The 72,089-nt window shown below is 47.7% G+C and overlaps 1 protein-coding gene across 2 annotated transcripts; it reads left to right on the top strand.

Annotated features, from left to right (window-relative positions):
• Positions 1-35,709: 35,709 nt before the first annotated feature.
• On the top strand, positions 35,710-71,664 carry LOC147663818 (rho-related GTP-binding protein RhoG-like). 2 transcript variants are annotated; one of them, XR_015305217.1, is made up of 3 exons: positions 35,710-35,820; positions 58,548-58,732; positions 66,157-71,664. XR_015305217.1 is itself a non-coding variant. In XM_086950188.1 (2 exons), exon 2 carries the CDS (start codon positions 66,192-66,194, stop codon positions 66,765-66,767), a length of 576 nt encoding a protein of 191 aa, XP_086806314.1. In that variant the 5' UTR covers positions 58,597-58,732; positions 66,157-66,191; the 3' UTR covers positions 66,768-71,664. The 2 variants fall into 2 exon arrangements, 1 of the variants encoding a protein (XP_086806314.1); XM_086950188.1 differs by lacking the exon at positions 35,710-35,820 and having other exon boundaries at positions 58,597-58,732.
• The last annotated feature ends 425 nt before the right edge of the window (positions 71,665-72,089 follow it).

Below are 72,089 nucleotides of genomic sequence, written 5' to 3'. Positions count from 1 at the left end.
CACCTGGACTTGGTCCGGTTGGTTCTGGACAACATTGACTGCTTGGGGATGGAAGATCCTATCCTTCCTAGGCATTGCCCTTGTCATAGTATTCAGTTGCTGCCTGTGCCTACAATGTGGGCCAGCGATTTGTGGACTGTGCGCCACATCGTGCATTGCACATTCCAGTTTTCACTCAAAACGCAGAAAGAAGAAAGAAGAGCAAATGATGTTACAAGAACAGACTGATCGATTCATGAGGATCGATATATCATGAAGGGTCCGTAGGGAACAAGGAGGGAATGAGGAAATATACATTTTATGGTCAAGAAATGTTCCCTAACGTGTACCCCACCGTCTCCATGTACGAACTTAAAGTGCATGTAACTTCCCTCCTGTGCCAGCTATGAAGACGCAAATACATTTGCGTCCAACGTTAACATGTCCTCTTTCAGACCCGCCATGAACGGGTTGAATATTCAGTTCCTAAGTATGCTATGCCAACGTCTTTTTGTGGTGTATTTTACACGTTTTTCAGCTCTGGCGAAGTAGGCCCTGAATTCTGCCATCGAGCCTTTTTCTGCCTTCTGACTCTGAACGCCTCAGCCTGGGCTGCCTCTGTACCCGTGACCTCTGCCTTACTCCCTGCGCGGCTCACGGCGCTTAGCTCAGCCTGCTGCCTGCCAAGACCAAATTCAACCTTCGCATTATCTGTTCCGCTCCTCGAAAATACATTCCTACCTACTAGTTTAAGTAAACATCCCCCCAGCTGCAGAGCAAAGGGCCCGGCCTCACTGTCTCCGTGCAAGTAATTCATAGCCTCTGTTACCATGGTAGGCCCATGCCCCCTCGCCTCTCATGCAGACACTTAGACGCTTATACACGCACTCACAGTCAGTATAGAATAGCTTCTGCCCCAGAGACCTTTTCCTTTTAGATAATATGGTTCCTAAACATCAGATATCAGATATGATAGTGGTACGAGTTGATCTGACATGCCAGACTTCTGTCTCTTTCCGCTAGTGTAAATGTCAAGTCCCTTGCACCCTCCAGCTTCACGTCAATCACACGTCATGCAGCTGCGCGCGCATCCAGACTTCAGATTTCTGCTGACATTGCAATATTCTGCTTTGTACCCACCTACTTGTGACACTTACATATGACGTTTCTAGCACACGCCTCTATGTTCACGCCTAGTTCACGCCTTCTAATTACGTATCACTACCACGTGTGTGCTCTTATCTTGTCTCTCTCAGCTGTTACGCCTACTGTATTGGTTTCTATAATATGATTTAAGTATATAAGCTATGTATTGTCAATAAAATATTGCTCTATCCCTTCCTGCACCCCAGTGGTGGCAGGAACCCGATATCCGATCTGGTACCATGACCATTCCTTTTAAGGAATAAAACCACTAAGAACTCTAACACCACGGACTCTGCCTCTTTCTTTCCGATTGAGTTATTTTTGTTTAAGTACTTACCTGCATAGAAATTAAGACGGTAAATCAAATATTTACCACACCAGAACGGAATCAAGCATCCGAGGACCGGACCGGTTTCGAGGTAACACCTCTCATCTGCCCGGCTAGCTTGACTCCAGTGGTGTGGAGTGCCTGGGACCCACGTCTGGGCATCCCCAGCGCACTTATGGCGGCAACTGCAAACAAAACAGGTGATGGACCGAATGTGGATCAATGTCACACATTCAACCCAGTCCAAAGATCTGGGCCCAAATCCATCGTTTTTTTGCACTCCACACCACCCTGGGTTAGACAATGGCGATATGCAAATCAGCTCTGACCCTGTGCCCCATGGGAACAGTCCAGTCCGAACTACAAAAGCCATGTCCTTCCCAGAACGGAATCAAGCATCCGAGGACCGGACCGGTTTCGAGGTAACACCTCTCATCAGCCCGGCTAGCTTGACTCCAGTGGTGTGGAGTGCCTGGGACCCACGTCTGGGCATCCCCAGCGCACTTATGGCGGCAACTAGCCGGGCTGATGAGAGGTGTTACCTCGAAACCGGTCCGGTCCTCGGATGCTTGATTCCGTTCTGGGAAGGACATGGCTTTTGTAGTTCGGACTGGACTGTTCCCATGGGGCACAGGGTCAGAGCTGATTTGCATATCGCCATTGTCTAACCCAGGGTGGTGTGGAGTGCAAAAAAACGATGGATTTGGGCCCAGATCTTTGGACTGGGGTGAATGTGTGACATTGATCCACATTCTGTCCATCACCTGTTTTGTTTGCAATTACCGCCATAAGTGCGCTGGGGATGCTCAGACGTGGGTCCCAGGCACTCCACACCACTGGAGTCAAGCTAGCCGGGCTGATGAGAGGTGTTACCTCGAAACCGGTCCGGTCCTCGGATGATTGATTCCGTTCTGGGAAGGACATGGCTTTTGTAGTTCGGACTGGACTGTTCCCATGGGGCACAGGGTCAGAGCTGATTTGCATATCGCCATTGTCTAACCCAGGGTGGTGTGGAGTGCAAAAAAACGATGGATTTGGGCGCAGATCTTTGGACTGGGGTGAATGTGTGACATTGATCCACATTCTGTCCATCACCTGTTTTGCCTACAGTATCCAGGGCCATTCCTGGGCACTGTAAGTGCAGTGATGCCATTAAGACTATATGGTTCTGGGAGGTTGTCATTACGAACTCCACAGCACCATAATGGCTACAATGAAGACTGAGAAGTTTGGTATCAAACTTCTCAGCACATTAAACCCACACTGATGCCAGTGTGGGATTTAATGTAAAATGCACTACAGAGGGCATCCTAAAGATGCCCCCTGAAACCTAACCAACTGCCAGTGTCCTGACTGCATGGCTATCGAGGCTGCCACCACCAGACATGTTTCTGGACCCCTGGGTCGAGAGCTTGCCACTCTCAGGGGCCTGAAACAATGCACATCCTAGGACGAGGTGCCAAGCCTCCTCCCCCAGGATGGGCAGGGGACGCTTCAAAGACATGCCGCCTTTTGTGAGCTTCCACAGGCCAATTGCTGTGCTCAGCAACTGGCCCCCACCGGTTCTGACCCCCACTCTGGCGGGAAGACAGGCAGGAAACCCTAGGTGAGGAAAGGGGGTATGCCAGCCTCTGCCAAACCCACCCCTCAGGTGGGAAAGGCGAGGTGAAGCATAACTCCGGGTTCCCGCCATCTTGAGGATGGGAAGCCCTGCCCAATCAGAGATAGGCTCCTGCCCCCTCCCACGGGAGAGGAGCAGGATAGGGGGTGTACTTACCCCTGGACAGGGACCCATTGGTCCCTGCCCTTACAATACCTGTAACGCCCCTACATTTAGTATTTAGGGGCACCCTGAACCTTCCTTCCACCCTCAGATCCCGTTTCCAAAACAAGAAAGAAGACCAAGAAGAAGAAGACCTGCCGTGCAGCTGCTAACAAAAGGACGACACAACTGACTTGGCCCCAGCCCTACCGGCCTGTTGATCCTTGAACCTGCGCCTGCTAAACCCCGGCGTCTCCTGCGGACAGCAACCTCAAAAACCCCAGAGGACCTGCCTGCCTTGCTCATCTAAAGACTGGGACTCCCACGAGCAGTGGTTCTGCTCAAACAAGCAACACCCCTGGTGCCAGCCAGGAACCGCGAATCCAGCACACTCTGCACCCGCTGAGCCCGGCCTGTGCCTGAGTGGACAAAGACCACGAGGACGTCCCCTGGCGATTGTGACCAAGAATCCAGTGCCCAAGGACCCTCCTCGACTCTCCTGACGCCTGCAGCCTCACAACAAGGGACCCCTCCAACTTCGACCAGCTGAGGATAAGCTTTCCCGACGTCAAAAGATACCACCGCACCCGGCGCCCCACGGCCCCCTGTGCCCAACTCCTGGGTGTCTACCTATCCTTCAAGATCCCAACTTACCTCTCGAAGTGGTGGTCGTACCTGAAGAATATTTGTCCCGAGACTGGAACCTTTGTTCAACTTCCAGCTTTCCCATTGAATAACATTGGGCACCGAAGGCCCAAAAGCACCCTGCACCCAGCCTCCCAAGTGCCCGTGGGAGTCCAGCACCTATCCCACTCTACTTCCCCACTTGACCTGTGTAAGTGACCAGGAGCTCAGCTCCCACAGCCGCCTGGCCTGCCAACCAGCAGCCACCAACCAAAGGCCCCCTGCCCGCTAACATTGGGTCTACTCGCTCTGCACCCGGCTGCCCCTGTGCCGCTGAGGGTGTAACAACTATACTTACCTGACCCTGGGAGACCCCCGAGTCTACCCCCAGAACCTTAACTCTACCAGTCGAGTACTTACCCAAAGACCGATAACTTGATTTTCTCCATAGGGTAACATTGGCTGGTTTCACTTGGAAATTCTTCGAGGTGTCGATTTTCACAACTTTGAAATATTCCTTAAAAATCGTCAGAGTAACAAAAACAAAATTACCTTTGAGCCCATCACTGCACCTAAAAAGTCATTATAACCGTGATTTACTGTTAACCCAATTTTCCTCCATAGGAATACATTGCCTGGTTTTTGCCAGAAATTCTTCTGTGTCGATTTTCAGAACTTACAAATATTCCTTAAAAATCACCTGTGTAACAAAAACGGTTTCTTTCAACTGTTTACCAGAAATGCACCAGGGCTGAATCCAGGATCCGGCCCAGAGTAAGAAAAACATTTGCAAAGTGATTTTATTGTGTTAACTCCCATTGAGCTCAATGTTATTTTGTGTTTAAACTTGTGTTGCATATTGCAACAACTGTAACTATTGCATTTAAAAGTAATCTGCTGTTTGAAAGTATTCAATTTCAACACCTCATTCTGAGAAAGTATTTATGATACCTACTGTGGTTCTAAAATAAAGTAACTATATATTTTTATAGACAAAACAATTGGCCTGGAGTTCAGTTCTTGAGTGTGAGACCATTTGCTGACTGAGTGTGTACAACAAATGCTTTACACTGTCCTCTGATACTGCCTTACTGCTCGACCAAGCTACGACTTTAGAGAGTAAGGTTATAACTAACTTTAGCCTCTGCCATACCTCTGGGGTTTGTGGACTCTGTGCACACGGTACCTTACTTTGGTCCAGTATATACAGAGCCACTTTCTTACGCAGTTTTACAGCTTTCTTTTTGCCTTATGAGGTTCTGATGCCAAATGATCACTGGAGTGGCGGAGCTTCCTGGGCTATTGGATCCCTGGTTTGATGAAGAGATAGTTCCCCATGGAAATGTTCCGATCGACCTCCGGATATTCAGTTCCCTCTGGTCGGAGTTATGAAGCAGACCTGTATTGGGACCTGTATGGGACTCCCTGTCGTTACAGGATCCTTATTCTGGATGTTTCTAACATTGGATGGTTTTGAATTGCATTAACTGTTTCTTCTGAGATCTTTACAAAGAAAGAGGATGTGGTTGCATGATGAAGGTGTTCTATAGGGCACCTGCTCTATGGCTGGTCACGTGATAGTAGAGTATCATGGGATATGTAGTGTTTTACAAATGTTTACTGTGATTGGTTGCTGTAATAAAGTGGTAAAGAAATGAGAAGCATAATCCTCTCCTCCGTCTCCTTAATAGGATGACATTTTTCCTAGCTAACGTGAAGAAAAATGTCAATTCTAGTAAGGACGTGGAGGCGAGGAATATGCATTAGTTTCGTCACTCTTTATTAACAAAGATACAATAAAGTTAAAAAAAACACATCAATGAACTGCAACTCCCATGAACACTAGGAGTAACCATGGCCACCAATAGTCCAATCCTTTACCAGTCCGATAGTCCATATAATATAGGTGGTGTCGTAGTCCTTCCTCTTCTTCACTGAAGGAAGTTAAGCCAGCTGGACCTTATTCCGTTTTAGACTCCAAACATAAGATGATATTAAACGGTCCTTAGCATTGTATCCAACAATCAGTAAACAAAGAATTGCACACCAAGAATATAATTGGACCTGGAATAAACATCAACTGAATCCAAGGAATATCCTAACCTCACATTAGATATTGATGTACCATACAGGAACTGGTTATCTAACAAACAATGTCAGTACAACTTTCCCAAGCATAACAATGAACCATAGGTGATGCAGAAATGCAGTACTTTCCTGACAATCAAATGATTCCGTCCTGTTATCCGTAGAATCCATGAATGTTATAGCGCAAGTCCTCCTAGGGAGGGAGGCATAGTATGCCGGGGGGATAATCCCCGCCTTCGCGTCCTAAATAGAATTGAAACTTTCCTTCATGGTAACTAGGAAATGTTTCATTCTATGTCAAGACCGGAGGCAAGGATTATGCATGTTCAAAGCGTACTTACCACCAGAGCGGCTGCGTCATGGATTGGTTTGAAATAAAACTTTTTGAAAGTGGAATCAGATTACCAATCTGCCGCATTCATAACATCCTCAAATCTGCCCCTACCTGGACAGCCTTGTAAGCCATAGCCCCTCTAGTGGAATGCACCGCAAACTCACTAGTATCAATGCCTGCATCTGCCATGATCCATCTCACCCACCTGGCAATGGTCGAGATGATGTTGCCTTGAAGGGTTTTTTAATGGCAATTAGAAGTTGCAGTTCCCCTGGAGGCCGTACCTCCAATGTCATGTCCTCGTAGGCCTTTTGGCATTTGACCACACACAACTAAGGAGACTCCGGAAAAGCGGGATCAAATACCGACCTGGTACACGTCTTCGTTCTCCTCGAGATGTCTAAGGCCCTCACTTCTGAAGATCTCTTGAAGGAGATGAGGCAGAGCAGCATAGTCAACTTTGCCGATATTTCCTACTTGGACGGGTATTGATTGTCCTTCCAAGATGACAACAGGAGTAGGGCCAGGTTGACGTCCAGAAATCCTGATGCCTTTGAGTAGTTTACTCACCATGAGGTGCTTCCACACTGGAACATTATTCACCGGTGCATGACCCACTAAATAGCCGATCTGAAGGAGTTGATAGTACAATAGGCCAATCCTTCCCAAAAAAAATTAAACCAAGAAGTTTACTATATCTGTAACACTGGTGCCCACAGGATCCAGGTGTCTCTACACACACCAAGGTACCCATCTCCTCCAAGTCAATCTATTCCTCTTGATGGTCCCAGGGGCCCAAGCCGGTTGTATAAGGAATTCAGCCCCCTGCAAAAGTCTGACGTCCTGCCAGCGTCGCCTGAAATCCTCCATGCCATGAGGTGGAGATGGCCCTGGAGAACCAGAGGGTGTGGTTGGCCTAGAGGGTCCACCAGGATCTCTTCATACGATGAAGTCGTCACGGAGTGGGCCAAGCCAGCTCCAAGAGAGAGGGGAACCATGCCTGCGATCGCCAGATCGGAGTGACAAGGATGATCGAGGCCTTTTGGTGCCGGGCCTGCGCTGCCACCCGCTGGATGAAGAGGAAGGGAGGAAAGGCATAGGCCAGATCCGTTGACCAATCCTGAAGGAAGGCATCTAACGCTCCAGCCCCTGGGTCCGGTCTCCAGCTGAAGTATCGGGGCAGATGAGCTTTCCATTTGGAAGCAAACCGGTCCACCTGGCAAGGTCCCCAAAGCATTGTCAGTGCTCGGAAACATTTGGGTTGAGTCTCCAGTCACTGGCATCTCTGAAGTGCCCGGGGTTTCAGTCCGCTATGGAGTTCTGCTCCCTGGGGGGGATTTGGCCATCACTGAAATCTGATGGTGGAGGCAGTAGTGCCAGATGTCTTTTGATAGCTCTGCTATGGCTCTGGATTGGGTGCCACCCAGTCGGTATATATACTGCACCGCTGTTAGGTTGTCCATCTGTAGGAGCACGCAGCATGAAACTCTGTCCCTTGTTAGGGACTGAATGGCAAACAAGCCTGCCAGTAGCTGTAGGCAGTTTATATGGAGAGCCAGCTCCTCCTCTGTCCATTTGCCTCCCATGGAGATGGATCCGCATCTGGCGCCCCAACCCAGGCGACTGGGATCCGATTCTATCACCAGGTCCGGTTGCATGCCAAAGATCGCCCATCCGTTCCATGCTTCCATGTGGTCAATCCACCACTGGAGCTCAATCCTGGCTTCCTGTGTCAGAAACACTAGCTTGGAGTAAGTGAGTCCCCGCCGGAGGTGGGATGCCTTCAGTCTCTGCACTGCTCTGTAGTGCAGCAGTCCTGGAAAGATGGCCTGTATCGAGGACGATAACAAACCAACAACCCTGGCAAGCTGACATAAAGAGATTCTGTCCCGCCTGAGAACCTTCCTCAGCTCCTTCTTGATCTTGACGATCTTCTGCTCCGGTAGATTCAGAGTCGCTGACCTGAAATCTATCCTGAAGCCCAAAAAAAGAATGCTCTGCTGCAGGCGCAGGTCCGACTTCTGTAGGTTGATGGTGAACCCCAGACTCTGGAGTCGAGTTATAGTAATATTCAGGTTGGCGATAAGTTGTACTCGGGACTGATCCAGCAACAGGATGTCATTTAGGTAAATAATCAGCCTGATGCCCAGGGTCCATAGGTGTTTAACCACTGGTTTGAGGAGTTTGGTAAAGCACCATGGTGCTGATGACCGGCCAAATGGGAGGGTCTGGAATTGGAAGACCTGCTCCCTTCACTTGATTTGGAGGAACATGCAGTGAGGAGGGAATGGGGACAGACAGGTAGGCCGGCGTCTTTGAGGTCGAGACACACCAACCAGTCGTTCTGTAGGAGAAGGTCCCTGAGGAGATGGATCCCCTCCAACTTGAAGTGGCGGTACACCAGCCACTTGTTGAAGGACCTGAGGTTGATGACTGGATGAAAGCCCTTATCCTTCTTTTCCACTAAGAACAGGTTGCTTAAGAATCCCCTGGGATGTAGCTCCGAATGGCATATTACCCCTTTGGTCAGAAGGTCCTGGACCTCCAGGTCTAGGAGGCATTCTTCCTGAGAGAAGAAAACAATGGACGGGGTTTGGCCGAATGACCTGAAGTTCCGTAGAACTCTATGTGGTACCCCTTTACTGTCTCCAGCACCCAAGGTTCTGAGGTGATCTCTGCCCACTAGCGAAAAAATAAGGTCATTCTCCCCCCCCAAACGAAGGAGTGTTAACAGATTGGAACTGACCACTGTATCCACCAGAGTTGTTGTGGGCCCCTCTGCGACCCTGGTTGTTCTTTCCCGCCTGGCTGAATTTCCGTTATTAAATGAAGAATTGCTTGACTCTCTCATGCTGAAAGTCACATCAGGCTCTCCACTAGACCCTGCCCCCCCCACGACAGCTTATGAAAATTGCTAACACCATCAGACCAGCAATTTTAAACATTGTAAATAAGTCAATCAGCTCAGGAAGAGTCCCAGGTACTTGGAAATGCGCGCAAGTCAAAGCCTTGTTGAAAAAACCTAATCTTGACCCTAGCAATATGACTAATTACCGCCCTATTTCACTTCTCCCTTGGGTGGCTAAACTGCTTGAGAGACATATTAACACCAGCCTGATGTCTTACTTGGAAACTAACCATTTGCTTCACGACTCACAGGCAGGGTTCCGTCCTAAACTGGGGACAGAAGCGGCACTCCTGACGGTGACTGAATTAGCACGCAGGCACATGGATCAAGGCGGCACTACAGCAATAATGTTGCTAGACTTAAGTGCCGCCTTTGATACCGTGAATAGCAACATCCTTCTCTCCCGTTTAAAGCTCCTTGGAGTAACGGGCAACGCCATTCTATGGCTTCAATCCTTCCTGGAAAATCGCACATTCCAGGTGGTAGAGGGTGAAGTCCACTCAAAAACCTGGCCTCTCAACCAAGGCGTGCCTCAGGGCTCCTCCCTGAGCCCAACGCTTTTTAATGTTTACATGCAACCTTTGGCAGAAATCGTCCGACCATTTGGCTTTGACATTGTGACCTACGCTGACGACACTCAGCTGGTGCTAGCTTTGAATCAGCCAGACCACACTTTTTCGAACTTGAGTAGCTGTCTGATAGCGGTCACAAACTGGATGGCTTCCTCCCATCTCAAATTAAATGGGGATAAAACAGAACTTATGTTTCTGGGAAACTCAGCCCTCCCCAGCCCCATCCTACCTTGGCCACCTTGCATGGGTTCTCCCCCTGAACCAAAAAAGCAAATCAAAAGCTTGGGCATGTGGCTAGATAACACCCTTACCTTTACTCATCAAGCCACCACACTTTCCGCCACCTGCTTCGGACTGATGCGCATGCTGCGGAAAGTCCTGCCTCTTCTCCCCTTCCAGGCTCGCAGGATACTGGTCCAGGCCATTATCCTGTCTCGCCTGGACTACGGGAACGCCCTTTATCTGGGTGCACCAAGTAGCACACTAAAAACACTACAGGTCACCCAGAACGCTGCAGCGCGTCTGCTGCTGGGCCTGTCCCGTAGCCACTCAGGCACCATGGCTCTGAGAAACTTACACTGGCTGCCCATTCAAGCCAGAGTTAAGTTCAAAGCAATGTGCATCATGCATAAGGCCATGAGGAAAAATGCTCCCGCCATGATCTGTGCCTTGGCCACTCCCTACCACCCCCATAGATCTTTGCGGTCAAGCACTGCTTTTCTGGCAACAGCGCGGAAAATTAAACGAGCCAGGTGGGGCGGACGCTCCTTCTCCCTTAACGCTGCCACTACCTGGAACTCCTTACCTCCTGCCCTCCGTAATGAGCCCAATCTGCTAAAATTCCGTAAATCTCTTAAAACTTTTCTTTTTTCCACATAATTCAGTAAGTCTCCCCAGAAGTAAGCAACTTTAGCGCTACGAGGCCTTCGGGTAGATTTGCGCTCTATAAAACCCCTTTTCATTTCATTTCATTCATTTCATTTCATTTCATTTCATGGGAGGGGTAGAAGGTTCCTTGTCAGCGGTCCTGACAGCCATTGTTTCGCCTTGCCTGGGCTCGGTTAGGGCATTGATAGGATTGGCGGCCTGAGGAGCGACCCCTGCCTCTTCCGGCCCTGACAATCATTTTTCCGGGGAAGATCTTTTTCATTGACGCCTGGGCTTTGTCTAGAGCTGAGAACGTCGAGACAAATTTCCCGAGCTCATTGACAAAGGGGTCGCTTGAAGAGGGCTACGGGACCTGCTTCAGATGATGAGAGTTTCCCCAACTTAGGGTCTATTTTCAGGAGGAGAGAGCAACAACGTTCTGCTGAAAGGGCGCAGTTGGCGTTGCCCAGGAGACATACCGCCCTCTGTGCCCACTCCGCCACGTCGTCCGTGGAAAAGGGCTGACTGGACTCCCTTGACCGTTCAGCTAGCACTATGATTTTAGTTAACGGTCCCACCACGTCCAGGAGCTTGTCCTAGCGAGCTCTGCAGGATCTTTTGATTCCCTCCTTGGGGTCCCTCATGTATTTACTGAAGAAGGTGCACAGCTTGGGGTCTATCTCGCGGGTAGCTGTGACTTTGTCGGCGAGTGACGGACTAGAGCATTCTGACCTGAGGCAGGCTCTCACCTCCTTGCCGAGAGGCTGTTTAATTGTGTTGCCCACCTACTCAGCCACCTTCCTGTCAGGGACCCACTACGCAGAAGGCGGCCTAAAAATACCTTCAGGGTCGAACATGTCAGAAGGGGTGCCCTCCCCCTCACCAGGGTCAGAGTTGGTAGACTGTGGGCGCCAAACTTGCCCGAGTCTTGTGTCTCATCAGAGGAGCCCTCTTCTTCATCAAAATCACCTTCGTCCATGTTGGGGAACTCCTCTTCAGGGTCGAAATCTGTGGCGACCTCGTCCCTGGTAGCACTGGGCATGTCCTCCTCCCGGTAGGGTGCTTCTTTAAGCGTTTGTGCAGTCTTTTGAAAGACTTCAGCCAGCCAGCTAAAGCCTTCAAGGTGCCCTGCATCACGCTTGCCAGCCTTACGTGGGTGAGCCGAGGTCACCCCACTAGGCCCAGCCCCCCGTCTCCCAGTATCCTCGTACCCTTGAAGACCTGTGCAGAGAGCTTAACAATGCTTTCCTGCAGGTGGGCCAGCGCCTCGGAAATGGCTCTAGAAAGGAGCTTGTCCATCCCTGCAGGAATGCGCTGTTGAGGGGGCCATACCTCCTCTGAGGAAAGAGGTGGAGCATAATTCTCGTCACGCTGGGACTGCATCATTAAGGAGGGTAAGAGCACCAGTAATATACGCCCCAAGAATGAAGGCGGGCAGCCCCCTTGAACGGTGCTCTAAAAATAAGACCACAAGTTGCCAATCCGAAAGGTAAGCAGTGAAACAGCAATGTGTGAGCAGTTAATGCGGTGTATATATGAATGGGCTAAGCCCTTCTTTCTTACCACTTTGCAGTGTCAGGTGAGGGTTGGGAGGGAAGTAGGCACAGGCGGGTGTTGAAAAGCAATCACAAAGCAGTTGTAGTTCTCAAGTAAGGTTTATTATAACAGCCCCACACCGGTGGAGATGCGTGGGTCAGCAGAACATCAGTTGTGACAGATGATGTCACAGAAGGTGAACTCGGGAGGAATGGAATGTTGGGGGAACCAATGGGGAAGGGGAGAACTCGGAGGGAGCTCACGCGCAGGGGAGGAGAAGGTACCACGCGCTGGGGCACTGGGGGGTGACATAAGTGAGATACAGCACATCTTCCTCTCTTGAGGGTTTTGACAACTGTGCCACGGAATGTGGTAAACAACAACATGTGAGTACATAAACTGGTGAACAATTAGTCACAGAAAAAGTCATCCAAGCGTTTTGGTCTTCGGAGGGTTCTACCAAACCTTCCAGAGACCGACGGTAAGTTAGGTGCACATTCGGTGTCAGAATGGGAATCATAGCTAGTTCTGCCAAACCTACCACTGAGCCTGTGACCGTCAGACGCAACTTCAGAGTCAGAATGTGGGTCATCGTGACTACTCCGATTACATGTCGAAGTGCTGGGATTGACACCAACAGACTGATCTATCGATTGACCATCATCTGAGTCAGAGTCAGGTTGGAGATCGTGTGTGATGTCATTTCTAGACAAGTTATTATCTTCAACACAAGACTTATCAACATCCACCCACAGATCATTGCTAACCGTAACATGTTGCTGTTGATTGTGAGCCTTGCCACCAGGATGATAATTTGCCAGTCTGCTCATGTGCCATACTTTTCCATCACTGAGTCTTGCCGCATTGTTAAACAATTCATCAATGTAAAGAGGGGCAGTGAATCTGCTTTCTCCTTTCTTTACCTTTTTTTCCAAACAAACTTTCACAAGGTCGCCAACCTTGAATGCATGATCCTTAGCGCTGTGTTTCGAATCATACCATTCCTTGTAGTATTTCTATGCTTTGATAATGTTATTCCTTATGTTTTCTGGTGACCATTCAATTTGCTTGGATTCGGACATCCACCCCAAGTCAATGCTTAAAGGCTGTCTGCTTCTCATGAGAACAAATGGTGCTGTGCGTGTGCTAGCACAAGGAGATATCCTGAAAGCCCAGATGAGTTTGTATACTTCTTCTTCCCAGTTTAGGTTTGCATTTCTGGATAGTTGTATGTGTCCCTTCAAGACACGGTTGAAACGTTCAATGAGGCCATTACCTTCTGGATGATAAATTGAAGTGGTGTGATGAGTGATGCAGTTCCTCGCTAGGAAAGACTTGAATGCCTCTGAGCAGAATTGTGGACCATTATCGGTGAGCACTGATTTGGGTAATCCTTCACTTAAAAACAGTTTGTCCAGGAAATCAATAAATTTTGAGCTGTCAATTTCATCGACTATTTTTATTTCCGGCCACTTGGAGAAATGATCTATCGCCACTAGGATGTACTTGATTTCTCCGTCATGTCCTTCGATGGGCCCCACTATGTCTAGGCCCAATTTCTCCCAGGACATTTGAGGGGGTTGAATTGGAGAGAGACTGGCTTTTGAAGTTTTAAGAGTTTTGTCTGAGTCACAGCATTCAATACAGTTCCTGACCTGGACCTCAATTTGCTTGTCAATACCCGGCCACCAATAACTTGACCTGACTCTCTGCTTAGTCTTGGTGATGCCAAGGTGACCTATGTGACACAATCTTAGAATTTTGTCTCTGAGCGCGACAGGGGCTATAGCTTTACCCATTCTGTACAACACACCGTTTTCCCAACTGAGTTCATTTCTTGTTTCCCAGTACGCTTTGACATTGTCATGTATATTGCGCTTTTCTGGCCAAGCCGAGTTGACGAATTTGCATACCTCTTGTAGCGTAGGGTCACGCGACATGTGTTGACCCCATTCTTCCACTGATATTCCATCCAGGTCAGTGTTGAAGAGCAGAGCTACTTTCTCCTCATCTTCTTGTGTGACAATGCTTTCAGTGTGAGGCAGAGGTAGTCTGCTGAGGAAATCTGCAATTTTGTTCTTTACTCCAGGCCAATATTCTGCCGAGTAGTTGTAATCCAACAACTTGATTGACATTTTGTTCAGTCTTGGTGAGGCATTTTGTAGACCAGAGGCAGACAGTATCTTGATTAATGGTTTGTGGTCTGTGCGAAGATGGATTTTGTATCCCCACACATATGCTCTGAAGTAATTGAGCGCCCATGAACAAGCCAGCATTTCACGCTCAATAACTGAGTACTTTTCCTCTGCAGAGGTGAGCGACCTGGAGGCAAAGGCTACAACCCATTCTTGGTTCGATGTGTCCTTCTGTGCTAGCACAGCACCGATTCCTTTGTTGCTTGCATCAGTAGTTAGATAGATTTCTGCTTTGGGATCGAAACCTTTGAGGAAAGGAGCCTCACTGATTTCCTTTTTGATGGTATCAAAGGTGTTCTGACAGTCAGGTGACCAGACAAATTTGGTTTTATTTTTCAGTAATTGTCTAATACTGTAGGTTTTTTCAGAGAAATTCCTTGTGAATTTGGAGTAATACTCTGTCAGGCCAAGAAAGGCTCTTACATCTTCTTTGCTTGAGGGACATGGAGCGTTGAGGATCGCGTCCACTAAACCTTGTTTGGGTTTAATTCCTTCTTGGCTGATGGTGTGCCCAAGGTAAATCACTTTGTCTTGTGAGATTTTACATTTGTCTAATTCTACGGTTAAACCATGCATTTTCAGTTTGCTAAAAACTTGCCTAAGGCGTGTGTCATGTTCCAATTGGTTGCTGCCCATGACCAGGATATCATCCTGGAAAAACCTGATGCCATCAACACCTTCCAGGATGGATGTCATGACCCTTTGGAAATGTGCTGCAGCAGAGGCCAATCCAAATGGTACCCTGGTAAACCGATAACAACCAAAGGGTGTGATAAAGGTTGTGAATTTTTTACTGTCCGCATGCAGAGGGATTTGGTGATATGCGGATTTCAAGTCTATTATGGAAAATACACACATATCATTGGTGGCTCTAAACATTTCGCATATACGTGGTAGAGGATATTGATCGACAATAATGTTTTTATTGAGGTCCCTGAGATCGATGCAGAGTCTAATTTTCCCATTGGGACGTTTCACAACTACCAAGGGGGAAACCCACTCCGCCGATTCCACCGTTTCTATAATGCCATCCTTCTGTTTAATTCTGCTTGAACATCACTTCTCACTGACACTGGTAGATGTCTTACCTTGTGAATGCAAGGAACAGCTGAATCTTTTAGTTCAATTTTATGTTCGAAGCTGTTAAGAAGACCAACTTTACCTGAGAACACTTCTGGAAAATCTTTTTGTATTGCCAGTTTACTAGAATCATTGATAGACAACACCGGATCAGCACTGTTGGGATCGAGCATGATACCAAGATCAGCTTGGTCACTCCAGCCAAGGACAGAAGGGCCTTTTTTAGCAACATAAAGTCTGCAAAATGCTCTCCTGTTTTTGAATTCGAATTCTAGATCACGTGTTCCTAGGAATTCTATGTTGTTTCCCGTGTAGCTTCTAGCAACAACCTTTGGTTTTTCAAGAGTTGAGCCTATTTTATCCGTGAATTGCTTCCAAACGTTCTCGTTGATAATCGTGAAGGGAGACCCAGAGTCTGCCATTAGATTGACTGTCACACCACCCAAATTTACATCACACATGGGTTTTTTCTTCTTTGTTGGCGTGAGTTCCAACACGTCATATTCAATAGAGAAAACCTAACTGACACTGTCGGAGTCAGAATACTCAGAATCCTCTTCTGTGGAATCACTCTCTTCTTGAATTTGTCGGACCTGTCTGCTTTGTTTGTACGATTTCCTATTGCATGCCTTAGCGATGTGTCCAGTCATTCCGCATGACAAGCATTTTTGATGTATAGCTGGACACCTTCTTGAATCAGCTAAATGGGTTGGAGACCCACAGCGATAACATTTAAGTTCAGGAAGATCATAGTCTCTTGTGTTACCACGTCTATCACTGCTTTGTTTTGATTTGCTTGGTTCACTTCTTTTGTGATATTCATGCCTCATTTCTATTTTGTTTCCTTTCTGTTTTACTTTGCTTGCATTGGAGGACCTTATAGCTTTAATTTCCGCTGGTTCATCCATAACTGCTTTGGCGCATCTTCCTGTAAGTTCAGCTTTCTTGACAAGGGCAATAACCTCCTTCAAAGAAGCCTCTCCATTGACCCAAAGTTTGTTCTGGATATTGGGGTTGCTCGCGTGCATAATTATTTGATCACGCGCAAACTCTTCTTGCAGTGCACCAAACCTGCAGGTTAAGGCTAAGTTGTTCAAGGCAGCAACGTAATCTTCAATGCTTTCTTCTTTCCCTTGCTTCCTTCTAGAGAATTTGTACCGGTCGACCGCGACACATACAATTGGTGAGAAATGATCGTCCAGATCATCCAAGGCATGTTGATAAACATCATCACCCGTTCTCACTTTCTTCTCTATGTTGTTGTAGGTCTTAACTCCACCTGGACCCAAACAGTACAAAAGTACTTTTTTCTTCTTCACAGCCGTGAAATCATCATCCTCCACTGTCTCAATATAATTAATAAAGTATTCTTTCCATTCTTCCCAAGGCATGCATGGTGCACCTTTGAGAGGTAGAAACGCTTGAGGTTGTGAAAGATTCAAGGAACTAAGAGCACACTGTAGCGGGTGGCTCAGTAAAGGGCAGTAAACATGTTTTAGTCAGGACCGGTTTTATTTGCTGAAACAAGTAATCTGTACAAGTTTTTCTTAGGGGTGGTCTCCTCGGGGATCGGCTTCTCTCTGTCCGTTGTTTCCTGCGTATGGCCTCAGTCTTTAGTCTTATCGGGCTCCTCCACGTTTCTACCAGATTAGTCTCCGTCTTTAGACCAGGGTCCGCCTTGGGGCAAAAGACAAGAGAGAGGATCTCAGTCCGTGACTATATTACATTCGTGAGGGAAAAGGAGTGAGGGATACCCGGTGCTGTTTACAAAGCAGTCGGTGCCCAGTGAAGGGAAGAAGTGCTGGGATGGGTCCCAGGGATATACGGGATAGGAGTATTTACACTAAGTACGGTTTCCTCTCTTTTTCACCCACCCCGAGATACGGTCACGTACCTCTGTGAGCCACACGCCTCCAAGTCGCGTGTGGCTGTGCGGCTCGTGATGCCGATGGCCTCCTGGCTCCCGCGCCGTCAACGGGTCCGATTCCTCCTCCTTCCCTCCGATTAATGTTGTTCCGGGTTCTCGGTCTTCCTCCGCGATGTCTTTCCGTTCTCTCCAGTACTCTCCTCTCCTCTCAGCGTCCTCCTCTCCACCCTGCACGCCGGTGAACAAGCACACCTGGCTATGCTGCACTTCCGCATTTACAGCCTGACGAGGCTCCTCCTCCTTCTCGGTCCGCTGCAAGTTAAAGGGCCAGTCCATGCTGTCTTCCTCGTCGCAGCTATACCACTCGACCGGTCCAGTCGGCACCTGAGGTGGGGAGTGCTGTAAAGATAGGAGGGGGGGGGGTCACATGATGAAAGCCCTCTATGGGAGGCCCTTGCCATTGAGACCCCCTCGGGAAGGTCCGCCCCGTCACACACACATAGCGGTAGACAAACTATTGGCTCAAATTCTCACTGTGATAAGTTCTAATGTGCAGGTGAATGTCACTTATATACCTCTTTTTGAATTGTTCTCAGCTGTCTCCTTCAAAGCTCATACCTTGTCACTATAATTCAAAATAGTCTTTTGTAAAATGTATGGTTCATTCAGTTTCACTTGAATAATAATTGGTCCCTTTATGAACACTTTATGCAAAGTCCCACGAATACAGGCGTTGGCCAGGCTCGAACACTAGGCAGTACGATCAATTTCACTCGGTACGTTTTTTCAAAATGGCCGCCAACGCTGCGTTTCAGTGACGTCACGCGTCACCGAGCATGCGCAGGTGCGATGGATTTTGAGCGCGAACACAGCTGACAGGGATTTCCTTGAAGAATGCGTATGGCTGACGCATACCCGGCTGACAGGAATTACAGCGCGCAAGCACCGCAGCTGCCCAGGGACAACATCGGACACCTTCAGGCGGCACACATGAAGAAGAAATCCCAAATCCCAAATGCCGTTTGGCCCTACCTCCGTGAGACGCCGCAGCTGATACGTCTTGAGACACTCCAATCTCGGCTGAAGTAATTGGCATCCACATACCCCGACAGTTACGTGGTTCTCGTCCTCATCCACTCATGACGATAAGGCACCGGAATTCCTAAGGTAGGAGAAATTGTTGCGATCTTTCGGTAGGATACCGATTTCATCAAAGTTTTAAAACCGTCAGCTGTTTCATAAATGTACCCCGGTGTGAGGCTGTAGTTCCGCTGGTATCCGCTCCTCGTTGCCACTGTTGAAAAGCAATCACGAAGCAGTTGTAGTTCTCAAGTAAGGTTTATTATAACAGCCCCACACCGGTGGAGATGCGTGGGTCAGCAGAACAGCAGTTGTGACAGATAATGTCACAGAAGGTGAACTCGGGAGGAATGGAATGTTGGGGGAACCAATGGGGAAGGGGAGAACTAGGAGCGAGCTCACGCGCAGGGGAGGAGAAGGTACCACGCGCTGGGGCACTGGGGGGTGACATAAGTGAGATACAACAGCGGGGTTGGCCACTAGAGCGCTCCTAACTGCTCTGTGGTGCAATTAGATGTGCTGGAGGCACGAAATAGCGCCACCCAGCGCCCCCACATGGAATAAAGAAGAGACGCGTTCCAAAGAGCCTCCTGCGCAGGGAATTGAAGCAGAGGTAGACCGCTGAGCAGAGTGCGCTTGCAGATCCTTAAACAATTCGTTCAATCAAGCACAGTAAACTAACAATCAAATCCTCAAACTATCTACCCACGGCAGGAAGGAGGGAAGGGACTTAACTGACGGGGCAGCAGTGTAGAAAGAGGAAATATTACAACACTGGTATTATTATATGGACTATCGGACTGCTAGGCGATTGGACTGTTGGTGGCCATGGTTACTCGTAGTGTTCATGGGAGTTGTAGTTCATGGATGTGTTTCTTTTTCTTTATCTTAAATGTGCTTTTAATAAAGAGTGAAGAATATAATGCATAACCCTCGCCTCTGGTCCTGACATAGAATTGAAAATTCTTGTCACGAATATTTGCACATTTTGAATTCTATGTCAGGACAGGAGGCAAGGATTATGCTTTACTTTCTTCCCCTTAACAGCATTTTCAAAGATAAAGTAAAAAAGCACACATAAATAAACTAAAACTCCCATGAACACCGGGAGTAAACAGTCACCAACAGTCCAATCATATCACATTCCAACAGTCCATATATTATAATCAGCATCATAGTCCTTCCTTTTTCTTCACTGCTGCCTCGTCAGTTAAGTCCCTTCATGCCTTCTTCCTCACTTTTCTGGCGTGTGTTTTATATTTTACGATTAATTTGTTCTTAAATGAGCCACGCGCTGTGAGCGTTTTTAGGTCTCGTAGCGATACAGCGCGTAAGCGCTGTATCGCCGAGATCTATTGTTACGGAGTCTGCTTCCCAGGAGACAGCACCTGGCTGCGCGCATCACGCAAAAGCAGATCGGCGCAGGCCACGCGCTCGCGAATGAGCTCGCCGTGGCTGTCTCCTGGGAAGCGCATACATACACAGGCACACCTCCCCCTGCACGCATGCGCACACAGCACCACACAAATACACTAGCGCACATACAAGCATGGGGAGACGTGCCCCCCACCCCTCCGCCGTCGCACACACACACGCACACATACAGGCATCCTCCCCTTCCCCTGAGGGGGTCTCATAGCTCCCCCTAGCTCCCACAGTGGCCCGCGCGCTGCCGCAGCTCACCCCGGCTGTCTCCCATCCGGGGGGGGGGGGCGGGTCGCTCGCTGGTGCCGGGTGCCCCCCTCCCCAGTGTGAGCCGATCCTTGCGGGCTGCCGCCGGGTCCTCCGCACTCCTTTCCAGCTATCTCCCAGGGCTCCGCACTCCTTTCCAGCTATCTCCCAGGGCTCCATCAGCCGGGGCCCGCAGCCGCCACCGCGATCCCAGCCTGCACCGCGTGCGGCCGGAGGGAGGACCTCCAGCGATACCAGAGCGCAGCGGGGACTCCGCCTATCACTTCCTGCTTTCCTCTATCAACGTTTCCAAGCTTGACACCCTCGGCCCCAATACCCAGCATAAGTGAAGTCAAAATGAGTGCCTGGCCAGTCACGGCTTGTCCGTGTTAATTAGCCTAAGGTCAGTGGGGGGTGAGAGTCGAACGCTGCGCGGGGCAGGAAAAGAGATTAGGTGACAGCCAAGTGCTCCTCGTTGCCGCCACTGCCCGTGGTTGGAGCAACGTGAATCTTCTCACCCTGGCCATGCAACTGACTCCAGCCTGGATGGCGCCTCATCAGTAAGTGCTGTCCGAGTGAGTAATTGTTTTAAATAGTTAAAACCTGCCATGCTGTAATTTCATTGAAGTTTGACTGGCAGGTTGGCGCGTTGTTAGTAGTTAACAAGAGCCGCAGGGGGTGCTTGTGCCGTTCTCCCTTCCTTTGCAGCATGATCTGAATCCCACTGTGCTGCTGCCCCCTGGCCTTTTCCTTTCCTGTGGTGACGTCCTGCTCTTCAGATGGAGTCACTTGAAATTAAAGTTAGCAGTGTCTTTGGAGCATCCGTTTTCTTATTTTCTTCTGCGTGGTAGGTCCTGGGTGTGTAGAGGTGCATGCATATCATTACAAATAGCGGGCGGCTGCACACCAGACCACGGGGGCAGTGTGAGTGCGCATCTATTGATTTAATTACACTGGTTAATGAGCTCTGTCGGAAAAGCGTGAAGCTACCACAGAGGCAAGAGTTCGAAGAAATACTTTCTATTAGCAAATGTTTGATGTGTATTTGGGAACCCGGTGTTAGCTTTTAGAGTATAACGGCGGACAACGATAGAGCAGCTGACATACTGACTACCAAGATATCTATATTGCTAATGCGTAAGCAGTAATTTTCCAGGTTCGAGCTTCTTTATATGCTGCGCAAACTGGCTCAACTGAGGGAGCAGCTTATATTAGCTTTTGTGTCTGGTGCGAAAATGTTAATTAATTTTTCCAGTCACGGTTGCGACGTCATAATTTTGAGTTTAAAGTTGAATTGAAAAGTACAGTTTTTCCATTTAGCTGGTCACATCCTACAGTCAATTAAGGGTAAAAGCTGTTACTTATAACGTTGAGTTCGGAAAACCTTACCAATACCTTTAATGTTAATCACAGGCATTACATCTGTGTGTGGGGGGAGCCGTTCGGCATATCTGTTATTTCTGATATTACTTCATTACTTGATGTCACTCATAGTTGTTGAAATGTCACTCATAATTTCACAGAAAATTTTGAAAATGTCACACATGGCAATCTGAAACCTTAGCAGCTATGTGATATGCGTTACATTTTCATAATTTCAGTGTAATTCTGAGTGACATTTCAATGATTATAACTATGAGTACCACTTTCTCCCGAGCAAAATCAAGCAAAACATAAACATCAGAAATTACACCCATTTGAGCAAGGAACAACTCTAAGAAGATCTCAACACTGCTACAAAATACCTGAAATGGAAGGGCACTAACTGGAGACAGACTGCTTGACTGCAGTTCTCAGCAGAGGGCAGGCTGCACATAGCTGCCAAATTGTCAGTTTGCTTATGCATAGCTGCCAAGTTTTTGGTTTGTGTATGTATGTGTGACATTCCCATATTTGCATTGTGTTTATGTGTGACATTTCATTACCTCACGTGTGACACTTGGAGTGACACTTTTTTGTGAGCTGTGTGAATAATAACCGCTGTGAGCCCGTGCCTGAGGTGCATCATCAGAGCTTTGTGAATAATAACTGCGTCAGCCCCGTGGTGAGGTGCATAATAACTGCGTCAGCCCCGTGGTGAGGTGCATCATTACAGCTGCGTGAATAATAACAGCTGTGAGCCCGTGCATGAGGTGCATCATCAGAGCTTTGTGAATAATAACTGCGTCAGCCCCGTGGTGAAGTGCATAATAATAACTGCGTCAGCCCCGTGGTGAGGTGCATCATTACAGCTGCGTGAATAATAACAGCTGAGTGCCTGTCAGGACCAGCTCCTGGATGTGGTGGGACCGCTAACTAAAATCATAGAGCTAGCAGATCGGTCCAGGGAGTCAGGTCAACCCCTTCCCATGGATGACGTGGCGGGGTAGGCACAGAGGGCGATATGTCTATAGGGCAACGCAAACTGCTCTCTCTCCGCAGAACGTCACTGCTCTCTTCTCCTGAAGATAGATCCTAAGTTAGGGGAGCTCTCTTCCTCAGAGGCAGGTCCAGTAGCCCAGGGCTTTCTCTTCGGCAATCCCTTCGTCAAGGAGTTGGGAAAGTTTGTGTCGACATTCTCAGCTCTTGACAAGGCGCAGGCGTTGATGAAGAAAATCTTCCCTGGAAAGGGTTTTGGCCAGCCGGAAGAGGCAAGTGTTGCTCTTCCGGCCGCCAGTCCTACCAAGGCCCTAACTGTTACGATCGCGGAAGTACCGCGAACTACTAGTCCCGGCATCCTCCGGGACAAGACTACAACTCCCGGCGTCCCTTGCGGCGCATCTCGCTTCCGAGATGCAATAAGAGGGAATGGCGGCTGGAGCGAGTTGTCGGTAATTCTGGACCCGGAGCCTGGCTCGTTCTTGGAGTTTCCTGCGTATCTGGTGGGGTGAGAGTTGGTTTACCGCTGCGCTGTGTGCTTCTAACAGCGGCGGCTCTGTTGCTTGTCATTCTTCAGCGCTAGGCGCATCTAGAAACCTGATTTTGTTCTGGTGTTTTGCTTTGGGGATTAATTTTGGATCTGACCCGGTTGGTATTGTCGGCCAACGGCGGTGATTTGAGTTGTGACTATCGAACTTTGATAGTTACACTGTTTGGAGTACTTATGCTTTGTTGATCTATATACTATATTGGAACCCAGCTAAGAGGTATTAGTTGGGGGGTTCCCTCAGGGGAATTCTCAGAAGAACTCTTGAGATATTACAACACCAGGGTGATATTGCACCAGAGTATTAACTTTTATATGTGCATGTATGTAACTTGTTCTTTGACTTCTCTGTTAACAGGGGATTAGGAGGTGTGGCATACACTCTACCCCTGTGAGGTTTAGTGGAGTCTTATATAGGTAGGTGATTAGTGCTGGAACTGAGCTGTTATACCGAGCATTGTGTTAGCTGTCTCCTTGGAAACTGTATTGCTGACATATCTCTTCTGTATCTATATAGTTACAGCATCTACAAACCCTACGTGCTTCATCACATCCTCAAGGCATTATCTTTTATTTTACAGGTATGAATTCTTAGTGGAACAGGGATATGAGTTGCCCACCTACGGTGTAGTGATTGTGTCTTATGCCTGTGTTTGTTTGTGTCTTCCAGATCTCCCTCCCTGCTGTCCCCATCCTTTCCTTCCTGACTATTCCTTATTTTTTCCCCTCACTCAATCTGGTCAACACTCTGTGCTATAACAGCTCTTCAGGTGTTGGCTAGATTCAGAGGTGGGCTTACCTATCATCAAACCGATCCTGAGGACAGTTCGTAACAGAATTACCGACCCACGAATTCTTGTCCTCCCGGTCGGGTTGTGCTGGTATGGCCACATTAGAGGATGTGATCGAGGCCTTAGGTGCCTTGCAGTTAGAGGTAGCTGCATCACGGCTAGAAACAGCTGATTTAAGGGCACGAGTTGACGTGGTTCAACGCAATCCGTTTGATGCAGGGGGTACGCCACCGCCTCAAGCTGTAGTGGTGGAAATGCCTGTATCAGTCCCATTGGCTTCACCGGAAAGGTTTTGTGGGGATTCGGATAAAGTGCAGGTATTCCTCACCCAGATAGCATTGCACTATTCCTGTAAACCTAGATCATTTCCCACTAATCAGGCGAAGGTGGCCTTTCTTATTTCTTATTTGGCAGGCAATGCTGCGCAATGGGCTGTCCCCCTAGTAAACCGTAACGATCCTCTGTTGCATGATTGGGAGGCCTTCAAAACAGAATTCCTAAGAGTTTTCGACAGAAGGGCGGATTCTTATACTGCAGATAGGGAATTATTGGAACTAAGACAGGGAAAGAAGGATCTTGTGACATATTTGAATGCCTTTAGACGCTTGGTAACGGAAACCACATGGCCCGAAAATAAACAGGCATCTTTATTTCATCAGGGCTTGAATGATGAACTTAAAGACGTGATTGCCCAAATCGACCCTCAGCCTACTACTTGTGAGGCATTGATTAATTTGGCCCTGCGTCTTGACCATAGGCTAGGTGAGAGGAAGGGGGATAACAGAAAGAAACCAGTGGTAGAGACACATACGCCTAAAGAAACCAGTGTGGGTTCTTCCTCCGAGCCCATGGACATAGGGGCAGTAAGAACAGCCTTGACACCCTCTGAAAGGGAATCGAGGCGTAAACAGGGCCTTTGTTTATATTGTGGCAAGAAGGGCCACTATGTAAGGGAGTGCCCTGTGAAGCCTAAATCAAATAGATTCAAGAGTAGCCGAGTGGCTGCTGCGGATGCTGATAAGGCATCGGAAAACTAGCAGACTCTAGGAGACAGGAAGGGGTTTCTTGGAGTCCTCAATACGTCCCTTCATTGAGTAATAGAGTGCAGTATGTGTCTAATCATTTGTATGTGTCCATTGTACTTATGTTGGCTGGGAAAGCGATAGAAGCCTCAGCCATGGTGGATTCCGGGGCAACAGGAATGTTCATTGATTTACAAGAAGCGACACGTCTAGGTATAGTTTTGGTTCCTAAAGAAAAACCAGAAGAGGTGTATGCTGTGGACGGGAGGAAGTTGAGTATGGGTCCGATCAGTTTTGAAACAGAAGCAATCGAGGTACGGTTGGAGGACAAGCATGTAGAGATGCTTACGTTTGGTGTAATCAGGGCTCCTCAGTATGGCATCATTTTTGGTCTACCCTGGTTGGAAAAACATAACCCCAAGATAGACTGGGACACGAGAAAAGTGCAGATGACTTCTGAGTTTTGTCTGCTACATTGTTTTCAGGACTCGATGAGACCAGTTCAGGGGTTGTTGGGGGGGTCCTGTATTGCCACCGCAGCGGAAAAAAGTGTACAACTCCCTGTTGAATATCAGTCATTTAGCCAGGTATTTAACGAAGAACAAGCTGAGGGGTTACCACCGCATAGACAGTACGACTGTCAAATAGATCTGGTTCCAGGTGCCTCTATTCCGTGTGGTAGGATTTATGCACTAACTGAGCCCGAGAACTTGCATTTACGGGAATACTTGGATAAGCTGTTAGCTCTGGGGTTTATACGCCCATCCAAATCCCCTGCGGCCTCACCTCTCTTTTTCATCCCTAAGGCCAATGGTGAGCTGCGCGCATGTGTGGACTTTCGGGCATTGAACGCCATAACGATCAAAAACCGGTACCCTTTGCCTTTGATCAGTGTATTATTAGAACAAGTGAAGAAGGCTAAGGTATTCACGAAATTAGATCTGAAGGGGGCGTATCACTTGGTCCGCATGCGTAGCGGGGATGAGTGGAAGACAGCGTTCAAAACCAGATATGGGCTGTTTGAGTACCGAGTAATGCCTTTCGGGCTCTGTAACGCCCCTGCGGCATTTCAATTCTTTTTGAATGATGTGCTCCGGGACATCTTGGACCACTATGTCATTGTCTATATTGATGACATCCTGGTATATTCCGAATCAGAGGAACTACATACTCAACATGTCGCTAGTGTGCTCACCATCTTGCAGGCTAACCATCTCTACTGCAAGATCAGCAAGTGCGACTTTCATGTACGGGTGGTGGAATTCCTAGGTGTGATGCTGAGCCCAAAAGGTCAAGAAATGGCGGACAGGAAAGTGGCGGCAGTAAAGGATTGGCCTGTCCCGACTTGTGTGAGGGATGTACAATGCTTCATGGGTTTCGTCAACTTTTATAGGCGGTTCATTAACCAGTTTTCGAGATTGGTGGCACCTATTACACAACTGCTAAAGAAAGGTAAAAGGTTTGTGTGGTCTGAAGAGGCACAATCCGCCTTTTCGTCCCTGAAGGAAGCATTCGTGACAGCCCCGGTGTTATCACATCCTGATCCGGGCAAGCCCTATATTGTGGAGGCGGACGCTTCGGAGGTGGCGATAGGGGCGGTCCTGTCGCAACGCCATTCAGACACTGGTCAGTTACACCCTGTGACGTACATGTCACGAAAGTTGAATCCGGCGGAGTTGAACTACCACATAGCGGAAAAGGAGTTGCTGGCCATACGTGACGCGTTTCAGGAATGGCGCCACTTCCTCATGGGCGCTAGACATGTGGTCACTGTTTATTCCGACCATCGGAATTTGCAGTTCATGTCTGCGGCGCGTCATTTATCTCCCAGACAGCTCCGGTGGATGATGTTTTTCTCAGGATTCAATTTCATCATCACCTTCCGCCCGGGTGCTGACAACAGGAAGGCTGACGCTCTGACACGCCAGTCAACGTGCGGTTCAAATGAGGAAAAGGCTGAGGCAAGCATCGTGTCTCCAGAGAAGGTGGTGTGTGTGTTGCAGCCTGATGCCTTTTTGAGCAGCGTTCGGCAGGGAGTGAACTCTTTTGGCTGGAAAAAATGGTTGGGTAGCCATCGGGAATGGAGATTGTATGGGGGCCTGCCAATGTTCCAAAACCGGTTGCTGATCCCGACTCGTGCTCTGAGAAGGCAGGTATACATCTGGTGCCATGAATCGCCTAGCGCAGGACATCTGGGGGTGGCCAAGACGTTGGAACGTGTATTAAGACAATTCTGGTGGCCTTCAGTGAGACCTGATGTGGGGCATTGGGTGACGTCATGCGCTCAATGCGCTAGGATGAAATCGAACCATGGCTGTCCACAGGGGTTGCTGCAGCCTCTACCTACTCCAACAATCCCTTGGGATCGGATCTCAGTGGACTTCATCGTCGGCCTTCCCGCTGACAAAGGTTGCACCACCATAATGGTGGTGGTTGATTACCTGTCCAAGATGGGGCACTTTGTGGCCTGTAAACAAGTACCTTCGGCGGGTCAGCTGGCACTCATGCTGATGGTCAATGTGGTGAGGCTACATGGATTGCCGAGCGTCATAGTTTCTGACAGAGGGTCGCAGTTTACGGCCCAATTCTGGAAGACATGGTGTTCTTCGTTACATATTGAGTCAGCTCTCTCCACCAGTTTTCACCCGCAGACTGATGGACAAACAGAGCGGTTGAACCAAACCCTTAAGCAGTATCTGAGATGTTACGTGGACACTGACAAGGAGAACTGGGTGGAGTATTTGTGGTTGGCGGAGGTGGCCTATAACAATGCCACACATGGGTCCACTAAGATCTCTCCGTTCTACTGTCTGTACGGCAGGCATCCACGTTTCCTTCCATTTGTGCAACCTGAAATCAACTCTTTGCTTCCTAGTGTGGTTCACAGAGTGGCGCACATTAAGGAGACGTTGGTTAAGGCGCAAGACAACCTGAGAGAGGTGAAAAGCAAGTATAAGGCTACGGCAGATAAACATCGGAAGCAAGGACCTTTATATGGTGTAGGGGACGAGGTATGGTTGTCTACCAGGAACTTGCGCTTCAGGAAACACAGTGTGTTCAACCCTAGATACATAGGTCCTTACAGAGTGTTGAAACGGGTCAATCCTGTGGCGGTGAAGCTGAAGCTCCCTTCCCATCTCCGCATCCATCCTGTGTTCCATGTGTCGTTACTGAAACCTTCTGTGTCGAAGGGCCTGTCACGTCCTCCTCCTGTATTGGTGCACGGTGAGGAAGAGTATGTGGTACGTCGTATTCTGGACTCCCGTTATAGGAGGAGTAAGCTGTGGTATCTGGTGTCCTGGAAGGGGTACGGACCTGAAGAGAACTCATGGGAACCTGCTCTGGGGGTCCATGCCCCGAGGTTGGTGTCTGCGTTCCATAGGAAGTGTCCGTTGAAACCTGGTCCCCGTCCTCATGGTTGAGAGAGGGATGTATTGTTACGATCGCGGAAGTACCGCGAACTACTAGTCCCGGCATCCTCCGGGACAAGACTACAACTCCCGGCGTCCCTTGCGGCGCATCTCGCTTCCGAGATGCAATAAGAGGGAATGGCGGCTGGAGCGAGTTGTCGGTAATTCTGGACCCGGAGCCTGGCTCGTTCTTGGAGTTTCCTGCGTATCTGGTGGGGTGAGAGTTGGTTTACCGCTGCGCTGTGTGCTTCTAACAGCGGCGGCTCTGTTGCTTGTCATTCTTCAGCGCTAGGCGCATCTAGAAACCTGATTTTGTTCTGGTGTTTTGCTTTGGGGATTAATTTTGGATCTGACCCGGTTGGTATTGTCGGCCAACGGCGGTGATTTGAGTTGTGACTATCGAACTTTGATAGTTACACTGTTTGGAGTACTTATGCTTTGTTGATCTATATACTATATTGGAACCCAGCTAAGAGGTATTAGTTGGGGGGTTCCCTCAGGGGAATTCTCAGAAGAACTCTTGAGATATTACAACACCAGGGTGATATTGCACCGGAGTATTAACTTTTATATGTGCATGTATGTAACTTGTTCTTTGACTTCTCTGTTAACAGGGGATTAGGAGGTGTGGCATACACTCTACCCCTGTGAGGTTTAGTGGAGTCTTATATAGGTAGGTGATTAGTGCTGGAACTGAGCTGTTATACCGAGCATTGTGTTAGCTGTCTCCTTGGAAACTGTATTGCTGACATATCTCTTCTGTATCTATATAGTTACTGCATCTACAAACCCTACGTGCTTCATCACATCCTCAAGGCATTATCTTTTATTTTACAGGTATGAATTCTTAGTGGAACAGGGATATGAGTTGCCCACCTACGGTGTAGTGATTGTGTCTTATGCCTGTGTTTGTTTGTGTCTTCCAGATCTCCCTCCCTGCTGTCCCCATCCTTTCCTTCCTGACTATTCCTTATTTTTTCCCCTCACTCAATCCGGTCAACACTCTGTGCTATAACAGCTCTTCAGGTGTTGGCTAGATTCAGAGATGGGCTTACCTATCATCAAACCGATCCTGAGGACAGTTCGTAACACTAACAGAGCCCAGGCAAGAAGAAACAATGGCTGGCAGGACGGCCGGCAGGGAATATTCTACCCCTCCCGAGGCGCCAAAGGCAAGAACAACAGTGGCCGTGGAGGGGCCCAAAACACCTTCAGCAGATATAGTGGTAAGCACCAGTCTTTTAACTTCTCTTCGTTTAGGAGGGAGAATAAGCATGTTTGCTCACAAATGGGCAGAGATCTCCTCAGACCCTTGGGTTCTGGAGACGGTAAAGGGGTTTCACGTAGAGTTTTATGGAACTCCGGTGCAAACAGTCAGACCCTGTCCACTGGTCTTTTCCTCTCAGGACAAATACTTGATAGATCGGGAGGTCCAGGACCTTTTTACAAAAGGGGCAGTTTATCACTCAGAGCTGCACCTCAGGGTTTTTTTAAGCAATCTGTTCTTGGCGGTGAAGGAAAAGAGCTTCCGCCCAGTCATCAATCTCAGGTCTTTCAACTTGTGGCTGTTTTATTGCCACTTCAAGATGGAGGGGATTCACCTCCTCTGGGATCTGTTACAGCAGGACGACTGGTTGGTGCATCTCGACCTCAAGGAAGCATACCTATCTGTCCCCATCTTCCCCCTCCACTGCAGGTTTCTCCAATTCGAGAGGAGGGGGCAGGTCTTAGAGTTTTGGACCCTGCCTTTCGGCCAAACATCAGCACCCTGGTGCTTTACCAATCTCCTCAAGCCGGTGGTGGAGCATCTACGTACCCTGGGCATCAGATTGATTATATATTTGGACTACATCCTGCTGATGGATTAGTACAGAGACCGCCTGATTTCCCATCTGAATACCACCATATCTCTGCTTCAGAGTTTGGGGTTCATCATCAACCAGTAGAAATTGGACATGGTCCTGCAGCAGAGCATGTTATTCCTGGATTTCTGAATTTACGGGAACAGAAAATTGCTGAAGGTCCTCAGACAGGACAGGATTTCTCTACGGCAGTTGGCCAGGATTGTTGGCTTGTTATCATCATCGATGCAAGCCATCTTTCCAGGACCACTGTACTACAGAGCATTGCAGAGACTGAAAGCTTCCCACCTCCGAAGGGGTCTCACCTACTTCGAGCTGGTGGCTCTGACGCAGGAAGCCAGGATGGAATTCCAGTGGTGGATTGATCACGTGAAGGCGTGGAATGGTCGGGCGATCTTTGGCTCTCAACTGGACCTAGTGATAGAGTTGGATGCCAGTTGCCTGGGCTGGGGCACCATGTGTGGGTCAATCACCATGGGAGGCAGATGGACATAGGAGGAGCTGCCACTCCATATCTACTGCCTAGAGCTTCTGGCGGGCTCTTTTGCCATTCAGCCCCAGACAAGAGACAGAGTTTCATGCTGCGTACTCCAACGGATGGACAACACGACAGCGGTACAGTACATCAACCGGCGGGTGGCACCCGATCCAGAGCCCTGGCAGAGCTGGTGAAAGACTTCTGGCAGTACAGCCTCCACCGTCAGATCTCGGTGACAGCAGAGTACCTACCAAGGACCCAGAACTCGATGGCGGACTGGAACTCCAGGCCCTTCAAGGATGCCAGCGACTGGAGACTCGATTCAGTAGTTTTCCGAGCAATGACAGCGCTTTGGGGTCCTTGCCAGGTGGACCTGTTTGCATCCAGATGGAACGCCCAGTTACCCTGTTACTTCAGCTGGAGACCGGATCCAAAGGCAGAAGCATTAGATGCCTTCCTTCATGATTGGTCTGCAATTCTGGCCTACGCCTTCCCTCCCTTTCTCTTCATCCAGCGGGTGGCAGCGCAGGCCCGGCGCCAAAAAGCATTGATCATCCTGGTCACTCGTAGGCATGGTTCCCCTCTCTCCTAGAGCTGGCTTGGTACCCCCAGTACGCATTCCATCGTACGATCAGGTTCTGGTGAATCCTCTAGGCCAACGACACCCCCTGGTTCTCCAGGGCCATCTTCACCTCATGTCAGGGAGGATTTCAGTCGACACTGGCAGGACGTCAGACTGTCGCAGAAGGCTGAATTCCTTATCCAGCAGGCTTGGGCCCCAGGGACCATCAAGAAGTATAGATTGGCCTGGAGGAGATGGGTATATTGGTGTGTGGAGAAACACCTGGATCCCGTGTGCACCAGTGTTACCAATATAGTGAACTTTCTGGCAGAACTCTTTCAGGAAGGATTGGCCTATTGCACCATCAATTCCTTCAGGCCATTCTTCCGATTATTTTATTATTACTTTTTTTTTATTTTAGACTTTCTTCTACTAAAATGTTGGCATTTGTATGGATGTATGAAACACTCACGCCCACCGGCACAGACTGGCCGACGGCCATGGCTCCTGCTCTCCGTGCATGGCCACTGTTCGCAGCTGGTCTCCCGCCACCCTCGCATGGAGTAGTTTCTCAAAGTGACAGATCTTCCTGGGTGACTTCAATCTCCACTGGGGCTCTTTGTAACACTCGGCTGCCAACAAGCTTGCCACCTTTCTCTCAGCCAATGATCTTTTCCAACGCTGCTCAGAAATTACACACTGTAAGGGCTCAATCCTGGACCTTGTTATATCTAAAGCAGACCTGCTCACTATTCCTCCTCCTGTCCATGTAGACTGGTCAGACTACTTTCTCATTCCCTTCCGTTTTCACCTATCGCACGTTATAACTCTCGGCCAACCCAAAAGGGCATCTACCTAGTTCCGCAACACTAAAAATTTTGATCTTGATACTCTGTGTGACTCTGCTTTGCGATCACTTCCTAGACTAGACCCTAACGTGGATGTCGATGATCTCACCTCCCATTGCCTCTCAGTCCTAGCAGTCGAAATCGATAATGTTACTCCACTCCAAAGCAAAAGGAAAAGACCGACCCCCCTCAGCATCTTGGTTCAATAAAGCTCTCTATGATGAAAGGAAACACCTTAGAATCTTGGAGAAACAGTGGAGACAATCTCCATCCACCTCCAATCTCTCATTTACGTTCGGCAAGATCCAAATACCACAAGCACATCTGCGATGAAAGAGCATCACATTTCAGATCCCTACTCGACTCAGCCAAAAACAAACCCAAAAAACTTTTTGATCTCATCAAAAACTCAAACTGCTCTCCCCAAACCATCAAGCATGAGGATTCCTCAAAGAAAGCAGCAGAATTCACTATATTCTTTGATGAAAAGGTAAAATCACTGGTGGATCAGGTCTCCCACCCCACCCCCACTGAGGAGCGAAAATCATTAGTCACTTGGCAGAACTTTGCCGCCATCTCGGAACCAAACCTTCCAATCATTCCTCTGACCCCATCCCTAGTGTCATCGCCATTGATTTCTACACCAATACTCTCTCTTACAGGACCAGGCTAGTTAATCTCTTCCTCAGTCAAGGCTCCCTCCCTGTTGTCCTCAAAACAGGATGCGAACGACCTCAACAACTTCCGCCCCATCACCAACCTCCCTTTCTTTCTAAAATCACAGAAAAATGTGTTGTGAAACAACCTTCCCTATATATTATGGACAATAATCTCCTGTACGTGTTCCAGTCTGGCTTCATTCAAAATTTCAGCACTGAAACAGCCCGGCTGCAAGTGATTGATGAGGTGGTGCATATACTCGTTTCTGGGGAATCGTACCTTCTGATTCTTTTTGACCTCTCTGCAGCCTTTGACACTGTTAATCACAACACCCTCCTTAATACTCTTCAACAGAGGATGGGCGTGGAAGGCACAGTGCTTAACTGGTTTGCCTCATTCCTTTTGGACAGATCCCATATGATCAAGATAGCGAACAGTCTTTTGTCTCCATTGGCGGTAGGTCAAGGCGTCCCTCGAGGTTCTATCCTTACACCCACTTTGTTTAATCTTTATCTGGAACCATTAGGGAACCTCCTAAGTAAATCTGGGATCCACTACCATCTCTATGCGGATGACACTCAAATCTACCTCAAAGTGTTTTCCGCACACAATCTCTCACTACTCAACTCTACTCTCAACACTATTCACAACTGGATATTAGCTCACCAACTCATTCTCAATTCCTCCAAAACTGAATTCCTCCTCCTCTCTACCTCTCTCTAACCTTCTCCTGTTCAATCGTGGATGGATCAGCTGAACTTACTCAACAACAAACACATTATTGTCGATAGCGCTAAATCCCTAGGTGTCATACTTGACAAAAGACTTCACCTAATCTCCCACATCAACTCCATGGCCAAGAACGCATGTTACCAGCTGCGCCTTCTGGGGGGGATTCGTCGGTTCTACCCGGAGAAAGACCTTAACACCTTGGTACCATTGCTGGTTCTCTCTATACTGGATTACTGCAATTCTCTTCTGACGGGCCTACCAACATCCCACCTCTCCCCTCTCAAATCCATCCCCCATTTAGTAGCTCGGTTCATTTCAGGGTCTAAATGAAGCAACTGTGTCACTCCTATCCTGTCCTCTCTCCGATGGCTTTCCAACGAGGCAAGATCTATCTACAAAATGGCCTGCATCACACACAAAGCCTTGTACAGTCCTCCCCTCATTACCTGGCAAATAAACTGAAAATGTCAAGGAGGTTTGAGGCCCTCTCGGAATGCGGAAAAGTTTCTGCTTGAGCCCCCCTCCTTCAGAAGGGAAAAATCGATGGCGTAATCGTTCTCAGGCAATGCGGTGAGAATCTGGAACTCGCTTTTATTTATGCTTTTTAATATAGAGCAGACTTTACCCGAAGGCGTCAGAGCGCTTCACAATAGGAACAGAAAAATTACAAATGAACAAATTACAAAAGCAGACAATAAGTTACATGAGGTAAAAGTGACAATTGTGAACAAACAAAATACATGAGGTAGCAAACAGTACAATACAGGAGGAAAGAGTGACAAGTGTGCAGGTTACAAGAGAAAACAAAGTACATTTAGAGGTAATATACTGCAAAATATGCTAGACACAGAGGCACAAGAACAAACATTACGTAGGCGATGGTGGCACTTGTGCAAGTATCAAAAGCAAACAAATTGTGAGAGGTAGCAAACAGTGTGTTACAAGAGAAAAGTGGCGTGTGCTTGTTACAAAAGAGAACCAAACACAGAAACAAGGATAATACTGCAATAAATGGCATACACTCCAACCACACGAACACACTGGGAAGGCACTTCCATAGTCATGGATAATAGAGTTTTCAGTGATGGGATGTCTTCCTTCAGATACTAGAGAGGGCGTGAATTACTTAAGGAGGTGTCTTTGGAGGAGGAGAACTTTGAGGTCCGTTTTGAAGATCTGGGAAGAGGTGGTGGTCCGGAGCTGAGGCGGAAGTGAGTTCCATATTCTCACTGCGTTGCCTGAAAAGGATTGGGCCATCGATCTTTCCTTCTTGAAAGTGGGAGGTTCAACAGTAGATTTTCCGCATTACGTGAAGGTCTAGAGCCTCCAGAGAGTTTCAGCTTGTTCGTCAGGTAGCGTGGAGAGGAAAAGTGCAAGGCTTTCTGGGTGATACAGGCAGTCTTGTAGATAGCTCTATCCTTGATGGGAAGCCAGCGGAGGGTGGATAACATCGGTGTGATGTGGTCGCTTCTTTTGGCCCCATAAACGAAACGAGCTGCTGAATGGGAAACAGATCTAAGGGGGGACAAGTGGGATTTGGGGAGGCCAGTAAGAAGAGAATTGCAGTAGTCCAGTCTGGAGAGGACCAGCGATTGCACCAGGGTTTTAAGGTCCTGCTCCGGGAAAAAGTGATGAATTCCCCAAAGAAGGCGCAATTGGTATCGAGCAGACTTAGCAATGGAATTGTTGTGGGAGATTAGATTGAGCTTAGGACGGAGAGATCGTGAGTGGAGGCAACCTTGAGGTAGATTTGAGTGTCATCTGTATAGAGATGATAGTGGATCCTGGATTTACTTAGGAGATTTCCCAGTGGTTCCAAATAGAGATTGAACAATGTGGGTGCAAGTATAGAGCCTTGAGGATCACCTTGACCCACTGCCACAGGAGATGGAAGACTGCTTCCTCCTTCGCTCCGTGCCACCACCTCCATCCGGCTCTTCAAAGCGGACCTCAAATCTCTTCTCTCCCAAAGACACTTTCAGAACTAACCCCCTCATTCTCAGACCCCTCCAGGGAGTTCGCTCTTCATTGTAAATTTGTAATATCTTGCTGTTCATTCCCCACCGTTCATTGCTGTGTTTGATATTGTGTTCTTGCCGTCTCTGGTTTTACCCCACCTCTCCTGGTCTCCTGTTTATTCTTGTCCGTTCTCTCTTGTGATGTCACTGGTTCTCTTGTAGCGCTATGACACCTTCGGGTAAAGTCCGCGCGCTATAAACATTCATGAAATAGTCCTTCCTCTCTTTTTCCTGCCGCCATATTGGAATGGGTTAGACCGTCTCTGCTTCCGCCATACTTGTACGGTAGTCCGTCTTCTCTATTCACGAGCCAGCCCGGGTGAACACTAAGGAGGGACTACGGGTCTCCCAAGCGTAGTCTGACGTCAGAGGCGTCTGACAGGCCCCGGAAGTGGTGCGGCTCTAGGGGGCGGGGCCGGAAGCAGGAGCTGGGAGGGTCCGGGAAGGGCGCACCCGGAAGAGGGACGGAGCGGAGCGGAGGTCGGGAGCCGAGCGGTGAGTGCGGGGCCCTGGGCTGCGGGGCAGGTGCGGGTGGGTTGGTGGAGGGACCGGCAAGGGAAGTGTCACCCTCTTGGACGCAGAGGGGGCCCTGCCAGACTGGTGATACTGCCCTTCACCGGGAGCTCACGGGGAGGGGCTGAGGGGGCTCTGATCCTCCAGGTGACGTGCAGGGGGCCCTCTTCCTCCAGGTGACGTGCAGGGGGGCTGTGATTCTCCAGTGTGCTGTGCTCAGGTGAGGTGCAGAGTGCGCTCATTCTACAGTGTGCTCAGGTGAGGGGAGGGATGGGGGCTGTGATCCCCCCCAGGTGAGGGGCGGGGTGGCTGTGATCCCCCCCCAGGTGAGGTGCAGGGGGCTGTGATCCTCCAGGTGGGTGCAGGGGCTCTTATCCTCCAGCTGAGGTGCAGGGGGCTCTGATCCTCCATGTGAGGTGTAGGGGGGCTGTGATTCTCCATTGTGCTGTGCCCAGGTGAGGTGCAGGGGGCTCTCATTCTACAGTGTGCTCAGGTGAGGGATGGAATTGGAGGGCTGTGATCCTCAAGGTGAGGCGCAGGGGGTCTTATCCTCCATGTGAGGTGCAGGGGGCTGTGAGCTACAGGGGTTATGATCTTCCAGGTGAGCTGGTGGGGGCTCTGATCCTCCAGGTGAGGTGCAAGGGGCTGTGATTCTCCAGTGTGCTGTGCTCAGGTGAGGTGCAGGGGGCACTCATTCTACAGTGTTCTCAGGTGAGGGGTAGGGTGGCTGTAATCCTCCAGGTGAGGGGTAGGTGGCTGTGATCCTCCAGGTGAGGTGCAGGGGGTTCTGATCCTCTGGTGAGGTGCAGGGGGGTTTTGATTCTTCAGTGTGCTGTGCTCTGGTGAGGTGCAGGGGGCTCTGATCCTCCAGGCGCGGTGCAGGGAGGCAGTAATCCTCCAGGTGAGATGCAGGGGGGCTGTGCTCCTCTAGATGAGGTGCAGGGGTCTCTGATTCTCCAGGTTAGGCGCAGGGGGCTCTGATCCTCCAGGTGAGGTACAGGGGGCTCTGATCCTCCAGGTGAGGTGCAGGGTGGCTGTGATCCTCCAGGTGAGGTGCAGGGTGGCTGTGATCCTCCAGGTGAGGTGCAGGGGGGCTGTGATCCTCCAGGTGAGGTGCAGGGGACTCTGATCCTCCAGGTGAGGAGCAGGGGGGCTGTGATTCTCCAGTGTGCTGTGCTCAGGTGAGGTGCAGGGTGCTCTGATCCTCCAGGTGAAAAGCAGAGGGCTCTAATCCTCCAGGTGAGGAGCAGGTGGGCTTTGATTCTCCAGTGTGCTGTGCTCAGGTGAGGTGCAGTGGACTCTGATCCTCCGGGCGAGGTGCAGGTGCTGTGATCTTCCGGGCGAGGTGCAGGGGGCTGTGATCCTCCGGGCGAGGTGCAGGGGGCTGTGATCCTCCAGGTGAGTTGCAGAGGGCTGTGATCCTCCAGGTGAGGTGCAGGGGGTAGTGATCCTCCCGGTGAGGTGCAGGGGGTAGTGATCCTCCAGGTGAGGTGCAGGGGGGCTCTGATCCTCCAAGTGAGGCGCAGGGGGCTGTGATCCTTCAGGTGTGGTGCAGGGGGCTGTGATCCTCCAGGTGAGGTGAAGGGGGCTCTCATTCTATTGTGTGCTCAGGTGAGGGGAGGGATGGGGGACCTGTCATCCTCCAGGTGAGGTGCAGGGAGATCTGATCCTCCAGGTGAGGGGCAGGGTGGCTGTGATCCTCCAGGTGAGGTGCAGGGGGTAAACAGATAATCCATTGTGTCCGGATCAGTCATTGGCCGAGTCACTGTGACTTTATCTCGCGCTGCACACCAGGCCTTGCAATGTTCCAGTGACACCCCCTCGTTGCTCCAGGCCAGCACCGTGTGAACCCTCACCCAGCCTTGGGTCGCTCCACATATCTGGAGCCCTGAAGTCCAGCCTCCTTCTCACTCATTTTACCAGTCTTTATGCGTCATCGTCTTTCCTCTATGCTCCCACTTGGACATTGTTTTATCAATCACAAATAAAGACCAATGCTATCCTACCGGCTGCGTTAACCCTTTGTAGAACGCAGAGGGTCCGTCATGCCCGTCCTCGAGGAAGGATCCTGACTGCTCTCGCGTGAAGTTTCAAATGCCATTCTTGGAAGAAGCACTTGAACGTTAGCTTTTCCAGATTTTCACATGTAGTTGATTCTCTAATGTCTGATTTCCGTACTGTACATTACACCAAGATCACTCGGAACCATTCTTGAATTACGGCACACCTGTCTTCCTGCTTGCTTGCCACGCCCACACTACTACTGTCACTCGCCTTGGATACCGTTGCCCACTCGACCCTACCTAATATGCCTACACATTTAAGCACTGCTGCACTTTATATTATTGTTTCTTCTGCCACATTTCAATGAATCTTCATCCGTATCCTGGTGTCAGTCCTTTCCCCAGCTTGATTTAGCGTACAAAACACCTGGATTTCTTCATTTACAAGATGGCAACTGCTGCTACATACCAAGTACTTTACATCCATATTCACTCCCAATCCACCTGTAACCTGTTTATGAGCGAAGGGGGAAGGGGTGATGGCTGCGTGTCAGTCTGTCCCCCTCTGCGGTGACGGCTGCTTGTGAGTCTGTCCCCCTCTGCGGTGACGGCTGCTTGTGAGTCTGTCCCCCTCTGCGGTGACGGCTGCTTGTGAGTCTGCAAGCAGTGACGGCTCCTTGTGAGTCTGTCCCCCTCTGCGGTGACGGCTGCTTGTGAGTCTGTCCCCCTCTGCGGTGACGGCTGCGTGTGAGTCTGTCCCCCTCTACGGTGAAGGCTGCGTGTGAGTCTGTCCCCCTCTGCGGTGACGGCTGCGTGTGAGTCTGTCCCCCTCTGTGGTGAAGGCTGCGTGTGTGTCTGTCCCCCTCTGCGGTGAAGGCTGCGTGTGAGTCTGTCCCCCTCTGCGGTGAAGGCTGCGTGTGAGTCTGTCCCCCTCTGCGGTGAAGGCTGCGTGTGAGTCTGTCCCCCTCTGCGGTGAAGGCTGCGTGTGAGTCTGTCCCCCTCTGCGGTGACGGCTGCGTGTGAGTCTGTCCCCCTCTGCGGTGACGGCTGCGTGTGAGTCTGTCCCCCTCTGCGGTGACGGCTGCGTGTGAGTCTGTCCCCCTCTGCGGTGACGGCTGCGTGTGAGTCTGTCCCCCTCTGCGGTGACGGCTGCGTGTGAGTCTGTCCCCCTCTGCGGTGACGGCTGCGTGTGAGTGTGTCCAGCCTCTGCGGTGACGGCTGCTTGTGACTCTGTCCGCCTCTGTGGAGACGGCTGCGTGTGAGTCTGTCCCGCCTCTGCGTTGGCGGCTGCATGTGAGTCTGTCCACCTCTGTGGTGACGGCTGTTTGTGCGTCTGCCCGCCTCTGCTGTGACGCATGCGCCTGAGTCTGTCCCCCTCCTTCACAACAAAGCCACCTCAGCGACACATTTTCCCTTTGTTTCCCAGTACGTGCCGGCTGGCTTTAGGCCAGCACCGGTGCTTAGTGTGTTTGTGTGGGAGGGGAGCCCGTCTTACTTTGGCTGCAGGCAGTGCTTGTGGTTGCACTTACCTGTTCTGGGAAGTATTCACGTTTGGCTGAGGTTTGTGTACCTGTGTGATAGAAGTAGAAGGAGCGCAGTGTATTTTCCAGAGGTGAATCTCGCCTAGTATTGGTTTCCCTGATGCCCCAGGGTTTGATCTACTTGCTGTGAAAGGAGTGCCTGTTTCGCTATTCTAGTACAGCTTTCGGTTTTTGATGTTGATCTGTGGCATCCGCACAGACCTCAATGCTCACGGTGTTATATGTTGGACATGCTCATTGCTCACAGTAATACAGTCAAGAGCACTGACCTCGATGCTCACTGTGTCATATGATGGACATGCTCATCGCTCTCAGTGGTACAGTCAAGAGCACAGACCTCGATGCTCACGGTGTTGTATGTTGGACATGGTCATCGCTCTCAGTGATACAGTCAAGAGCACAGACCTCAATGCTCACGGTGTTGTATGTTGGACATGGTCATCGCTCTCAGTGATACAGTCAAGTCATGTCAAGTTAAGATTTGTATAGCGCACTACTCACCCAGAGGGTCTCAAGGCGCTTGAGGGAGGGGGGGTACGTTACTTATCGAATATCCAAGTTTTTAGTTGTTTTCTGAAGGAGAGGTGGTTCTGTGTAAGGCGGTGGTGGGTGGGGAGAGAATTCCAGGTCTTGGCCGCTAAGTAGGAGAAGGATCTTCCCCCCCCATGGTGGATCTTTGGATGCGTGGAATCGCGGCGAGGGCTTGATTGGACGATCGTAGTTGGCGGGTGGGGGTGTAAAAGGTCAGGCACATGTTGAGGTATTCGGGTCCTAGGTCGTAAAGGGCTTTGTGTGCGTGGGTGAGGAGACGGAACGTTATTCTCTTGTTGACGGGCAGCCAGTGGAGGTCTTTCAGGTGACCGGAAATGTGAGCTTGGCGGGGGATGTCTAGGATGAGTCAGGCTGAGGCGTTCTGGATGCGTTGGAGTTTTTTCTGTAGTTTGGCTGTGGTTCCGGCGTAAAGGGTGTTTCCTTAGTCCAGTCTGCTTGTGACCAGTGCATGGGTGACCGTCTTTCTTGTTTCGGTGGGGATCCAGCAGAAGATTTTTTTGAGCATACGTAAGATGTTGAAGCAAGATGATGAGACAGCGTTGACTTGTCTGGTCATCGAGAGGGAGGAGTCCAGGATGAAGCCCAGGTTACGTGCGTGGTCCGTTGGTTTGGGTGCGTTTCCCAGGGCCGGTGGCCACCATGAGTCGTCCCAAGCGGAGGGGGATGATCCTAAGATGAGGACTTCCGTTTTGTCCAAGTTCAGTTTTAACCGGCTGTTCTTCATCCACTCGGCCACTTCTTTCATCCCATCGTGTAGCTTGGTTTTGGCGGTGTTTGGGTCTTTGGTGAGGGAGAGGATCAGCTGGGTGTTGTCTGCGTAGGAGATGATGTTGAGGTTGTGTTGGCGCGCGATGGATGCGAGGGGGCTCATGTATACGTTGAAGAGGGTGGGACTGAGTGATGATCCGTGTGGAACGCCGCAGATGACTTCAGTGGCTTCCGATTTGAAAGGGGGGAGGCGGACTCTCTGGGTTCTTCCGGCGAGGAATGAGATGATCCAGTTCAATGCTTTTCCTTGTATTCCGACGTTGCTGAGGCGTTGTATAAGGGTGCTATGACAGACTGTGTCGAAGGCTGCGGAGAGGTCAAGTAGGATGAGGGCCGCTGTTTCTCCGTTGTCCAGTAGAGTTCGAATGTCGTCTGTTGCTGCGATGAGGGCGGTCTCGGTGCTGTGTTTGGCTCAGAAGCCGGACTGTGAAGGGTCGAGGGAGCCGTTGGATTCGAGGAAGGCGGCGAGCTGACTGTTGGCGGTTTTCTCAATGACTTTGGCAGGGAATGGGAGGAGCGAAATGGGGCGGTAGTTCATAAGTTCAGTGGGGTCTGCTGTGGGTTTCTTCAGGAGGGCGCTGAGTTCGGCATGTTTCCAGCTTTCCGGGAAGGTAGCGGAGTTGAGGGAGCAGTTGATGACATCGCGGAGATTTGGTGCGACAATGGAGTCTGCTTTGTTGAAAATGTGGTGGGGACATGGGTCGGTTGGCGATCCTGAGTGGATGGAGTTCATCAAGTGGATGGTGTCTTCCGTGGTTATTGGGTTCCAGGCGCAAAGGTTGTTGGAGGGGGGTTTTGGTTCGGAGGTGGGTGGGGTGGACTGGTCGCCAAAGCTTTTATGTATGTCAGAGATTTTGTTGTGGAAGAACGAGGCTAGAGAATCGCAGAGGTCTTGGGAGGGGGTGATGTCGTTTGAGGCTGCGGTGGGGTTGGTAAATTCTTTGACGATGTTGAATAGCTCCTTGCTGTTGTGGGTGTTGTTGTCGAATCGATCCTTGAATGCTGATTTTTTGGTGGATCGGATCAGTTGGTGGTGTTTGCGAGTGGCGTTCTTGAAGGTGGCCAGGTTGTCAGTGGTTGGGTTTTTTCTCCAGGCTTTCTCGAGGCGGCGACAGAACTTCTTGGATTTCTTAAGGTCATCCGTGAACCAGGGGGCTTTTTTGCTACCTTGCTTGATGTGATGGTTTTTCAAGGGTGCTGATTCGTCAGCGCTGTCATCCATTGTGGGAGGTTGATGGCTGCTTGGTTTAGGTCCAATGATTTGGCAGGAGGGTTTTGGTGAAAGGATGAGAAGAGCTGGTCGGTGGTAATTTTGTTCCAGTTTCTGCGGGGAATTGGTTGTGGGTCGTGGTCTTTTTGTAGTTGAAGTGAACGCAGCTGTGGTCCGTCCAATGGAGTCCTGTGGCGTGATTGAAGGAGATGTGCTTGCTGAAGGAGAAGATTGGGTCGAGCGTGTGTCCGGCATAGTGGGTGGGGGTGTCTACAAGTTGTTTGAGTCCGAGATTGACGAGGTTGTCCAGAAGGGTGGTGGTGTTGCTGTCGTTGTTCTTTTCCAGGTGGAAGTTGAGGCACTAAAGCGCTACGAGTTCAAGCAGGCACAAATGGAAATACACGCTATGTGGGCTATGCAAATATAGCGCTACGCTATTAATCAGCACTATTATAATTAAAAGCAGTGAGAGCAGAGCAAATCAGGTATTGCCAGCAATGAGCAGCAAAGCGCTACGATACCAGGACAGCAGGGAGCATGGGGAGCCGGGGTCTTATGAGGAACATGCTTATCGCTCTCAGTGATAGTCAAGAGCACAGACCTCGATGCTCGCTGTGTCTTATGATGGACATGTTCATTGCTCTCACTGATACAGTCAAGAGCACAAACCTCGATCCTCACAGTGTCGTATGTTGGACATGCTCATCGCTCTCAGTGGTACAGTCAAGAGCACAGACCTCGATGCTCACAGTGTTGTATGCTGGACATTTTCATCGCTCTTACTGATACAGTCAAGAGCACAGACCTCGATGCTCACGGTGTCATATGTTGGACATGCTCATTGCTCACAGTGATACAGTCAAGAGCACAGACCTCGATGCTCACAGTGTCGTATGCTGGAAATGGTCATTGCTCTCAGTGGTACAGACAAGAGCACAGACCTCGATCCTCACAGTGTCGTATGCTGGACATGCTCATCGCTCTCAGTGATACAGTCAAGAGCACAAACCTGAATCCTCACAGTGTCGTATGTTGGACATGCTCATCGCTCTCAGTGATACAGTCAAGAGCACAGACCTCGATCCTCACAGTGTCGTATGCTGGACATGCTCATCGCTCTCAGTGATACAGTCAAGAGCACAGACCTCGATGCTCACGGTGTCGTATGCTGGACATGGTCATTGCTCTCACTGATACAGTCAAGAGCACAGACCTCGATCCTCACAGTGTCGTGTGTTGGACATGCTCATCGCTCACAGTGATACAGTCAAGAGCACAGACCTCGATCCTCACAGTGTCGTATGTTGGACATGCTCATCTCTCTCAATGATACAGTCAAGAGCACAGACCTCGATCCTCACAGTGTCGTATGCTGGACATGCTCATCGCTCTCAGTGATACAGTCAAGAGCACAAACCTGAATCCTCACAGTGTCGTATGTTGGACATGATCATCGCTCTGTGATACAGTCAGGAGCACAGACCTCGATCCTCACAGTGTCGTATGTTGGACATGCTCATCGCTCTCAGTGATACAGTCAAGAGCACAGACCTCGATGCTCACAGTGTCGTATGTTGGACATGCTCATCGCTCTCAGTGATACAGTCAAGAGCACAGACCTCGATCCTCACAGTGTCGTATGTTGGACATGCTCATCGCTCTCAGTGATACAGGCAAGAGCACAGACCTCGATGCTCACAGTGTCGTATGTTGGACATGCTCATCGCTCTCAGTGGTACAGTCAAGAGCACAGACCTCGATCCTCACAGTGTCGTATGTTGGACATGGTCATCGCTCTCAGTGATACAGTCAAGAGCACAGACCTCGATGCTCACGGTGTCGTATGTTCACAGCACCTGGAGCTAGAGGGCTACTTAAACCCGACCAGCGGCCCCATTCATTTACCCGGGACACCGCAGCAGGAGAACAGGTCTAAGGAGCACGCAGATCGGCAATACCGTGAGTAAAACGCTGACCTACCACTATGATTTAGGTAAGCAGCAGCCTTTTCCTCCCCACAGGTTTGGCGCTAAACTCTGCCTTTCTCAACAAAATCTAGGGTCTTTTCTCCCTGCCAGGTGACCCAAGGAAGCTTTAACAGCAAACAGCAAGTGTGAGGAAAACATATTATACTTACCTGTACCTCACCCTGCACTTACCCCGCTGTTTAGCCCACCACCCACACATCAGTTTTACGCTTAAAAAACACACCACTCATGCAATTAGCATGCCCACGTTTATCTGTCGGTTCTAGGTCGTTCACACACCTTAGCAGCCGGCAATACGTTGTGTTCCTAAACTTATCATGCTAACTGACTCTACCCTGTACGTCTGTCTGTGTCATTTGTTATGTGTACAGTAAAGCAAAGGGAATCCCCCTCTAACACGTAACGCACCTTAGCGAGTGCGACACTTTTAAACAACATCACAACCACATAAAAATTAAAATATTTATTTGCACCATCACATACTCGTTGGTCCTGAGGAAAGCCAGTTGTAAAGAAAAGGCCTGGCTGAAACATGTAGACCACACAGGACAAAGGAGGTCATAATTTACTCCAGCGCGTCCGTTTGCCTTTTTAAATGCTAACAGAGGCCCAGTGATTAAAATTTATCCATTTACCCTCTGGTACTGGGACCCACTGTATAGCTCCTAACTATCACCATTCACACTCACCAACACTGCACACTCAGCAAGTATACCAGCTCCTCCGTAATCTGGAGTCGAAGCACACCCGGGACACATTCGGTGTCACTGTAGTGGGCCCGATGATGAAGCATGCCACCAACTAGGTTGGTGGGTGAGGGCTTCATGTCCAAACCAAATGGTTTTGCCCACATACGTACCCATTGAGTCTCCTTTCACAACCTAGCTAGTCCTCCTTGATGATCTACATATAACCTAGGGGATCCGGACTAGCTTATCTAGTCCTCTCTCTCTGTTTTGATTTGATGATGTATGTTGGACATGGTCATTGCTCCCAGTGGTACAGTCAGGAGCACAGTTTTTTATTTTGGTATTTTAGCAATTAATAGAAATTCTAACCAATTCAGTCTCTGCAATGTGACGCACATATTCAAATTAAACTGTTCAATTAAAATCAAACACCTTATATGTGGAACAGTGATATTTGTGTGTAGAGGGCAGAGACACGTCTCGGGATGTCAGGAGTGTTACTCTAAAATGTGAATGTTTAATGTCATTCAAAGGTAACTATATAATGTGAGTGGTATTAGAAAGTGGAGAACGCCACTAGAAGTAAGCTTATCGGTAAGTATTGGCTAATAGCAGACCTAAAAATTCTCAACTAATGGGTGATTTTATGGAGTCCAATTCCACATCCTTTGCAAGGCCTTTCTGACACCAGCAACTCTTTCTGAAATTTTTACTAACATATTATTACTTTGCCAGAAATGTAGACTACAGGATGCTACTTTCATGTGCTTGAGATGGGCATGCACAAATATGAAGGATTTCTAGGGAAGCTGTGAACAGACCAAGTGTAGGCACAAGGCAAAAGCTAACTCCAGAGTACAGGAACTCTGCGTGAATCCACTGCCTGCTATGAGAAACGAATGAGGATCTGTTCGCCTACTACTGGGTAAGCGTGGTGCAGGCATACATGTACCACATCCCTCTAAACCCACAACAATCACCTCCCGGAGAGGTCACTGGCTGAAGGGATCCAAAAGCTGCAAACCCAGCTGGCACTGGAGTGAAGATTTGCAGCAGGTACACCACTTACTATTTCCTCTGGATATCAGGTTAACTTGCGGGGTACAGAGAGTTTCTGGCAGAGGAACCTCTGGAAGCTGCCAGGAGGTAACTGCTAACTAGGTTGCCAGTTGGCTTCCTCGACAGTAAGGAGGAAACAATACTAAAATATCCCCTTACCTGCAAGACTATTTAAACATTGATGCACCAGCATTATCTTTTAGTATGCAAAAAGTGTGACGTATAAAATGAAAAGCAACTAGCAGTCAATGAGATGCAGGCATTGCCTGGTAGATCCTCCTTGTAGGAACTGTAGTTATAATTACCTGAATAGTATACCGTGTATGCTGTACTTTAGGTAGCCATTTTCTCTTTTGGAGGTTAAATGAGTCCTGTTTTTTTCAGTTAAGATTTATGCAATCTCTGCCAACCGATCAGTGCTGGATGCAGTCTGTAACTTCCCCCATTTAGTTCACCAATAAGTTTATTACAGTTTTTTAGTTTATTATCAAAATTTCCAAATCTCCTGACGGAAATGCCATTAACTCTCTTGTGAGTTATGTGTTTGTCTTCTAAAAGATAAAAAGTTGAGGGAAATATCCATGAACTATCTTTCCCCATAAGTAAGAGGTAAAGTTACAAATTGGAACAAACTGTGGTTGCAGTGGCTGAAGTCCTTCCTCTTTCTAATATTGTTCATGTGATCTCGTGACTCATAAGTCACTTGGATTTTTCTCACGAGGGCTCCTCATCAGCTGTAAGAAACCACAACTTGCCTCTGCGGAGAGCACTGTGATCTTGCAAAGGAAAAAGATGCTTGCATCAATCCATTTCTTTAAATGGAGGAGAATAACATACTGTACTCCTCCCGGTGCCGTTTTCACTCAGTTCTCAACACAGAGTCTGCCCTCCTAGCTGTGACTGAACACCTGAGAACTGCACTGGATGAGGGACGTACTTCGGCTCTGATCCTATTGGACCTCAGTGCCGCATTTGATACAGTCCCTCATCAGATTCTGAAATGGAGGCTGAAGGAGACTCGCATCGTGGGCCATGCCTTAGATTGGTTCATCTCTTTTTTTCAGACAGGTCCTTTCAGATGTCGGGCCCCCCCTTTCACATCCAGGGTGTACTCCATCAAACAGGGAGTGCTGCAGGGCTCTGCGTTAAGTGCAACGCTTTTTAACTTGTATGTTCAGCCCCTAGCGGCGGTTGCCACGAGGAGGGCGCTGACTATTGTGTCATATGCTGAAGACACACAATTACTAGTCACCCTCTCCAATGGCTGTTTGAATTATGCTGCTAAGTTTTGAAGCGGTCTTGCAGGCGCTGCAGTGTGGATGTCAGCCAACTGTCTCCAACTCAATGCCAGCAAGTCTGGGGTCTTGCTGGTAGGGAAACAGTGAGCTGTGGAGTGAACTGTGGTGGCCTACTGCCCTGGGCCCTGCACCCAGGCTCAAACAGGTGGTGAAAATCCTCGGTGTCTGGGTCGATTCACTGCTTATTTTTCAAACCCAAACTCAGAAGGGGGCAGCAGCATGCTTCGGCATTCTGCGCGGGCTTTTTCGTCCCTTGCATCCGTCAGATGATTGTCCAGGCATCAGTATTGTCGATACTGGATAATGCCAGCTCACTGTACTTGGGGGGCCAACAAGATGGACATTTCGAGACTGCAGGGAGTCTAAAATGTAGCCACCAGAATACCTCTTGGCATGCCTAGATGCTGCCACACTTCCAGTGCCATCTGCCGGTTACACTGGCTTCCAGTGGCGAGACGAGTGGAGTTCAAGTCTCTCTCTTTTGCGTTCAGGATCTTGAATTTCCCTTCCCCTGGCATACTAGCGGGCTTGCTTTCCGTCTACACCCCCACTCGTCATCTCCGCTCAGAAGGTCAACACCTGGTAATTGTCCCCTGAGTTAGGAGGGTCCGCGCCGGTGGTCGTTCCTTCTGCACATTGGTAGCCAAGCTTTGGAATGGCCTCCCTGTTCATATCCGGAGTATGGATAACTACCTGGCATTTCGGAAAGCACTGAAGACACACCTTTTTCCCTCTTTAGGTTCTCTGTAGTCCAAGTCCTTTTTTTCTGTCTCTTTGGCTCTGTAGTGCCCACTGGTCTTCTTTCTTCCTCCTGCCAGGTTTGGGCTCCTTGCTGTTAGCTGCCACTACCGCTTTCAGCGCCGGGGCGTCCCTCTGCTGGGGCAGCTGCGCGCTCCACAAGACAGCCTAACAAAACACAAAACGAATATGTGCATTTCCGTGGAGCATCTACGGTCTTTGGTGCCCGTTTTCAGGCAGATTCACAGCTGCTGCCATGGATGCGCAGTCCCCGGCTCCAAGCCACATAGTTGGATAAGTGTTTTTGGCCCAAGGCAGACCCACTTCCAGTCCTAGTCTTGCATCACCCTATAGCAGTCGTGCAGATTGGGCACACCCCAGGTGCCATCATGCACACAACACGGCTCCAAGCCTCTAGTTAAGCATCGCATCCATTTACTCTCACGAGTCCGTACTTTAGTCATATAGAAGATTGAAAGGCACTGCAACTAGACACTCATATCACTGCATTAAAACCACGAGAGCAGCAAAGATATCTTCAGACTGGACAGCCACCAAAGCTGAGAAGTGCACAGCCGAACACCACAGCAACAAAGTTCTAAAGTCCTCAAGACACACATCCATACATTTAAATAATTCTCAGCGGCAATTGATAACCAGCTAGCTGGCCACTACCCATTATAATTTGTTTCTAAACAGTACCCTGGACCTTGCTGGACACAGCCAAGATGATGTACTCTTGTATGAACCACGGCCAAATGAAAGGTCAGCTGGCCATATGGGCGCTGAACAACGCAAAACCCAGAACTTAAAATGACATCTCGATTTCGCCCCGCTGTGGGGCCGTGCAGTGGTAGAAATGCGGAGTGGAAATGCAGGAAGCGGCTAAAGTTAAATGCCCTTTGTGGTGGAGCCCCCTTCTCGAATGCTGTCTTGGGGATTTCTAATTCGTATATACTGACAGGAACGTGTTTTTCATCACATGTAATACATTTGTTTCAGTACAATGTCTAGAGATGTGGGTCTTGGAACCCACAGTCATCATAGTTTACCCTGTTTCCCTGCCAAAACGTAGCATTAATTTATTCTTTATCTCCACTTCTGAGATGGACTTAAATATCACCCCTGCTTTTTTAAAAGTTTTTATTAATTTAGAAATCAAGGCAGGCATACATACATCAAAAGTCATAGTCTGCATTTGCATCCGAATTTTAGTGTAACAAGATATGTTTACACTTACATTTGTCATATCAACAGTCCCATATCTACAACCCCGTCCTCCCGCCCCAGGACACAACAACTCTATTACAATGAGACATCATCTGTGTCAATTTCTGGCGAGTCACAGATGTTCCCCCTAAACTTATTCCATGCCCCCCATACTTTTCCCCACTTTTGAGGACAACCGCGATGTACAAAAACTGCCTTTTCCGCCTCCATCTCTTCATCCATATCCTTACTCTATTTTTGGAGCGTAGGCAGTGCGTCTGACCCCCATAACATAGCAATATTTCGCCATCATCATACCAAGCATGGCCCAATCTTGTTCTCGATTATTGAGATCATTTGGTTCCCTTGCATTTAACAAACATAGCCTCGGCTCCGGTAGGACCAAGATTTCTAGGGCCTGGGAAATAGTTTGCATTATGTTGGCCCAGTATGCCTGAACACAGAAACAGTCCCAAATGGTATGATAAAACGTGCCTTTCTCCCCACGGCTGCGCAGGCAGTATTTGTGCGTTGCCGCTCCCATTGCATGGAGTGTTGTCCTAGTGTAATATGTACGATGTAACACTTTGAGTTGGACCAGTCGAAGCCTGGATGGTATTGCCGTCTCACACGGTGAGGACAGAGCTTCCTGCCACTCCGAGTCTTCAAAGTCTCCCACCTCCCGGTACCAGGCCCGTCTCAGTCTGGATGTTGGGTCTGGCAGGTTGTTGATTAGCTTACGGTACGTCAAGGACGTCGCCCTATTTGCCATGTGTTCTGTCAGAAGTCTATCCACCAATGGGGTGGCCTCCTGTAGGAAAGTGCCCAATGGTATGGCTGCCTGGAGTGCATGTCAGATTTGGAAATATCTAAATTTCTCCATCTGGGCCATGCCGTATTGTTTGTAGATGTACAAAATCGACCACGTCCCCTTTTTCCATAGGTCCCCTACCGCAGAAAGCCCAATGTTGTCCCAGTTTTGGAATCCTTTACTTCTGCGGAGGCAGCCCAGTTGTTGGGAGTCCCAAAGTGGTCTAATTTGTATGGTTTTCCCCATACATCGCAATCGGGCTTGCGCCTAATACCAAATATGTATTGTGTGTGCGGTAGGGCCAAGCAGTCCCGGAGGCCTACGACTCCCGTATAGATTTGCCATCAGTCCCTTCTCCTCCAAGCTTTGTCTGTCTGCGTGATAAGCTGACTCGTCTTGCGAGTTGTGCAACCAATAGTTAATTATTTTAAGATGCTCCGCCCAGTAGTACAGCTGAACATTCGGTAGTGCTATCCCTCCATCGTACCAGCTGCGCACCAGTTTGTCCTGTGCAATCCGCGCCGGTTTATTCCCCCACAATAAACCGGAAACTTCCGTCGATATGGCCTTGAAGTAAGCATGTGGGACTAAGAACTGTGTGTTTTCGAGGACATAGAGAAAACGCGGAAGCGCCATCATTTTATAAAATGCCGCCCTCCCCAGAAGGGTGAGGGGGAAATTACGCCACATTAACACATCACATTTAAATCGGTCTAATTGGGGCTTCAAATTCTTTGTATAAAACTCAGTGGAGTCAGATGTCACATATATGCCCAGGTATTTAAAGGCTTCATCGGATTAAATACATTTTTAACCACATTTCCATTTTCGGAGTGTTGCGGTGTGTCTTTTGTATAGTGATATTTTTATTCTCCTCTTCCCCCTCTTATTGATGGGTGGGGGGCACTAACTTTGTTTGATACATTTGTAATGTGTGCAAGCTCTCTTCCCTTGTGTCTGAAAAATCATAACCCCACTCCATCTTCCGTTCCCCTCAAAAGTTTCTTGCCAGTCATCCCTGGAACACCTTACAGTGTGGATCTTAACCTACCCAACCTGTCTTACTTAGGAAACCTTTCAGTGACTTGCCTGTTAATATGCCTGCATTAGTGCTTCTATAGCAGAACCTTTGGTGAAGAGCAACAGAGTGCTGTACAGACATACGGTTCACGATAGTTTACAAAAGGCCAACAGAGTGCTGTACAGCAGCCCTGAGCACAGTCATACGGTTCACATTGATTTACAATAGGCCAACAGAGTGCTGTACAGCATCCCTGAGCCCAGTCATACGGTTCACATTGATTTACAATAGGCCAACTGAGTACTGTACAGCATCCCTGAGCCCAGTCATATGGTTCACATTGAGTTACAATAGGCCAACAGATTGCTGTACAGCAGCCCTGAGCCCAGTCATACGGTTCACGATCGTTTACAATAGGCCAACAGAGTGCTATACAGGAGCCCTGAGCCCAGTCATACGGTTCACAATCGTTTACAATAGCCCAACAGAGTGCTGTACAGTATCCCTGTGCCCAGTCATATGGTTCACATTGAGTTACAATCGGCTAACAGAGTGCTGTACAGCAGCCCTGAGCCCAGTCATACGGTTCACATTGATTTACAATAGGCCAACAGAGTGCTGTACAGCAGCCCTGAGCCCAGTCATACGGTTCACGATCGTTTACAATAGGCCAACAGAGTGCTGTACAGCATCCCTGTGCCCAGTCATATGGTTCACATTGAGTTACAATCGGCCAACAGAGTGCTGTACAGCAGCCCTGAGCCCAGTCATACGGTTCACATTGATTTACAATAGGCCAACAGAGTGCTGTACAGCAGCCCTGAGCCCAGTCATACGGTTCACGATCGTTTACAGTAGGCCAACATAGTGCTGTACAGCATCCCTGAGCCCAGTCATACGGTTCACGATCGTTTTCAATAGGCCAACATAGTGCTGTACAGCAGCCCTGAGCCCAGTCATACGGTTCACGGTCGTTTGCAATAGGCCAACAGAGTGCTGTACAGCAGCCCTGAGCCCAGTCATACGGTTCACATTGATTTACAGTAGGCCAACAGAGTGCTGTACAGCAGCCGTGAGCTCAGTCATACGGTTCATGAAAGTTTACAATCGGCCAACAGAGTGCTGTACAGCAGCCCTGAGCCCAGTCATACGGTTCACATTGATTTACAATAGCCCAACAGAGTGCAGTACAGCAGCCTTGAGCCCAGTCATACGGGTCACGATCGTTTACAATCGGCCAACAGAGTGCTGTACAGCAGCCCTGAGCCCAGTCATACGGTTCACATTGATTTACAATAGGCCAACAGAGTGCTGTACAGCATCCCTGAGCCCAGTCATACGGTTCACGATCGTTTACAATAGGCTAACAGTGCTGTACAGCAGCCCTGAGCCTAATCATACAGTTCACGATCGTTTACAATAGGCCAACAGAGTGCTGTACAGCAGCCCTGAGCCCAGTCATACGGTTCACGATCGTTTACAATAGGCCAACAGAGTGCTGTACAGCATCCCTGTGCCCAGTCATTTGGTTCACATTGAGTTACAATCGGCCAACAGAGTGCTGTACAGCAGCCCTGAGCCCAGTCATACGGTTCACATTGATTTACAATAGGCCAACAGAGTGCTGTACAGCAGCCCTGAGCCCAGTCATACGGTTCACGATCGTTTACAGTAGGCCAACATAGTGCTGTACAGCATCCCTGAGCCCAGTCATACGGTTCACGATCGTTTTCAATAGGCCAACATAGTGCTGTACAGCAGCCCTGAGCCCAGTCATACGGTTCACATTGATTTACAGTAGGCCAACATAGTGCTGTACAGCAGCCCTGAGCCCAGTCATACGGTTCACATTGATTTGCAATAGGCCAACAGAGTGCTGTACAGCAGCCGTGAGCTCAGTCATACGGTTCATGATAGTTTACAATCGGCCAACAGAGTGCTGTACAGCAGCCCTGAGCCCAGTCATACGGTTCACATTGATTTACAATAGGCCAACAGAGTGCTGTACAGCATCCCTGAGCCCAGTCATACGGTTCACGATCGTTTACAATAGGCTAACAGTGCTGTACAGCAGCCCTGAGCCTAATCATACAGTTCACGATCGTTTACAATAGGCCAACAGAGTTCTTCGCATGCTCAAAAAAACATTTCGCTGGATCCCCACCGAAACCAGGAAAACAGTCACCCATGCTCTGGTAACAAGCCGACTGGACTACGGAAACACCCTCTACGCAGGTACTACCGCTAAACTCCAGAAGAAACTCCAACGAATCCAAAACGCTTCAGCCAGAATCATACTAGACATCCCGCTCAACGAACACATCTCTGGTCACCTGAAAGACCTCCACTGGCTACGCGTCAATAAGAGAATCACTTTCCGACTGCTAACCCACGCACACAAATCACTCTACGACATCGGACCAGAATGCCTCAACTCAAGACTGTCCTTCTACACCCCCTCCCGCCAGCTTCGATCCTCCAACCAAGCCCTCGCCACCATACCTCGCATCAACAAGACCACCATGGGAGGCAGATCCTTCTCATACCTGGCTGCTAAAACATGGAACTCACTCCCTACCTACCTTCGCCTCACCCAGAACCACCTAGCATTCAGAAAGCAACTTAAAACGTGGATATTTGACAAATAATCCTCCTCCCCTTCCTTAGCGCCTTGAGACCCTCTGGGTATGTAGTGCGCTATATAAATTCTCTGACTTGACTGACTTGACTGTACAGCATCCCTGAGCCCAGTCATATGGCTCACATTGATTTACAATAGGCTAACAGTGCTGTACAGCAGCCCTGAGCCCAGTCATACGGTTCACATTGATTTACAATAGGCTAACAGTGCTGTACAGCAGCCCTGAGCCCAGTCATACGGTTCACGATCGTTTACATTAGGCAGGTTAACGTAATGCTCTTGTTTTGTTGGAACGTAGCTCCTTAAAGACATGGGACTTCATTTTCTTTATTGATTGCAGGAGGAAGGGGCGGTCCGTGTTCTATTTGTGACTGCATAGATGGAGAAGTCCGCTTTTTTGTCTCTTCCGTTCTGCATATCTTCAACCTTTAGTCTCTCCCTTTCCCAGCTCAGCCCTGTCCTCCAGAGGTGGTTAATTTCTGGGACAGGTATGCAGGAGCTTTGTTGATGGACTTGTAGGAAAAACAAGTGATGTTCAAGATAATACAGGTTTCCTGGGGGAGCTAAAAAGTGCGATATGTATGAACAGTGTAAATCGGTTAGTCATAGATTCACTTGTGCTATGTTTGACCACGGGCTGGTTTAATTCTTCCCATTTTGTCGTTCTTTCCAGGCTGTTTTAGCTAAAGAGTTCTTTTTCCCCTCATAAGATTGTCAGTAAGCAGGGAGACCCATTTATAGGCCTTTGCGGTTGTCTAATTTTATGAGATTATACGTAGCAACTACGAGAGTGGGATTGGTTTTAGGAAAGAAAGGGCTGGTTTTCCATAAGACCTGAAAGCTGTGGAGACCAGAACTTGCTAACACAGTAACATAAGTTCGCCCAGATAAACATTTCTGGCTTCCGTCCACTGAAAGGTGGCTGATTTTCAACTAACCTCTCCGTCTTCATGTGCTAGGGCCCTTCATAGCTTGAGATGGGCCCTTCATAGCTTGAGATGGGCCCTTCATAGCTTGAGATGGGCCCTTCATAGCTTGAGATGGGCCCTTCATAGCTTGAGATGGGCCCTTCATAGCTTGAGATGGGCCCTTCATAGCTTGAGATGGGCCCTTCATAGCTTGAGATGGGCCCTTCATAGCTTGAGGTGGGCCCTTCATAGCTTGAGGTGGGCCCTTCATAGCTTGAGGTGGGCCCTTCATAGCTTGAGATGGGTCCTTCATAGCTTTAGATGGTCCCTGCATCAGAATGTTTGATGGTTTGTAGTTTCTTCGGTCGAGTACTTTTGCGACCTTCTAAAATAGCCATGCAAGTGGCTGGTATTGTGGGGAAATCCAACGGCCTTTTTAATGTTCCCTCGAGTGTACCACAAAGACTCTATACTAGTATCAGGAGCTCACCGAGGATTGAAGTGAAGAGCTTGCTTTGAATGTCCTACAGATTACAAGCACCGATTTTAATGTATGGAGGCTAGGCATGCCTCTGTTCATCCTGCCTCGAATGGTATTCCGAATACCAAGGGACTACGGTGAGATTTGTTTTGTTAAACTGACATAGGCCAATGAGTCTAACCAGATGTGGAATATAGCTGGATTTTCCTTAAGATTTGTTGAATGATGTCAGGTGAGGATGAATCTTTTGGTTCCCAGGCCCAGCTCTCCTTTGCTTCTGCACCGCTGTGCTTCCTCCCCATTTTTCTGAGTGCTTTCTGCGTCTTTTGCCTTGTTTTTTCTATTTTCTCCTTCCTCTACCCCACTTATCTGAAATGCATTTGCCTCATTTTTCACGGCTTTCTCAACTAAGCAGCTAGCAAGTCAAACACCTTGACACACTCACGGGTGATTTGCTGCACTTTATAATTCCTGATTGATGATTAGTTGTACTTGAGCTGGAGGGCCGGCCGGCCTTGAGATGACAAGGTTTCTTTATGAATTGATGTTGGGTAAAAATATGGAAGGAGAAACATGGAAGGGTCCTATTACCAAGCCCAGGACCTTTGAGGATATATTCAATCAAAGTTTGATGGCTGGAGGGTGGGTTGGACCCAAAAGTAGGAGCAGCTGTTACTATAGAGAAGAGCATTTTCCACAAATGTTTCAGTGTGAAGTTCTTTGAGTGAGCTGGACTGTTTTTAGAGTTTAACTTGGATGTGGTTAGTGGTGGTGTGTAATGAAGAGTGAGTCTGCTCATTTCTGTCCAGTTGGTATATGTGGCAGGTAAATAAGGCCATACAGGTGAGGACTAGATCAAGGGTGTTGCTTGTAGGGATACGTTTGGAAGAGTTGTGGATAGTTGTAAGGCCATCTCTGGTTCTGTGTATGGTTGAATATTCTGTGATGTACAAATGAGGATTCGCAGGATGCCTGTCTGAGGATGTTCGCCATGTTCCTGAGAATCCGGTCATAACAATTGCTTAATGGTTGTGTGTGGTTACACCGTCTTTCTTCATCATGATATACATCAACATTTAGTCTCAGGTTGACGAGAATGAGATGTAATGTTTGTTTTGTCAATGCTTTTTTAAGCATGATTTGGATATAAATATATGTACTTGAAGATCGTTATTGTGAGTGGGATGTTCTCTCTCTGGCTCTTGAACCTTGCCGGCATTAATGGTAGCTGACTGATACGATGGAAAAGTTCAGTTTGATGGGCCGGACATTTTATCTTTTTGTAATTCTTTTTTTGCAAACATTAAAATGATAAGGCATAAAGAAAATAACACACTGTTGTGTAATAAACTGAGTATAGGTTCCTCTTTGATTTTTTCAGAGGACCTCTACAATACCTACATCAAATTGTAAAGACTGAGTTAACTTGGGGATACTACGCCCACCCCAACTTGTGAAGGGTAAGCCAATTTTTGAACCCTCTCCTAGGTTTCAATATAGTATAGGCAACAATCCTCATTCATATTTGTATTCTATGTAGGGTCATCTATTTGATCCCTTGCCCCGTCATACCTGTCCTGAAGAAGACTCGCATGGCCCAGGAATAACTAACCGCAAGGCCGCAAGACGAGTCGAAACGTCGCCACCCAATTAAGAATACCTGGACCACTAATGTTGTTTTCCCTTAAGTGCAGTCATTCATACATCTAATGTCCTATGAACATTATTAAGGACTGTACATTTGACCTATTAATGTGGCCAGGTTTCATTGCTCTAGTCCTTTGTTGACTGTCTCTTTTGAATAAGACGGAATGACCTTTTTACACTCTGTGTGATTTCTGTCCTTCTTTCACCTCATCACCATCACGCCCTTTGACACTTTCTTTTCTTTTACTGCACGCTCTTGATACGGGGCATTGTATATAAAATGTAAAAACTGTAGATAATATCTCGAACTCCAAGCATGGATTAAATGCATAAAAAGCTTGAATTTATTATTGTTGCCTATTCTCTTGTTTTTTCATTTATTTGTGATTGGGTTGTGAATTTTATGCACACCTTGAGCTGCTAAACATTTTTGATTTTTCATTTAGGTAAAAATTGGGTCTTGGACCGTTGTTTGTTTATACGTGTAATAAACTGGGCTGACAGAACCATTTTTCCGTCATCTAATAACTGCCTCTGTGTTTCTTCCCACCTCCTCCCCCGCACATCCAGTGGCCACATTTGAATCAAGTTCAGTAGCAAGCAATAGTTCAGCACCAGTCCCAACAAGAGATGTACAGGGATTCCTCTATGATCATTCCACTTTCCTCATATCTTCGCCGATTTTTGGGGACAGCCTCTCCCCATATATAACACTTTCTCGCCGGCATGCACCAATCCATAACTAATTTCCAGTCTCAGTTGTGGTGTTTGCTCTGACCCCACAAACGTGCAATATTATCACTTGGCTACCATCAACACCAATGCCATCCAAGTCCGTTCCATAAGATTTAGATCTGATGCTTCCCAAAAATTGAGCGATGGACAGAACATTTGATCCTGTTTAGCACTTGTGCCTTGGGTGCTGGGGGACGGAATTATTCTTTTTTGACAAGAGACCTCGGATTGGTTAAACAGACAAGATTGTGATCTTCCTCCAAACCAGTTCTGTTCTTGCAAATAACCCACTTGGAGTAATTTGATGACTGGACATCGCCATCCTGTTAGAGATGAGTGAAGAAAATGGCCGGAGTGAATGTGGCAGGAACGATGGTGGCCAATGTAATGCAGATTGAATTTGTGGAGGAAGCTTTAGGGTGAGTGATGGAGAAATGCAGTGAGATGGAGGCGAATTGTAGGGGTTAAAGTACAGGAGGAGTAGAGGGAGTTGATGCACCAAATAGAAACAGTGGAGGTAACTGAGGGGTCACGTCCTGGAGTAGTGGATGGATCAGGGGCCGGTGTAGAAAGAGTGGGTAGAGCTGAGTAGCCGCGTGTGCATTAGCTGAAGAGAGATACATGTTAAACTCTATGTGAGGGAGTGAAGTGGGGCAGCAGGTGGGTCAAGCATGTGGTGTGTGATCTGAGCTAAGGGTGCTGTGATTTAGTAGTTAATGGGAAAAGTCTTGTAGGAGTTCTGGGAAATGATGCTTGTAGTGTTGTGGTGCTAGAGAGAGCTGATGGGTTACGTTTGGGAGTAATGGAGGAGCAAATGTATAAGAGGAGGAACCTGTGTTGGAGGAGTATTTGGAGATGAGGGCAAAAACCTTGTGGGATTGGAGGGAAGTTATGGGGCTAGCGCAGAAGCACTGCAGAGAAGAATGCAGTCAATTTTGGAAAAGGCAGAGAGAGCAGAGTGGTGAAGTATGGTAGAAGTGGAAGGAACTGAGGGCCCTGTGGTGGAACAATGGAGTGTGTTTTTGTGGAAGTGCTGGGGGCCAAAAGTAAATCCTTGTTTTCGTGGATGGACCCTGGAGGTAAAGCCTGTGAGGAGTGGATCGAGATAAGCGGCTAAGTCTAGGGGAGTAGATGGAGAAACAAGTAATGGTGAGTGGAGAGAGCTTAGTATTGAGGAAGATGAATATGGAGAGGATTAAACATAACTCTTGCCATTTTTGTTTCTTCCTAAGGCTCATGCTTTGCCCAGAGTGTTGAGACTTTACACAGATGCACGTTGACTTCTTAAATACCTTCTGAAAGATGCCATTCGCACAGCGTATACTATAAGCCTTTCTTTGGCATATTTGCTCTGTTTCTTTTCTCCTTAGATCATGTTTTTATGCATGTCCTTTCTCTTCACATTTCCAGATGCTGTGACAGGACAGCAGATCTGCTCCTTGGGAGTTGGCACTCTCAGCGAGATTCCATGTTGTGTTCAGGCGAAGGACTGGGAATGCACGGCTTCCTTGTAGAATGTGATCACACCGCTGCTGCCCAAGAATGAAGTGGAACTTGCTGTAACTTAGATCTTGGTGTCGTGCTCTTTGGAGTGGGTAGGTAACATTTTATTTTCTTGCCAGATAGTTGAAATCTGAATCCATCCACATCTGATCTCTGATTATGAGCAGATACTTGACCTGGCAAGAGGGGTATTATGTTAGGCGTAAACAACTGTAATCGGGTTCAACAGCTCACAACACTAACTCAACTGCCCACAGACCGCTTTAGAGACCACTCCTGGCACGGTCATGAGAACAACATGGCTCCAAGCTGTATATTTGTGTAGACTATGGCCCCTCATCTGTACATACGCATACATATATCCACATCGGTCTTTGCATTGTGGCATTAATGGCATTAATGCGACATAATAGGGAAAGATGTCACAAAATTAACAACCACCTGAAGTCAAGCAGTGGGCAACAGTACACCCCAGCAGAACTAAACAGATGGCAAGGACGTTCAGCGTAGGCGTCGATGGACAGTAGAACGGTAGCGACTCCATAGAGACCTAGAACCCCATCTAGCAGCCACTTCCCAATGTAATGCATCTCTCACAGTTCATCATTCTACTCGTGCTGCCACCAATCAAACAATAGGACGCGGAACCAAATGCAACGTCACCAGACTCCTTTGATTATTGACTCAGGGGAACGATAATCCCATCACTACATATGGCACCAGAGTCCAGCCGCACGCCTTGACTATACAAAGGGTGGGAGTGAAGAATTCACAAATACCTAACCTAACTTTACAGTACTTTTATTGCGGTGGGTCAGTGATCACCTTAAACTTTCAGATTTACTGAATATAGAAGGGTTGTGTTTTGCCACTTTGACGGTGTTGTTTTTCTAATATCACTCATAAGTAGGAAATGTTTTGAGTGTGGATACTGACCAAACAAATCGCCAGCAGTTGACAGGATCCGGTCACAGATGCAGAGACATTCAAGATTTAGTGGTTCCCATTCAACTGCAAAAGGATGGGAAATGGGGTTTCCAGCACGATTGCACCTATCCTGTATAGTGCCCAGTTTGTTATGTGGTGACACGGATCGGAGATTCCTTTCCCTAGATCTCCCAAAACAAGAAACTTGTTCTAACAAACAATTTTTTTAGCAATTGATCCAGCACACACGTCAATATTTTAGAGATCTGTTACATTAATAACCATTTCACAACAATCAAAAGTTATTAAGTGAGTTGAATAGCAGAATCTTCAGATGTTTTTTTGAAGTTTTAAATCTTTATTCATTTCTTCAATCCAGTAGCCAACGCGTTTCGTCCTCCACGGACTTCTTCAGGGCAAATTGGAGTAAGCTCTTCTTAATTTAGGTCAAATGACTGTTATTCCATCCGGAGAAGATTCCAATTTAGAATCAGGTTTGTCCGTTTATTTTATGAAGAGACAATCCAATTTCGTTGGGTTTTGTACAGTAAGGGTCAGATAGCCCAAAAGCAACGTCTTACTAGCAGGGATCACCTCGGACTAGATTACATTTGTGGCCATCATACGCAAGATTACTAGCAGGGATCACCTCGGACTAGATTACATTTGTGGTCATATGCAAGATTACTAGCAGCGATCACCTCAGACGAGATTACATTTGTGGCCATCATACGCAAGATTACTAGCAGCGATCCCCTCAGACAAGATTACATTTGTGGCCATCATAAGCAAGATTACTAGCAGGGATCACCTCAGACTACATTACATTTGTGGTCGTCGTATGCAAGATTATTAGCAGCGATAACCTCAGACAAGATTACATTTGTGGCCATCCTACGCAAGATTACTAGCAGGGATCACCTCAGACGAGATTACATTTGTGGCCATCATACGCAAGATTACTAGCAGGGATCACCTCAGACGAGATTACATTTGTGGCCATCATACGCAAGATTACTAGCAGGGATCACCTCAGAAGAGATTACATTTGTGGCCATGATACGCAAGATTACTAGCAGGGATCACCTCAGACTACATTACATTTGTGGTCGTTGTATGCAGGATTACCAGCACCGATCACCTCAGACGAGATTACATTTGTGGTCGTCGTATGCAGGATTACTAGCAGGGATCACCTCAGACTACATTACATTTGTGGTCGTTGTATGCAGGATTACCAGCAGGGATCACCTCGGACTAGATTACATTTGTGGTCATCGTATGCAGGATTACTAGCAGGGATCACCTCAGACTACATTACATTTGTGGTCGTTGTATGCAAGATTACTAGCAGCGATCACCTCAGACTAGATTACATTTGTGGTCGTCGTATGCAGGATTACTAGCAGCGATCACCTCAGACTAGATTACAATTGTGGCCATCATACGCAAGATTACTAGCAGGGATCACGTTAGACTAGATTACATTTGTGGTCGTTGTATGCAAGATTACTGGCAGCGATCACCTCAGACTAGATTATATTTGTGGCCATCATACGCAAGATTACTAGCAGCGATCCCCTCAGACGAGATTACATTTGTGGCCATCATACGCAAGATTACTAGCACAGATCCCCTCAGACGAGATTACATTTGTGGTCGTTGTATGCAAGATTACTGGCAGCGATCACCTCAGACTAGATTATATTTGTGGTCTTCGTATGCAAGATTACTAGCAGCGATCCCCTCAGACGAGATTACATTTGTGGTCGTTGTATGCAAGATTACTAGCAGGGATCACCTCGGACTAGATTACATTTGTGGCCATTATACGCAAGATTACTAGCAGGGATCACGTTAGACTAGATTACATTTGTGGTCGTCGTATGCAGGATTACTAGCAGCGATCACCTCAGACTAGATTACAATTGTGGCCATCATACGCAAGATTACTAGCAGGGATCACGTGAGACGAGATTACATTTGTGGTCGTTGTATGCAAGATTACTAGCAGCGATCCCCTCAGACGAGATTACATTTGTGGTCGTTGTATGCAAGATTACTAGCAGGGATCACCTCGGACTAGATTACATTTGTGGCCATCATACGCAAGATTACTAGCAGGGATCACGTTAGACTAGATTACATTTGTGGTCGTCGTATGCAGGATTACTAGCAGCGATCACCTCAGACTAGATTACAATTGTGGCCATCATACGCAAGATTACTAGCAGGGATCACGTTAGACTAGATTACATTTGTGGTCGTCGTATGCAGGATTGCCAGCAGCGATCACCTCAGACGAGATTACATTTGTGGTCGTCGTATGCAGGATTACCAGCAGTGATCACCTCAGACGAGATTACATTTGTAGTCGTTGTATGCAAGATTACTAGCAGGGATCACCTCGGACTAGATTACATTTGTGGCCATCATACGCAAGATTACTAGCAGGGATCACGTTCGAGATTACATTTGTGGTCGTCGTATGCAGGATTACTAGCAGCGATCACCTCAGACGAGATTACATTTGTGGTCGTCGTATGCAGGATTCAGCAGCGATCACCTCAGACGAGATTACATTTGTGGTCGTTGTATGCAAGATTACTAGCAGGGATCACCTCGGACTAGATTACATTTGTGGCCATCATACGCAAGATTACTAGCAGGGATCACGTTAGACTAGATTACATTTGTGGTCGTCGTATGCAGGATTACTAGCAGGGATCACGTTAGACGAGATTACATTTGTGGTCGTTGTATGCAAGATTACTAGCAGGGATCACCTCGGACTAGATTACATTTGTGGCCATCATACGCAAGATTACTAGCAGGGATCACCTCAGACTACATTACATTTGTGGTCGTTGTATGCAGGATTACCAGCACCGATCACCTCAGACTAGATTACATTTGTGGTCGTCGTATGCAGGATTACTAGCAGGGATCACGTTAGACTAGATTACATTTGTGGTCGTTGTATGCAAGATTACTGGCAGCGATCACCTCAGACTAGATTATATTTGTGGCCATCATACGCAAGATTACTAGCAGCGATCCCCTCAGACGAGATTACATTTGTGGCCATCATACGCAAGATTACTAGCAGCGATCCCCTCAGACGAGATTACATTTGTGGTCGTTGTATGCAAGATTACTGGCAGCGATCACCTCAGACTAGATTATATTTGTGGCCTTCGTATGCAAGATTACTAGCAGCGATCCCCTCAGACGAGATTACATTTGTGGTCGTTGTATGCAAGATTACTAGCAGGGATCACCTCGGACTAGATTACATTTGTGGCCATCATACGCAAGATTACTAGCAGGGATCACGTTAGACTAGATTACATTTGTGGTCGTCGTATGCAGGATTACTAGCAGCGATCACCTCAGACTAGATTACAATTGTGGCCATCATACGCAAGATTACTAGCAGGGATCACGTGAGACGAGATTACATTTGTGGTCGTTGTATGCAAGATTACTAGCAGCGATCCCCTCAGACGAGATTACATTTGTGGTCGTTGTATGCAAGATTACTAGCAGGGATCACCTCGGACTAGATTACATTTGTGGCCATCATACGCAAGATTACTAGCAGGGATCACGTTAGACTAGATTACATTTGTGGTCGTCGTATGCAGGATTACTAGCAGCGATCACCTCAGACTAGATTACAATTGTGGCCATCATACGCAAGATTACTAGCAGGGATCACGTTAGACTAGATTACATTTGTGGTCGTCGTATGCAGGATTGCCAGCAGCGATCACCTCAGACGAGATTACATTTGTGGTCGTCGTATGCAGGATTACCAGCAGTGATCACCTCAGACGAGATTACATTTGTAGTCGTTGTATGCAAGATTACTAGCAGGGATCACCTCGGACTAGATTACATTTGTGGCCATCATACGCAAGATTACTAGCAGGGATCACGTTCGAGATTACATTTGTGGTCGTCGTATGCAGGATTACTAGCAGCGATCACCTCAGACTAGATTACAATTGTGGCCATCATACGCAAGATTACTAGCAGGGATCACGTTAGACTAGATTACATTTGTGGTCGTCGTATGCAGGATTACTAGCAGGGATCACGTTAGACGAGATTACATTTGTGGTCGTTGTATGCAAGATTACTAGCAGGGATCACCTCGGACTAGATTACATTTGTGGCCATCATACGCAAGATTACTAGCAGGGATCACGTTAGACGAGATTACATTTGTGGCCATCATACGCAAGATTACTAGCAGGGATCACGTTAGACGAGATTACATTTGTGGTCGTTGTATGCAAGATTACTAGCAGGGATCACCTCGGACTAGATTACATTTGTGGCCATCATACGCAAGATTACTAGCAGGGATCACGTTAGACGAGATTACATTTGTGGTCGTCGTATGCAGGATTACCAGCAGCGATCACCTCAGACGAGATTACATTTGTGGTCGTTGTATGCAAGATTACTAGCAGGGATTACCTCGGACTAGATTACATTTGTGGCCATCATACGCAAGATTACTAGCAGGGATCACGTTAGACTAGATTACATTTGTGGTCGTCGTATGCAGGATTACTAGCAGCGATCACCTCAGACTAGATTACAATTGTGGCCATCATACGCAAGATTACTAGCAGGGATCACGTTAGACTAGATTACATTTGTGGTCGTCGTATGCAGGATTACTAGCAGCGATCACCTCAGACGAGATTACAATTGTGGCCATCATACGCAAGATTACTAGCAGGGATCACGTTAGACTAGATTACATTTGTGGTCCTCGTATGCAGGATTACTAGCAGCGATCACCTCAGACTAGATTACAATTGTGGCCATCATACGCAAGATTACTAGCAGGGATCACCTCAGACTACATTACATTTGTGGTCGTTGTATGCAGGATTACCAGCACCGATCACCTCAGACTAGATTACATTTGTGGTCGTCGTATGCAAGATTACTAGCAGCGATCCCCTCAGACGAGATTAAAGTTTTGGCCTTCGTATGCAAGATTACTAGCCGGGATCACCTTAGCAGTGCATCAGGCAGAAATAATGTAGAAATGCTTTGTCAATGTGCAATACTTCCCAAAAAAATGTAGGAGTTTTATATGGCGCGAACTTGACCCGGAGGTATCGGGTATCAAAGCGCTCTACATGAGCGCCAGTTATGTTACATAAGGACACATTCTTTTTTTTGTTGGGCACACCATTTGTAATGCATAACAGCCATAGCTGCAGTGCCTCTAGTTATAACATTAGTATTAAGTCCCCTTAATGCCACATGGTTTATTACTCAAACATCAGTTTAAACATAATTTGGAATACCTGTTATTTTTCTCCAAACAGCTTGTGAGTTTTGAAAATACACACATTTTTCATCTTGAGTACACCCGGTCTGTTCTGGTTTACACACATGAATTCCACCAAGCAAGAGGTTCTACTGTAGTAGCTGGACTGCACGCACAAATGCTCCCGGTATCTCATGAGCTACATGTTGGAGAAGCCTACTCCAGACAAACCTGTCGTGGGAAGATCTCTTATTACTTCAACCAGTGGGAAAAAAGTACATTGACAGCTTGGTTCTGGATCTGGTTCAGTATGGCCATTCTCTAGAGTTCGTTCAGAAACTGTAACCAACTCTCCCATCTGGCAAACCCATCAAAACTTTAGGCCTGTTAAAAGCAGGGAGAGTTAAAGAAGATAGCAATAGAATTGGTCCCATTGTTCCCAACAAAATGTAGGTTTCTATTTACGCTTTTTCCTCACCCAAGAAGTAATCTGGGAATAAAGGCTAATCTTCAATCTTCTTTAGTTGAATGAATTTCTCCAGAAGGAGACATTTTCCTTTGTTACTTTACAGACATCTCCCAGCTCATTCTAAAAGGATATTATGCATTATGTAGGTCTATTGTAGAAACGTATTTTCATATTCCCATTTGCCCCAAGCACAAAGAGGTCTTAGATTTGAAGTGGCCAGTCGTCACTATCAATTCAAAGTCTTCCCATTGGGCCTCAAATCGTCCACAAGAATGTTCACAAAGAGCACAGCCTCCGTGGCTGTGTAACTCAGGAAGAAAGGACACCAAGCTAGACCACACGTGAGAGCTTATAGAAATTCACAAGTGGACTGACAAATGATTGAATATATAAAATGCCAAACACATGGTGTATGTCCACTTCATGGTGATTGTGTGAATCACTCACAGTTACAGTGCATATCATCTGACATCTTTGATGGCCTGTGTAAGCCGGTCCCTGTGGCTGCTCCCGCTGCATGAACCTTTATCAGCTTTCTGCAATCTTTAACTGTTTAGTAGACTTTCTGTATACTGTGACCAATTTCTCCATCGTCTTCAAGGTGGATATTTGTCTTGTCATGGCTCCCTTCGCCTCCCTCCCTCCCCTCAGAGCCTTATGACATCTGCAGTGGTGAAGGATGGCTTACAGGATATCAGGCTATGCTTACATTGACCTGACAATATATTACCACAACTGTCACATTGTAGAGTTTGCCAGCCTATGTCGTTTTAGTGATGCAATTTGATACCTGTGTCTAAACCTGACTTTTTGCCTACTAGGTACTGCTCAGGTGACCTCTGTGCCTTGATGAAGAATGCAGACGATCAAGTGTGTCGTGGTAGGAGATGGAGCTGTTGGGAAGACCTGCCTGCTCATCAGCTACACGACCAATGCTTTCCCGGAGGAATACATCCCCACCGTCTTCGACAACTACAGCGCCCAGATGACTGTTGATGGGCGGACTGTCAGCCTGAATCTTTGGGACACTGCAGGTCAAGAGGAGTATGACCGTCTCCGCACCCTCTCCTACCCTCAGACCAACGTCTTTGTAATCTGCTTCTCCATTGGTAGCCCATCATCCCACGCTAATGTCCGTCACAAGTGGCACCCAGAGGTCTCCCACCACTGCCCGAATGTACCCATCCTACTAGTGGGAACCAAGAGTGATCTCCGAAGTGACCCAGATACAGTAAAGAAGCTAAAGGAACAAAACCTGGCACCAACCACTCCCCAACAAGGGCACTCTCTTGCCAGGCAGATTGGAGCAGTGAAGTATTTGGAGTGCTCTGCGCTGAACCAGCAGGGGGTGCGGGAGGTGTTTGCTGAAGCTGTACGTGCCTTTATGAACCCTGTGATAAAGAAAAACCCCAAAAAGTGTGTTCTGCTTTAGTGCCTTCTTCTAACACTGAACATTTACTGGTGCAGAAAACCTTGGCAAGGCAAGGTGCAAGTTTGGGACTTTGTTAGCAATCTCTTTGTGCGGCAGTCGTCAGAAGGCTTTGGGCCACCTTTCTCTGCAGAACTGTATGGTTTGGATGTTTGCCTAAGACTGGAATCATCTAGAAATGTGGAAAAGAGAAGGGTGTGTCGCAGAAAGTACCTGGTACAGCATTGTTCAGGAACGCCCTTAACTCTTCTGGTCAGCAACTATTCCAGGGCTTTGCAATGAAAGCATGTATAACCCTTTTTTTCTTGTTTAGTGCTTTTTTTGTACTGGAAGGGTTTACTGTAGTGCATTCATGTTTTTACTCCTTTTTCAAGCTTTTTGCAGGATAGGTTTACTGGTTGGGAAACTTGGTCTCCTTGTTATCATGCAGCTTCAATGTGCAATTTAAATGCTGTAATCTAGACCCTTTGTGTACTAAAGTACGTTCAGAAGCTTACGAATGTGCTGGCTCAGGACATTGAAGGAGAAGCAGCGCCTGGATTCCTCCCGCCCCCTTCAAAACAGACCAGACCTTCCTTTGGACTTTGAATCTCATTGGTGTTTTTAGCCATAAAGATGCTGGCGCAAGAGTGTCCTCCAGAGACCCACCTTTGATCACAGAAAGTTTAATATTAAATTTAGCATTATTCTTGTGTGCCTCAATGCCTATGCCTAGAGCCAGGTTCAGGGCTACAAGATGGGGTTAGGCAAAGGCCATCCCTTCACAAGCTCAGGTTTGAAGCAAAGCGAGCCAAATTCAATCGGAGATTAGTCAAATGCCTTGGCCACGCCACTGAATCTGAAGGCATTATCTCCTTCCTTTTATGGTAAGATTTAGTTAAAGTGAATTCGCTGCTAAGATCCCGTTTAGTTTTCCCAGCTCCTCTTAGGCCAGTTTGGTTCCAGGCTTGCGTAAGGAGCCTACCTGTAGCTCGGTGAAGTCTTTTTCTGGTGGAATAATGACCTGCACAACTGTGCCATCTCCCATTGTCCTGCTAACCATACCCGTGGCCCAATCGACAGCATGGTCACAAGCCGAGTGGGATTACGCTGCGGAACATATTCTCTCAACAAGGACATTTTCAGACGCTACTGTGAGCTGAAGGTAGAGTGACGTGCCCGGACCCATGAAGATTCTGTGCAATTTAGAGACGGCTTAATGTGGGATACAGCTTCACAATTACCTCATTTATCTGTGTTGATCATTGTGAACAATACTGAACATTAAACATTTGAGTGATAAAGCAATTTTAGAACCAAAGTATTGATAGTGTGGGGCTAGCTTAAAATGCGAACGTGGTGTCCCTTATTAGGTGTAAAGGTCGGCACGGTTGGGTGGTGTTCAGAAATGATTTGGGGTGGTGTGAAAGTGACAGTGATGGGCTCTGTATTAAAGGTCATTAGCTGGAAGCAAGAGCGCAATCCCTGACAGCAAACAAATGCCCAAAGGAGAAGCAGAAGCTCTAGCCTTAAATACCGAAAGACTGAAATGGAAGCTTGATACATAAGCCATCAGATGTAGCGGGGGGTGTTCAGCGCCTGTAAAGATTGCTTGCCGGATGACATGGTGATTAGAGCGAGCCACTGAAGCATCATCAGTTTGCTTTTAAAGGGAGTTGGCTACCTGGTTTGTCTCTGAGGACTGCAAGGCAAGTAAAAATAGGCTCTATGTAATGGGTGGAATGTGCAAGTTTCCCATTCGCGGTCTACAATGAAGAGGGGAACATTGTAGCTCACCCTTAAAAAGAAGCTCGGTCTCTAAATACAAGCCCAGTTGCTGAGGCTGTGTTCAAGGACAGTCGATCTGTGGTCGACAGATGCTGTCCTTCAGTGATGGAGCATAATGGAAGGGGGTTGAGAAAGATACCCGTTCCCAGAAACACGTGAACCATGGCATGAAGGATGAAGTGCTACAGATCGGCTCTCCTAAACACAGTGGGATGGGATATAGGCGAAGTGTGATGTCTAAGCTGCAGTAACACAAGCAAGAGACAGAATACCTATGCGTAAACCAGTGAAGCACTAAACGAAACATGCCCCTATACCAGTCAAAATGAAAGTGACCAAAGCGCTCCGTGAGTTAGTGACAACAGTAGGATGAACACAGCGCAATAACCGATCAGGTGCCCTCTTGTGTGACAAAATCTATTACCACACTGATACATTGTAAACCCAAAAATACTTGACTATGGCTGTAAATCATAAATATTTGAATATATGGTCCATTCCCTGTTACTCTAATTTGAGGACTGAATGATAAACAGCATCCTCAAACCCTTAGGAACAAACACACACACGCACTTACTTTCCCTTTATGGTGAACACAAGGCCTTGGTGGCCTCCTAGTGTGGTTCAGCAACATGGCTTGTCTGTTACTAAGCTGTGTGCTGGCTCTTTTTTCGCCTGGAGTAGGGCAGGAGGTTTGACACTGAGAGGAATAAATGTTACTGGTCTAACAATTGGTAAAAAGATGGAATTACTCTCAAATAATTGTACCCAAACATTTCTCAGTTGTTTGATATTCGTTTTTTCTCCCTGAGGCTGGTGACTAACTGAGCGCTCTATTAACATCAATACTGCAGACGTGTGCTTTTTCTGATGTCGCTCACACAGAACTGAATTCAGTGTAGCTTTAACAAATCTAAAACTTACCATCTTGACCAGATGTCAGTGCTACCTGTGCCCTGTTCCAAGGGAGAGCAGTAAACAAGAGGCCGTCTAGAGTCTCCTATTTCTCATGATTGATGCATGTTTAGAAAACTGTCCTTGGCAAATCTTAACAGGACCATTGCTGGAACTTGACAAAAAGATATTTTAGGAGGACTGGAAAAGTACATTTGGAAAGAGAGCATCAATAAGTTATTTTAAGTAGCATTTATCTTCACAAGATCCAGAGGTTCTTCTCTCTCCAGAGAGTGTCATTAACTTTAATGTCCCCCTCTCATGGTAGTCCTGCCCCTTTCGAAAGATTATCCTCTGTGACTTAAGATGTCATGACACTGAATAACAGCTAGGAATCGAATTCTTCTCTTATGAGAGTACAAATCTTAAACCTATAGACTGGGAAGGCTGAACCCAAGGGATATGAGCTTCTAACTCAGTCGTTGAACCTTAGGTGAGAACGCCACAGGAATTTATCTTCAAACTGCAGCAGATAATGTGCCAATACGCTACTTTAAAACTTAAGTGAGAAGACTGGAAGATCAGTGTAAATACAACCTGTGCTATCACGGGACCTGTCTCTAAACAAAACTTTATTTAAATGTAGTAATTATAAAAGACCATTTCTTAATTTAAAATGTATTTTTACATCTCATAATATAAGTATTGTCCGTAAGCATCATGAAATGTATTTGACCTACAATAGAACAGGTATTCAAAAGCCTATTTGGGGAAAAAGAATGAAATAACGTGAAAACACAACCCCTAAAACATAAGTTGTGACAGAGCACTTAGAAGGTGGCACATCAAAAAGCTTGTCCTGAACCCATGTAATATACCAAGGAAATGTGCATGTACACAAGATGACGTCCTGTGTAGAGCTCTCTCTATAGCCTGGGGAAGTCCTGCTTGTAACTGTGGAAGAGCATACAGAGTCCACGTCTCTAAACAGCATTCACTATCATTTAACAGCAGTCACTACTTAATAGTATAAAATGGTAATAATAGTCATAAACTGCGCTAATCTAAAGTAACTGATGCTCCGCCCCCCCATACTACAGGTTTATTACCAAGTCTAATAACTATAGGGAACAGCAAGCGAGAAGACCGCCTAACAGAGGATCTGTATCTGAACACCGTACACAAATAAGACCAAAGACGGCAAGAGGAAACACTACCTATCGCTTAGAGTGCAAAGAAGGCTGAAAGCACTGCCCTAGAGCACCATTGGTCAATGGGCTAGCCAGTGAACACACGTGGCAGTATATGACTCGACAATGGCAGCCCTGGATTCCTTCAAATATCAGAACATCACTTTTTAGGCCAATGTCACTAGTCCTCTATTGGTTATTAGTTTTTCCTAAGCAGAAATTTGGTGCTCAAAAATGCTTGCTGATAGAGTTTTAGAGCAAACTAGGTTTTATTTTCCAGATATGTGCAATAGGTGTGAGAGATGAAGTTAGTCCTGAATAGTAGTAGAAATATTTGTGTGTGACCTACATCGACACAACTGTTGTCTTGTTATTTGTAAGAAAGATGGCCACCTCTGCACAGTAAGATTTAGCCAGGTCCCCTGAGCCTTTGGCATATTTTGGGAATTCTGTTTCAAATCCATCAGTCAACTTCATTTGTACTTTGGCATTAAGAGAAAAGCATTGAAATCAGCACAGTTTTGATAGAAGGTTTAGGAAAGGTACTGCCAGATTACATCTTTTAGACAGAGGCCCAAAATACCTACATCTCAAAAACGACAACACATGATAGATGGTAATGAAATGATTAATATCTGAAAACCATTGGTGTGGGGATGTTTTAGCAGGAGAGGTGTTGCTAGAAAGAATCCACTACTGTCTGCAGCATCACAGACTGTTCTGGGTGGAAGGGAGACTTTTCTTGTCCTAATGTACACGGTTGACCCCAAGGAATCCTAACAGCCTTCAGGGTATGCTATCGTAGTGAGAGCGAGCGGGTCCGTGGTGAGACTGTGGATACTTATCGTACTTGAAATCTCTCTATGCAGAGCTCTTCTTTGTCTCCATGTTTGTGAGCTTTGACGTGTGCCTTGATTTCTGAATAGCAATAATTATGTGCCTAGTTATCATACTTCTGCTGGTAACTGTAATTACCCAGGGAAATGCGTTTGTAATGCCAAGACTCAATAAACCTGTATTGCTGGGCTTGCCCAGGATACACAAATAAATCTTGTTGAAGTTGTATCTCTCATCAAGTGTTTTCTCTCTGAATGTCTGCTTTACTTTTTCGTTTCTCTTGGCAGAGGGACGTATTGTATTTTTGCTACCCAGCTTAGTTTCATCCCTGAAAATGGTACTTCTTACTGCTATAATTAAAGGAAATCTGTTGAGAGTAATGAGTCTTCGCTCAACCTCACAGTATGCTTTGTAAGGTGATGCATGACTTTTATGGTAATGTCCAAATACGGCTTTGTTCTTAAAGAAGAGAATCCCAGCAACAATATTTCTGGAAAACTTGAACGAACTAAATATTCTGTGGTCCAGTTTTGCTAAAAGTTAGTAGATTGCCCTTCCTATAAATATTTATTTAGTTATATATCCGGGTAATAGTGTAACATGACCATTGTAAATCAAAAGTTGTTTTCAGACCGGT

Source organism: Lissotriton vulgaris, unplaced genomic scaffold, assembly GCF_964263255.1.
Source record: "Lissotriton vulgaris unplaced genomic scaffold, aLisVul1.2 SCAFFOLD_220, whole genome shotgun sequence".
Lineage (NCBI taxonomy): Eukaryota > Metazoa > Chordata > Amphibia > Caudata > Salamandridae > Lissotriton > Lissotriton vulgaris.
Note: the sequence above shows the minus strand (reverse complement) of the source record. Positions and strands in the feature narration are given on the sequence as shown.

Excerpts from the sequence above, each read along its gene's own strand:
- LOC147663818 (XM_086950188.1), top strand. The coding sequence starts at position 66,192 with ATGCAGACGATCAAGTGTGTCGTGGTAGGAGATGGAGCTGTTGGGAAG.